This window comes from Cnephaeus nilssonii (assembly GCF_951640355.1).
Source record: "Cnephaeus nilssonii genome assembly, chromosome: 5".
Classification (NCBI taxonomy): domain Eukaryota; kingdom Metazoa; phylum Chordata; class Mammalia; order Chiroptera; family Vespertilionidae; genus Cnephaeus; species Cnephaeus nilssonii.
In genome coordinates, this window is record NC_137076.1 from 8,515,128 (window position 1) to 8,585,584 (window position 70,457).

Consider the following 70,457-nt stretch of genomic DNA (forward strand, 5'->3'; position numbering starts at 1 on the left):
TTCTAAACAGAAACTTTGCAGGCCAGAAGGAAGTGGCATGAAATATTCTAAGTGATGAATAGCAAGGACCTACAACAAACATTACTCTATCCAGCAAAGCTATTATTTAGAATTGAAGGCCAGATAAAGACCTTCCCAGACAAGAAAATGCTAAAGGAGTTCATTACCACCAAACCAGTATTACATGAAATGTTAAAGGATCTTCTTTAAGAAGAACAAGAAAGAAAAAAAAGATAAATATATGAATAATAAAATGCCAATAAATACATATTTATTAACGATTTAACCTAAAAAACAAATAAATAAACAAGCAGAACAGAAACAGACTCAGAGATACAGAGAACATTTTGACAGTTGCCAGACAGAAGGGGGTCAGGGGGATGGTTGAAAAAGGTGAGGGGATGGGAAAGTACAAATTCATTGTTATAGAATAGTCATGGGGATGTAAAGAACAGCATAGGGAATCTATAATAATAAAAGCATAATATGCTAATTAGATCGGACAGCCGGATGACCTTCCGGATGAAGCTGCGATGGCAGGGGCGAGGCAGAGGTGGCTAGGGGCAATCAGGCAGGCAGGCAGAGTGGTTAGGGGCAATCAGGCAGGCAGGCAGGTGAGTCGTTAGGAGCCAGAGGTGCCGGATTGCGAGAGGGTGCAGACTGGGCTGAGGGACACCCCCCCCCACCCCCCTGTGCATGAATTTTGTGCACTGAACCTCTAGTATAGTCAATAATATTCTAATAACTATTTATGGTTTCAGATGGGTATGAGATTTATAAGAATGACCACTCAGTAAGTTACATAATGTCTAATCACCAGGGTGTACACCTGAAACTAATATATCATATGTCAATGGTAATTTTAAAAATTTTTTAAAAACTGTTGAAAAAGAACTGCCATTTCTAATTGTTAATACATGGAAGATAAGAACTGAAAGGAATGAGAAATTATAATGAATATGTAAATATATTTAATACAAAATTCATTTTAAAAGAGTCATCAAGAAAGCATGTGGAGTCATCTTGATAAAAAGTGATGGGAATATTCCACTTCTAATATTATTATATTTCAGTTTCACAATGTCTTCCAAATGCAAATAGTTCATACTTTGTCTTTGTCCCTGTGGGAAATTTCCCATGCCAGCAGTGACTGAAGTGCTGTCCTAAAATGGGGACACTGATTCAGGCCTCGCATTTGTATATCCTCCACTCTGCTCCAGGAAACTGCTCCACTTGGAGTGTATCTCCAGACAGAATTTTAGGAATGGTCGTCTCTAACGTCAGAAGCAGGGTTAGGATGACTGCTGGATGCGCTACTTCCTGACTCTGCTTCTGTCATAGGTGGCAGGACAAGAGGAGTTGTGTCACAGATGAAGAAGTAAGGTCGGAGAACACCATTGAACAGTTGGCTGAACGTGTAGATGTAAGACCCGTTTGTGATGTCATAAAAGGAGATTTCACCGGCTTCATAGTCCAAGAAAATCCCAATGCGACGAGGCCGTTCTAGGTGGAGGAGAGGCACCGATGGGGAGGCCAGGACCATGTACTCGTTCTCCTTCAGCAGCCACATGGCCCACACTCCGTTCTCGGGAGATGGTGTAGTTTCCCCCTTTCTTGGCACTGTGTCTTGAGAGACTCCTAACCCCCACTCTGCTCTTTCTCCCACCATGACTTCCCAGTAATGCCTTCCTGATGAGAAGTTCTGCAAACCCAGGATACAGGGCCACGTGTCAAATCGCTCGGGGTTGTTGGGGACATCCCTCCACAGTTCTCCGTCCTGCACACTGCGCAGGTCAGCGGTCAAGAGGAGGCTAGGGTGTGCTGTGGCCGGGTCCAGCTTTACATCAACTGTGGAAAAAATGTTGTGGGACATGGAAAAGAATGGAAAAGGCTGGTGAACACATAGGAACCCATTCTATTGAAGAGAATAGTCACGCCATTCCTCATTCTCTAACAACTGCTAGAGAACGCACAGTAAGTATTTCATCTTGCAGGTCACTGAGAATTTTCTTCATTACATTTGAGTGTGTTCCACTGCTACTCTGAATCCAGGGCTCATGATTGCCCCATTGAAAACATAAACACTGATGCTATAACAAAACAAGTGCATAACCACTTAGCATCCTTTTCTCTACACCCAAAGCACTCAGGTGCTCTTTGGAATATCTTTTTGAATTTAAAATAAAATTTAAAAACTACTTGGAATACATAAAATTTCTTCTAAGAAACTATAAGAAAATGTCATTAATATAAAAACCACCACTTTCAAAGCTATGCTAGGTGGAATTCTGAGGTAAAACCCGTGACCTTCATACTCTGGTGATACTCAAGAGGGAGATGATCTGGGTGGCTCTAATATAATCACATCAACCTTTAAAAAAAAAATCAGAGAGGTTGCTCTGGATATTGGGCTCATGCCAGAAAAAGGCAGAGATATTTGATCTGTCATTGCTGGCTTTGAAGATGGAGGGGGCACCCCATGAGGAGAAAGGCAGTTGACCTCCAACCGACAGTCAGCAAGGAAATGGGGATCTGAGCCCTACAACTGCCTGGAAATGCATTATGCTAAGAACCTAAGTAAGGTTGGAAGTGATTCTTCCCCAGATCTTTCATAGAAGCCTAGCCTGGCCAACAACTTGATTGTGATCTTGTGAAACCCTAAGCAGAGAAGCCAGCCCACCCCATCTGGAAGTCTTGAGCTAATAAATGCATGTGATTTTAAGTAACTACTAGTAAGTCTGGGGCAGCAACAGAACACAAATACTGACACTGAGACGTCCCAATGAGATTGATGTGAAATTCTACTCGTAAACATAATAAGTAAATGTACATATGAAATCTGGGTGAAGAAGTAAGAATGTAAAATATTCAGTGCTTTCTCTTTATAAATAATAAAAAATAGTGAATTTCATTAATGTAGTTTTAGTTTTAATATCACAATAACAAACATTACTACTATGATTGCTATTCTTATTTGTCTCTAAGTCACTTATAGTGATGTTTTGTTAATACTCACACCTGATTAACCCAATCACGCTATTCATCCGCTTACAATTGTTCACTGATTCCTTAGTTGACTTAGAGGTAAAGCATCTAGATCAGAGGTCTAATTACTGTCCTCCCAACTCTGCCACCGAAGTACAGGCCTCCTCACAGGTCCTAAAAGACCTCTATCATACTTCCTTCTCTGGAAGGCTCGCCTCTAGATCAGATGTTGAAGCATCCATCTTATATAAAAACTGCTGTTTGAAATTTTAACCCTGCTATTTGGCTTCTGTAAATGCTTGCTTGCTTAAATAATAAGGAAAATAAGACTACTCCCACCTCAGAGAGGCCATTAAACCTTCCCCGGACGAAGTTATCAGTGCTGGCACCAGGCCAGGCCTTTGGTTGAGGTCTCAAGGCCCCAGCACATACGGGCTCTTTAAGAACTTGCAAAGGGGGCCGGAAACACCCCATATTTGGGAGACAAAGAAGGTAAAAACATATAAATAGGGAAAATTCCTCCATGTTGGGGCCCAGAATTTGAGAGACATTTTCCTCTGGACCCGCGCGTAATAAATGTAACTCCATCTCTCTTAGTATTGCTTGGTTCTTCTCCGGTCTTCTGTAACAATGTTAGCTGAGTTATTCCCTACTGGGTCAGGCCTTCCTCCAGCACAAAATTCAAAAGTAGATGCCCTACCCCCAGAACTTCTGGTCACCCTTACTTTCTCCTTTTTTTCAATATTCTGTATCATCTTCTAACATTTCCTGTATATTGAAAAATTTAAGTAATATTAGCAACATGAAGCTGGGATTTGTAGCATTTTTGTTGTTCACTGACATATATTTCAATGCTTAGAAAAGTGGCTGGCATATTTGTTGAACTGATTAATTGATCACTTTAGTCTGTAAATAGCATTGGGAATATGAGGACATGAATTCTGAGAGTATAATGATTGTAAGAATTTATGCAGTTGATATATATAAATCTGCCTATCAGAACATGGGTTAAGTCATTGAACATCACTGCTAAAGAAGGGATTGGGGTTGTTGGGGAGGGGAGGGTTTGGAGCATAACTTAGTTTTATTTTTTATTATAAAAATTTCAAATAATGTTAAAAATATAAAGAATAAAGTAAAAATCACAATAAATCCCATCTGTAATAGGTAAGCATTATTATCCTACCTAATAATAGACAAATATGCAAATTGACCACACCTTCGCTACACCCAAGCCACGCCCACCAGCCAAGCCACGCCCACTGACCAATCAGGACGAGTATGCAAATTACCCCAACCAAGATGGCGGTTAATTTGCATATCAAGACAGCGTAGAAAGAAGCCAAGAGCTGCAGAAGGGAGCAAAGCTGCGGAGAAGCAAGCAAGCGGGGCGGAGGAGAAGGGAGGAGCGGAGGCGGGGCTGGGGGAGAAGGAAGGAGAGCAGGCGGGGTGGGGGGGAGAGAAGGGAGAAAAGCAGGCAGGCTGCTAGTGTATATATAAATAGCGTTCCCGTTGCAGGAAGAATCCTGCAATAGGGTTTCCTGCTGCACTCTACCCCGCCCTGCCTGCTCTCCTCCCTTCTCCCCTGCCCCGCCTTCTCCGCCAGCCCGCCTGCTTTTCTCCCTTCTCCGCCAGCCTGCCTTCTCCGCCAGCCGGCTTGCTCTCCTTCCTTCTCCCCCGGCCCTGCCTCCGCTCTCCCCCCACCCCTTGCTTGCTTCTCTGAAGCAGCTCTTGGCTTCTTTCTACGATGTCTTGATATGCAAATTAACCACCATCTTGGTTGGGTAATTTGCATACTCGTCCTGATTGGTTGGTGGGCGTGGCTTGGGTGTAGCGAAGGTGCGGTCAATTTGCATATTTGTCTATTATTAGGTAGGAGATGTATTTTGCATAAATGGAATTAATTTTATATGATTTTATATTTTTATAGTCTTCTTCTTTCATTCAATAATATGTTCTATTTTCTATGATTCAGTAATATCTATGTCTTTTTTTCCCCTCTTTATGGAAGATATTGGGTGACACTGGTTAACAAAATAATACAGCTTCAGGTGCACAATTCTACAACACGTCATCTGTACACTATACTGTGTGTTCACCACCCCAAGTCAAATCTCAGTCCATCACCATTTATCTCCCCCATATCCTCCTCTAGCTCTTCCCACCCCTCTTCCTCCCCAGCAATCACTATGGGACAAGGCTGTTTCCCATTAAGTAGTGAAACCACTATATAGTCATAATACATTTTCATTATTGGTATAAGTTGTATTTTTTTTAATTAAAAAATGGAATCTGGCCCTGGCCAGTTTGCTCAGTGGTTAGGGTGTCAGCCCTCAGACCAACGTGTCTTGGGTTCAAGGGCACATACCTCAGTTACACGGTTGCTGGTTCAATCCCCAGCCCCAGTCAGGGTGTGAGCAGGAGGCAACCAATCAATGTGTCTCTTTCACGTCAATGTTTTTTTCCTTTCTCTCTCTCCCTCCCCGTTCCTTCCACTCTCTAAAAGTCAATGGAAAAAATATCCTCACTTGGGTGAGGATTTTAAAAAAAAAAAAATTGAATCTGTACTGTTGTAAAGAATAACATAATCAGGCCAAACCAACTAATTTATGACACCACAGTCATTCCTACCTAAAAATAATTGACTATTTTTTACTTTATTAATTTTCTAACTTAAGCGACTCATCAAGTTGACAGATAATAAAATAAGCCAAACTTATTATCTGACTAGAGACCCAGTGCACGAAATCCTTGCACTGGGGGGCGGGTGTCCCTCAGCCCAGCCTGCGCCCTCTTGCAGTCCGGGAGCCCTCGGGGGATGCCCGACTGACAGCTTCTGGCTGGGAGTGCACTAACCACCAGGGGGCAGCTCCTGTGTTGAACAGGATTGGGCCAAAACCAGCTCTCTGACAGGGGTCCTGGATTGCAAGAGGGCACAGGCCAGGCTGAGGGATCCCATCGGTGCATGATCAGGACCGGGAAGGGATGTGAGAGGTTGGCCAGTTGGGGAGTAACTGCAGGAGGGCTCCAGGGCATGTCCGGCCCATCTGGCTCAGTTCCGATTGGCCGGACCCCAGCAGCAAGCTAACCTACCGGTTGGAGCATCTGTCCCCTGGTGGTCAGTGCACATCATAGCGACTGGCCGACCAGTCGACTGTCTGGCCCATGGTGGCCAGTGCACATCATAGCGAGCCGTTGAGCAGCCTTAGCATATCATCAGCATGTTACGCTTTGATTGGTTGAACGGACGACCGGACACTTAGCATATTAGGCTTTTATTATATATGATGATACTCTGCAATGCTTTTATATTGATGTGTTTTTTTTTCTGTTTTCAAATATGTTTCATCTAGTCCTTCAAATTATACTGTTTTAGCATTTTCTAAACAAGAAAATGCAGATTTATTGGAACTAATGTTACTCCTGTCACAACTACTGAGCCCACTATTCTAACCAAATGCAGCATATATTGGCATCAAGACTGTTCACCCACATCCCCGTCCTCTTGCCTCTGGGCATGGTGCGGTCTCCCATCCCCTTACAGTCTGGCATTGCCACGGGACACATTTTCATTAATAGCATCATCGGGGAAGCCACGTGCACCACCTCAGCACGTGCACCGTCAGGAGCAGTGCCTGGTTCCCCACAACCTCGCCCTCCCCATGGCTACCAGCAACACGAAGGAGGTGGGCTCTGTCTGCAAGGGCCCAGAACGAGATGATGTGAAGCCAAACCCTCCACAGTCCAGTAATAAACCAATAACATGACCTCAAAATAAACCTGTGCTGACTTTGGTCACGAAACTTTGGGTTCTGCTTTGTTACTGTCCCTGACTGCTCCAGTAAGCAGCCAGACCCCAAACACCATTGTCCTCCAAGCTCTAAGGTGCAACCCACCTTGGAACTTCCTCAACATTTCTCTCATCCCAGGGATTCGACACATGGTCTTCAGCTCCAGGGGGATGGACTCCGGTTCCAGCTGTGTGACACTCTTACTTCTGCGAAGAGCACAGAACCCACAGTTTTCAACATCCACCAACCTCCTTGGCCCCTCCCAACCCGTGCTCTGCTTCAGAAAGTAAACATACCGGCTCAAGGTTCCTCTCACCCCCTGGAAATAAAAGAGAAATACAAGCAGGTGTGAGTTCGATATCAGAACTGCTTTTGACAAAATGGGGACAAACCATGAACATCTCTTTAGGAACTATTGGAAATCACTAACTATTACTAAGATAGAGTACAGAAGACATGACTCTCCCTTAATAAAAAACAAAAATAGGCAGTTGTTGAATTTTCTCATGAATTTCAAATAATATAATCAGTTTCCCTCTATGAGAATAGAATATACAAAGTTTAAGTTAATTCCTATGATATCTACCAATTTAACTATTTTCCAAATTGATAACTCTGACATTTGGATATTTTAATAAAGAGTTACGTTCTGCCACAAATGTATGTGGGGGAAAAGGGGGAAGGGGAACACCTGCAATAAAGTCAACATTAAAATAGTTAATAAGAAATAACTTAAATATCTGCAGAATGTGTTTGAGAAAGTGAAAGGTATAGACATAAAACATTACTCTCAATGTCTCTGAAAGAAAACCCCAAATTCCTCATTTCTATGGACTCTTATGTGAACAGGTTCCCTAAGTGGATAAAGACACCATTTTATCGCCAAGTAGATTATTAAATAAATCAACTGCATACATTTCTCCTCTCCCTCTAAGAACGTTCACCTATCAGATTAATTTTTATAAGTAGGAAATGACAGAGTTTATATTTATGGCAGACCTTGTTCTTGGCCATTGGATGTAGTTTACTGATACTGGGGGGAAAGGGAAAAGTGAGGATGAAAATAAAAAGAAATCATTTGAATACATCCTCCTAAGATTTGCATTATAAATCATTTTAACATTTATTTGGTGCTAATGAATGTTCATTTTAAATAAGTTGTATTTTGAGATATGACAAGACAATGAATGTTATTTAAAATGCTACAGTTCTGCCCTGACCGGTTTGCCTCAGTGGCTGGAGTATCTGCCTGCGGACTGAAGGGTCCCAGGTTCGATTCCGGTCAAGGGCATGTACCTTGGTTGCGGGCACATCCGCAGTGGGGGGTGTGCAGGAGGTAGCTGATCGATGTTTCTCTCTCATTGATGTTTCTAACTCTCTATCCCTCTCCCTTCCTCTCTGTAAAAAATCAATAAAATATATAGAAAAAATAAAAATAAAAAATAAAATGCTACAGTTCTGCCCTGGCTGGTGTGGCTCAGGTGGCTGAGTGTTGTCCTGTCCACCGAAAGGCGGCAGGTTCAATTCCCAGTCAGGGCACCTATCCGGGTTGTGGGTTTGATCCCTCCTGGGCTGTAGGGGAAGCAGCTCTCTCACATCGATGTCTCTCTCTCTCTCTCTCTCTCTCTCTCTCTCTCTCTCTCACACACACACACACACACATCAATAAAAAAATATCCTCAGGTGAGGATTTTTTAAAAATGCTGACGTTCTTGTGTTTACCTACTGTTTAAAATTTAAATTAAAAAATCCTTTCTGACCTTTAGTTTGCTCACAAGGAAATAGGTATAGCAACAATAACAATAAGCAATAATAATTTTTACATAGAGATATCTGAAAGACAAAATGGATAAAATTAAATATAAATGCTTTGTAGCCGAAACCGGTTTGGCTCAGTGGATAGAGCGTCGGTCTTCGGACTGGAAGGTCCCAGGTTCGATTCCGGTTGAGGGCATGTACATTGGTTGCGGGCACATCCCCAGTAGGGGGCGTGCAGGAGGCAGCTGGTCGATGTTTCTCTCTCATCGATGTTTCTAGCTCTCTATCCCTCTCCCTTCCTCTCTGTGAAGAATCAATAAAATATATTTAAAAAAATAAAAAATAAAAATAAATGCTTTGTAAATTCTTCATTTAATGACCTCACTGTGCTAAGTCACCATCCTTGCATGAGGATATGAATCACTTAGTTTAGAAACCTCTGAGAAAGTTGATGGGGCTAAGATAGAATAAAGTCTGCCTGGGAACCTCTATCACGTGGTTCAATCAGATGACATGCATGCATCCAGGACGGCATTTCCGATTACCCAGGATTAACGCTTTCATGGAAGAGAAAGTGAACATGTCCGTCTCCCTGCCATTTGTCTAGTCTATAATAGCACACAGAATCTGAGCAAGCTGCACCAAGCTCTGCACTTGCACTGTGCCTGGGACGGGCATGCGATGCGGCTGTTGGCCTTAAATTTTAATGCGAAAATCCCAATCTGGACAACTTAAAACGGAATGATATGCTTGGCTAATGCCCGAGACAGGTTACCAAAGACTTTCTGAGTTGGCCATCACTGAATACAGCAATATAGTCATTGACAGATTGTGAGGTTTTAATAAGTGTTTTAGGCCAACATAGCGTAGGCTGTCCTTCTGTTTAATGTTACACAAGTGATAAAATTAATTTAAAAAAAATATTTAGGTTTTTCGCTTCAATGTGAACTATTTTATATGATTCTGGAGGATCCCCTGGTTCTCATGCGCTTCTGGTGAGCTCGAGGGTGCCCTTTCCGCGGGGCTGGGCGCTGCAGCCCTCCGGGACCTCACCTCCAGCAGATCCAAGGCGGGGAGCCGGCAGCGGTCCTCCAGCTCCCGCGCCAGCTCCCGCAGGGCCCTGCCGTGCTGCGCCAGCTGCCGCTGGCCTTCGCGCAGTCTCTGCAGCGTGGCGCGCTCCTCCAGCTCCAGCCGCCGCAGCTGCAGCTGCTCCTCCTGGGCCAGGAAGCCGCGGTACTTCTCGAACTCCAGCCGGAAGCGCTGCCTCTGCGTTTCCACCTTCTCCTGCAGGGAGAGGTGACTTCCATCACCAGGGCGGGGCGCGGCGCCTGCTGCTGCCTTCCTGAGGCAGTGAGGCTGGGAAAGGCCGCGTCCTGTGTGCGCGCAGCTCCCCCACTCTGGGCACGTACTGGCTGATTTTAAAAACACGCATGACCCCTGACTTGACAGGCCTTTCAAGCTGAGAGTTTAAGGAAGGCATGGATTTGGTCTTGGGGACAATGCACTTTTATATTCCAGTTTCAGCAATGGATACACAATGTGGGGAAAGAGGAGTACGGGTATTAGAATTAAATGGCTATTAAATTATTGAGAAAACTCACTAACAGACCAGCTGAAGTTTAACATTAGAGGGATCACCAGAAGGAGCCATGCGCAGAAACAGCGGGATCATTAAGAGATCAGAGACCTGGGTCTATAGATGTGAACAAGGAAAGGCTTCGAGATCAGAGAACCTGGATTATCTTCTCCGTTCCCCATCTGGAACCCTGGGGCCAGCGCTCTCTGCAGAGTCCAGAAAGAGCTAAGCAGTCCTCAGGCCACTGACTGCAGACTTAACCTCAGGGATTTGGATTTCTACTCAAATCTCACCGCCATCATTTTTTAATAGACCTAAGAAACGTATTTGATACAGCAGCATTATATCTAAACTGAGTGCAACAGGCAAATAATTCTCCCACAGTCTCTCCACATTTTACATTCCCTGGCCCATATTTAAACATGATCACATCTTGGTTTGCTTAAAGAGAATAAAATATCACCTTTAAAAAAATTAATAATAGGGGAAAGTTAGGGAGAGGGGGGGAGATAAGAAATCAAACGAAGGACTTGTATGCATGCATATAAGCATAAACAATGGACGCAAAACTCTGGGGGGTGAGGGCAAGTGTGGGTGTGGGGTGGGGGGGGTAATGGAAAGATATGTACACATATAATACCTCAATAAAAAATTAAAAAAAATAAAATAAAATAAAAATTAATAATAGTTTTCCTCAACTCCCATAGAACTCAACCCCTCTCTCCAATTTCCCAACTCTATTTCCATCTACCTCTTTGTAAATGACTAGGTTCATATAATACTCACCTAGTTAAATGAACCAACTCTGAATTTGATAATCTGATCTGGAAGTACAACTCAGGCAATTCCTCCAGATGCTGGAGGCTATGGGGAGTGGAGCATGAGGGATCGTGTGGTGAGAAGGGGTTTGGCTGCAATGCATCGTCCCCTCATATTGTCATTTTCAGTACTACAATTATATCTACAGATATAGGAAGGAAAAGGGTTTTGTAGAATTTACAGTCCATCTTATCAAACCTGTGCTTGTTGCATTTGGCTCACATGGGTATATTCTCAATAATAAAGATCATGCAAATTTACTTGGCTTAGAACAGGAATCTTAGCATCATCTCTACTTTAGAATAACCAGTGTAGATTTTTTAAAAATGCAGGACCAAGATCTTGATATGGAGTTTCTAATTTTGTAAGTCTGCAGTCAGTTCAGGATTGAAAATAACAAATTATCAGATATCAAGTTATACTATAAAGCTACTCTACTCAAAACAGCCTGGTACTGGCACAAGAACAGGCATATAGATTAATGGAACAGAATAGAGATCCCAGAAATCAACCCAAGCCATTAAGCTCAATTAATATTTGACAAAGAAGGCAAGAGCATACAATGGAATCAAGACAGTCTCTTCAGTAAATGGTACTGGGAAAATTAGACAGGTACATGCAAAGAAATGAAACTTGACCACCATCTTAACATCATACACAAAAATAAACTCAAAATGGATAAAAGACTTAAATGTAAGTCATGAAACCATCCTAGAAGAAACCATAGGCAGCAAAATCTCAAACATCTCTCATAACAATGTTTACGAATACATCTCCTAGGGCAGTGGTCAGCAAACTCATTAGTCAACAAAGCCAAATATCAACAGTACAACGATTGAAATTTCTTTTGAGAGCCAAATTTTTTAAACTTAAACTTCTAATGCCACTTCTTCAAAATAGACTTGCCCAGGCTGTGGTATTTTGTGGAAGAGCCACACTCAAGGGGCCAAAGAGCCGCATGTGGCTCGCCAGCCGTGGTTTGCCAGCTCCGGTCCTAGGGCAAAGGAAACTAAGGAGAAAACAAACAAATGGGACTCCATCAAAATGAAAAGCTGCTGAACAGCAAAAGAAACCATCAACAAAATGAAAAGGGAGCCCACTGTATGGGAGAACATATTTGGCAATGATACATCTGATAAAGTGTTGATCTCCAAAAGATATGGGGAAGTCACACAACTTAACAAAACAAACAATCCAATTTAAAAATGGGCAAAGGACCTAAATAGTCTACTGGAGGCTAAAGCAAACAGTAGTTAGCATATTAATGCAAAAAGACCCTTTGGAAGGCCAATGGACTTTGATATTCAGCAGGGCTGAAAATCAGCATAATACTGCCCTGCTGTGAGCTCAATGGCTCAAGGCAATTTCCTAACCTAATAATCCATAGCTGTTTACCAAACTTTACCTTTGATCTGCCTGTATGTATTACTAAAGGGTAAATGTGTATTCAAGTAAATAAAAAGTGGACCAGCCAGAAGTTGGGGTACCTCTTCAAGAGAGAGGTCTCCACCTGACTCCCCATGCCTTCTAAATTCATATTTCTTGTATAGCATTTTCATTAGTGCGTCAGCCCCTCCTTCAGATCCTGAACCCCGCCTCAAAGGTTGCGGCAATAGACACTTCTCCAAAGCAGACATAAAGATGGCCAAGAGACATGTGAAAAATGCTCAAAGTTACTGATCATCTGAGAGATATAAATTAAAATGACAATGAGTTATCACTTCACCCCTGTCAGAATGTTTACCATCAACAAACCAACAAATGACAAGTGCTGGCAAGGATGTGAGGAAAAGGGAACCCTAGTACACTGCTGGTGGGAATGCAGATTGGTGCAGACACTGTGAAAAACAGTATGGAATTTCCTCAAAAAAATTAAATATGGAACTTTCATCTGACCCAGGGATCCCATTTCTAGGAATATATCCTAAGAAACCCAAAACACCAATCAGAAAGAATGTATGCACCCCTATGTTCATAGCAGCACAATTTACAATAGCTAAGATCTGGAAGCTGCCTAAGTGCCCATCAGTAGATGAATGGATTAAAAAAAGCCATGGAATACTATGCAGCAGTAAAATAAAATAAAAAAGGATCTCTTACCCTCTGAGACAGCATGGAGGGACCTGGAGAGTATTATGCTAAGTGAAATAAGCCAGTCAGAGAAAGACAAGTATCACATGATTTCATTCATATGTGGAATCTAATTAACAAAACAAACATATGACTTCATTCATATGTGGATCCAGAGACATGGGAGCATGGAACAGAGTGCGGAAGCTCAGAGGGAAGGCGGGGGCGGGAGGGTGGATAGGGAAAGATCAACCAAATAACTTGTATGCATATATGCATAACCCATGGACACAGACAATAGGGTGTGGAAGGCCTGTGGCAGGGGTACAGGAGGCTAGAAGGAGGAATAAAGGGGACAATCCCCCCAATAGGGGGAATAAAGGGAACATATGTAATTCTTTCAATAATAAAGATTTAAATTTTTTTAAAGACCCAAATGTGACAGTATGGCCCATATAACCAACACAAGGGACATTCCAAGAGCACCCAGATCATAAGATCAAGAAGACTACTACACTGTGTCCAACAAGAAGGCCATCCATTCAAGACAGGGAGGTACAGTAGTCTTATCCAATACAAAAAAGCACACTAAGTAGGGAAACAAAGTCACTGACCACAAATGAAAGAAGAGGAAGAATCTCCAGAAAAAGGGCCAAATTAAATGAAGGCAAGCAATTTATCAGATATAGAGTTAAAAGTAATGGTTATAAGGATGTTCAAACAACATAGTGAGAACTATAAGGAACTTAATGAGAACTACAAGGAACTCAGTGGGAACAACATCAGCATGAAAAATGACATAGAAACTATGAATAGGAAAGAGTCAGAAATGAAGAATGACATAGCTGAAATAATGAATAGCCTGGAAGGAATTAACAGTAGGTTAGAAGAACCTGAGGATCGAATTAGTGAATTAGAAATCAAGGTAGAAAAAAAATCACTCAATTAGAGCAGCAAAAAGAAAAAATACTTAAAAAGCAAGAGGACAGTTTAAGGGAACTGAGGAACAACACAAAATGCAGCAAAAATCCACATCATAGGGGTATCAGGGAAAGAAGAAAGTGAGCAAGGGCTAGAGAACCTGTTTGATAAAATACTGACAGAAAATTTCCCTAAACTGGAAGAGGAAAAAGTCCCATAAGTGCAGGAAGCACAATGAGACCAATAAAAATGAACACAAAGAGACCCACAGCAAGACACATCATAATTAAAATAGCAAACTTTAAAGACAATGAATTTTAAGGGCAACAAGAGAGAGAATCAGTTACCTATTAGAGAGCTCCCATAAGGCTATAGCTGATTTCTCAACTGAAACACTACAAGCTAGAAGGGAATGGCATGAAGTATTTAAAGTAATGAAGAGCAAGAATCTAAAACCAAGACTACCCTATCCAGCAAGGCTATCATTCACAATTGAAGGTGAAACAAAGAGCTGCCCAGACAATAAAAAAGTCTAAAGGAGTACATTACCACCAAACCAGCATTGCAAGAAATGCTAAAGGGACTATTGTAAGAAGAAGAAATAGAGAGAATGAGAAGAACGTGGGCATACAGAATAAAAATGGCAATAAATAAGTACCTATCACTAATAACCTTAAATGTAAATGGATTAAATGTCCCAACCAAAAGACACAGGATAGCTGAATGAATAAGAAAGCATGACCCAACTACATGCTATCTACAAGAAACTCACCTCAGAAAAAAAGACACACACCAATAATGAACAAAAACAAGCCCATCTACTATTGTAACAACCACAAAAAAATAGGGTATCTAGGAATAAATTTAACCAAGGAGATAAAAAGACCTGTACTCAGAAAACTATAGCACATTGAAGAAAGAAATTAAGCAAGATACAAATAAGTGTATACATATACCATGTTCATGGATTGGAAGAATTAACATAATTAAAATGTCCATACTACCCAAAGTAATATATAAGTTCAACTCAATCCCTGTTAAAATATCAATGGCATATTTTAAGATAAAAAAATATTCCAAAATGTATATGGAACCGAAAGACACTGAATAGCTGCAGTCATCTTGAGAAAGAAGAAGAAATTTGGAGGTATCACAATACCAAATTGCAAACTATGCTACAAGGCCATTGTAATCAAAACAGCCTGGTACTGGCATAAGAACAGGCATATAGATCAATGGAACAGGACAGAGACCCCAGAAATACACCCATGTTTTAATGGTCACATTTAGTATTTGACAAAGGAGGTAAGGACATACAATGGAGTAAAGACAGTCTCTTCAATAAATGGTGTTGGGAAAATTGGACAGGTACACAAGAAAGAAAAGAAAGGAGGGAAGGGAAGGGAAGGGAAGGGAAGGGAAGGGAAGGGAAGGGAAGGGAAGGGAAGAGAAGGGAAGGGAAAGAAAGAAACTAGACCACTAACTTACACCATACACCAGAATAAACTCAAAATGGATAAAAGATTTCAATGTAAGTCATGAACCATAAGATCCTAGTAGAAAACAGGCAGTAAAATCTCAGACATCTCTCGCAGCAATATTTTTGCTGATGTGTCTCTGAGAATAAGAAAAACTCAGGAAAAAAATAAACAAATGGGACTACAAAATACTAAAAAGCTTCCCCACAGTAAAAGAAACCATCAACAAAATGAAAAGAGAACCCACTGTATGGGAGAACATATTTGCCAATGATATATCTGATAAGGCGTTAGTCTCCAAAATATATAAAGAACTTACACAAATCAACACTGGAAGACAAACAATCCAATTTTATAGTAAAAATGAGCAAAGGATCTGAATAGAAACTTCTCTAAAGAGGACATACAGATGGCAAATAGACATATGAAAAAAATGCTCAATATCACTAATCATCAGAGAGATGCAAATAAAAACTTCAATGAGGTATCACCTCGTACCTTTTAGAATGTCAACAAACAACAAGTGCTGGTGAGGATGTGGAGAAAAGGGAACCCTAGGGCACTGTAGGTGGGAGTATGGACTGGTGAAGCCATTACAGAAAACAGTATGGAGTCTCCTCAGAAAACGTAAAATGGAACCGCCATTTGACCCAGTGATCTCACCTCTGGGAATATCCTAAGAACCCTGAAACACCCATCAGAAAGAATGTATGCACCTCTGCTCAGGGCAGCATTATTTACAATAGCCAGGATCTGGAAGCAGCCCAAGTTCCCATCAGCAGATGAAGGGATTTTTTAAAAAAAGCTGTAAAAAGGAAGCATGGCTCCACCTGGAAAGTATTATGCTAAATGAAATAAGCCAATCATAGAAAGTCAAATACCATATGACCTCACTTATATTAGTATGTGAAATCTAATGAACAAAATAAACTGACGAACAAAATAGAACTGGAAGCATGGATACATTAAACAGACTGACAAATGTCAGAGGGGAGGGGTTGGGGTGAACTGGATAAAGAAGGTGAAGGGATTAGCTAAAGAACATACCATATATGTAAAGCCCATGGACACAGACAACAGTGTGATGAAGGCCAGGGGAAGAGGACACGAGGGGGGGGGAGAAGGGGGGCTGAGGGGACAAGGGGGGGCGGGAGTGGGGACATCTGCAATAGTGTCAACAATAAAATATTCAAATGTAAAAAAGGAGGCTGAACGTCCAAATGATCCTGCTGTATGTATGATGGATCTCCTCTAGCTGTGTTTCATCAGTATCAATGCTATGAAATGTTTATTATTCATTCATCCAGCAAATGCAATCTTCAACCTTGTAGTGGCAGAACCAGACTCTGCTCGAGGCTCCAGGGATGCACCAGTGAGATACAGTGAGAGCCAGATCAGCAAAGCTGTCTATGATTCAGGTGGGGGTTACAGATAAGAAGGGCGCAGCTGTAACAAAAGTGCTGGGGCAGGGAAGAATACTTTAATGATCCAAATGTGCATCCTTCAAACATGCAAGCCTTCTGAAGTCACAATATTCTCGTACCTTCCAGATGACCGTTTTCTTCCCCACGTTGGCCTCCTGAGTCAAGGCCTCCTCCATCTCTTTCCTCACAAGGTCCAGGGCCATCTGGAGCTTCACCTGTTTGGGAAGATATGCTGAGACAATTAAGATGCCCTCGTTCAGTATCTATCCCGACAAGGTGTGTCAGGCGCTACAAAGATCACCTGAAACAGGCCTTGTGAGCATAGCAATATGTCCAATCTCGTTATAACGAAATGAAATATAAATACACTTTGTTAATGTGAGACATAATCAAAGGTGTATCTAAAAGTATGTTCATTATGGCATATTTGAAATAGTAAAACCAAAACTAACCAAAATATTAAAAGTAGGAGGTAAGAAAAATGTATTTTACATTAACAGGATAAAATTAAAATAAGGGGCTTAATAAGAAATACTCAAAATTATAAAGTTAATTAAAATAAGTATATTTTATGTAATGTGATACCAATTTTGTAAAATGTGCTTTAAAGAATATATAAAAACTAGGTAGTATCAGTAAAAACATTCAATAGGTTAAAAAACCTTACCTATTAGTGCCTGTTGAGCAAAAATGTTATTCCTTAACCTGTACATGTTAACTTCCAAAAATTATTTACTACTTTGGAATCAGAAAAGTGTTTATTATTATTAGGCAACAAGAAACCATATAAGTTGGTATTTATTCAATGAAAAAGAAATAGAGAATGTTGTAAATCTCATAAGGAGTGAAAAAAATTTAATGAAAACTAAATCTCCTTTCAACCCTAGCCCCTGCTAGAGGTAAACACATATTTAATTTGCAGAGAACACACACAAAGATACACCTACACACAAATTTTAAAAACTCTACCCAAAGTCATTCAATAAGCCTCATAACATAAAAACTCATGCCAAAGTCATTAATAAGTCCTACACACCAGTTATTTCTACAAAATAATAAGAATAAAGTAGCCGAAACCGGTTTGGCTCAGTGGATAGAGCGTCGGTCTGCGGACTGGAAGGTCCCAGGTTTGATTCCGGTCAAGGGCATGTACATTGGTTGCGGGCACAACCCCCGGTGGGGGGTGTGCAGAAGGCAGCTGGTCGATGTCTCTCTCTCATTGATGTTTCTAGCTCTCTATCCCTCTCCCTTCCTCTCTGTGAAAAATCAATAAAAAATATATTTTTTTAAAAAAAGAATAAAGTAATGCTGGTAAAACACATTAGGATTAATGAAGGATTTAACACGACCGAAATGGCATTCATTTTAGTGTTTGAAAGGAACAGAAACACGTAGATGGAGGAAAGCTCCCTCCCGGGGAAGAAGTTGTGAGTGAAAGCAAGGAGGTGCCGAAGGCCTGGTGTGCTTGGGACAACAGTGACGAGGCTAGTGTTGCTGCATCTTGGCTGGTGAAGAAGACACTGTAGAAAGAGAACACGGAGCCCTAACAAGTTGAGACTGAGAGGCTAAGATGCTCAGAAGATGTTTATTTGGCACTTAATAGAAAGACTACTAAAATATAGAAAACGTCTCTAGAAAGATTACACTAGCCATGCTCTGTACAGTGCCTTCTGGATGTGAAGAAGGCAGAAACATTCCGCAAAAGTCTGGTTGGGAAATAGCTGGCACCTGAGTTGTGTAGGTGACAACCAAAACCAAAAAGAAAACTCCGAGAGGTATTTCTAGGTAAGTCCAGAGGGAAGCTGAAGGGATAAACACCCCAAATCTTGGCTTAAAACTAAGTTTTAAAAATAAAAGAAAGTTTGTACTTCAATTCATTTCATCGTGATAGTATTTCAGATAAACATGTCAATATCTCCTTTTGCTAGTAGCTGTTCCAGATGTCAGGAATTTAAATGTGTTCAGGCCCTGACTGGTTTGGCTCAGTGGGTAGAGCGTCCGCCTGCAAACCCAAGGGTCCCAGGTTCGATTCTGTGAAGGGCATGTACCTTGGTTGCAGGCACATCCCCAGAAGGGAGTGTGCAGGAGGCAGCTGATCGATGTTTCTAACTCTCTATTCCTCTCTGTAAAAAATCAATAAAATATATTTTTGAAAAATAAATAAATGTATTCAGAATATGTCCAGGAACTTTTGAGGAGCACCAGGAAGGAGAATTCTGTCTAGAGTTTCACAGATGACCCTTTTGGGGGGCAAGTATTCCTATAGGAGGCACCTCTTCATTAAGATGCTCACATCCTCAGTCCCCGAATATGAGTTGAATAAAGACCTGCTTGTGCCCTTAGCTCCTGGATTCCTATTGCAGAGCCCTGTGCCCACTCGGGCGCTATTTAACTAATACCCGAACCCCAGGACTGCGCTGGTAACGGTGTTGATAAGGCGAGGTAAACACCATGTAAAAGAAGGCGTTATGCCAATGGTTTTAGGAAGGTTTTCCATAAAAATGCACACCTGTAACCAAGCAGCAAGTGGACACCAGGGCTCTAACTGTGGGGCCCGGACTCTCAGCAGCGGAAAGGAGGAAAGTACAGGACGTGGCGGGGTGGGGGGGGGGGGGGGCTATGTGGGAGAGGGACCCTGCACAGCGGCGTGCGTCTGTGCTCCTTAGCCAGGGTCGCAGAGGGGGTACCACGGAGCAAAGGCAGGGACCCCCTTCCCAACCTGAGTGCGTGCTGTGGGAGGGGACTCATCTCACAGGGGGGATGCCAAGGGCGTGCGGAGGCTGGGGAGAGGGGGTGGTGCGGCAACGGCGATGGGGGCGCGGGGCCGAGTGCCAGGGGCACGCAGGGGAGGCGAGGAGGGCGGGGAGGCGGCGCTGGGCAGACACGAAATCCTTGGGAGCAGGCGCTGGCGCCAGGCCCTGTCCCAGGGCAGGTCCCCGGACGCTTCCGCTGGGCCTGCCGGGGTCCGAGGGCCCTTCCCGGCGGCCCGGCCGTCCGGCAGGTGCGCCGCGAGCACCGCTCACCTGGTGGCGCCGGGCGGCCTCCTGCAGCGGCGCCGTGCGGTGGCCCCGGTGCTCGGGGCCCGAGTCGCACGCCCAGCACAGCGCCGCCTGGTCCTCCTCGCAGAAGAGGCTGAGCTCCTGGCCGTGCCGCGCGCACTGCGGCCCCGCGGGGCTCGAGCCGGGCCCCAGCTGCCGCAGGCCGTCCACCAGGCTGGCCAGCTGCCGGTTGGGGCGGAAGCCCTCGCGCCGGAAGGGCCCGCGGCACTGCGGGCAGGCGAAGAGGCCGCCCGGCTCGCCGTCCGCCCGGTCGCAGAACTCGGAGATGCAGCGCCGGCAGAAGCTGTGGCCGCAGTCCACGCTGACCGGGTCCTGCAGGAAGTCCAGGCACACGGGGCACCGCGCCTCCTCCCGCAGGCGCTGCCCCGCCGACCCCGCGGCCATGCCCGTCTGCCCCGCGCCGGCCGTGCCGCCTCCCTCCTGCCCGCGCTCGCTCGGAGCGCCCTGCCGCCCGCTATCTCTCCGTCCTGCCTGCACTCCCGGGAGGGGCGCTGCCTGAGGACCAGCGGGCGCAGCACGCGTTTTATCTGCAGGATCGCGGTCAGGAGGCCAGAGGAGCCCCTCCCTGTGAAAAGCGACCGCGCACGGGCCCTGGGCACCGGGGAAAGGCACGCTGCAGGCCTCCTGGCACCTGGACGCGTCGGACGGGAGCCCCTGACTGTGTGCCTTCCTCTGCTCCTGTTTCCTCCTCCCGTGAACCGGGGAAGGGCTGAGAGCCTTCCTTCTGCCACGCTCTGCGCCACCCAGCAGCCTCCTCAGCCTTGACATACCTAAGGATTTCTTAACATCTTTTTTCCAAACTCCAACCTGTCTACTTCCTGTTAATTAGCTCATGATTTATTTTTTTTAATGAGTACATGAATTGAAGGGGAGATAGATGCCCGGATAGACGTGTGTGATGATGATAGGTCTATAGACCGGCAACATTCAGAGCATTTGAATAGCTACCTGGTTGGGCTCAGAGAGGATCCTGCGGGCCTGCCAGGGAGTGAGCATTGCTGCGCAGCGGACCTCAGAGGTGACAACGCTGGAGGCCAAGAGGTTCCTGGAAGGACAATCAGGCAGGGGCTGTCAGAGCTGCTGCTCCTGTGGACATGGGGGGACTGAGAAAGACAGGGAAGGAGGAGGATGATGTGACAGACAGTATGTGGGCGATCCTGACCCAGGATGAGTATGGTGAGGTCATTAGGTCATTGGAAGGTAGACATCTGCCATTGAGCAAAATGTAATGTGCATTTCGTTGAGTTTGAAGTGATAGTAGGCATGTCTGCAGCAAACTACCCAATCTGGTAGCCGGGCTCCCAGAGGCAAGGTGAGCACAAGACATGTGGCCCAGCTCTCAAGAGCCCTAACAACTGGGACAAGGAAGCTGGCCGGCGCTGCAAGTCTGTAACAGAGGACTCGGAACCAGCCTCTGGGGCCCCGTGGAACCCGCGCCAGCACCTGAAGAGCGCGTGCAAACCACAGGTGGGAGGGGGCCGGGGCAATGAGAGGGCAGAGTCCAGAGGAGCTGCAGAGGAGGGCGCAGGATCTACCCGTTACTCCAGCCCCAGGCAGGCTGGTGTGGGGCCAGATGAGGGTGAGTGACGGCAGATAAGGCCCCAGGGAGAAGCCAGGCCAGATGACTCAGGTCCCGGTGGCACTGCTCCCGGGACACTTGGCCTGGAGCGTTGGCAGCAGGCAGCATCTAAAAGGTCCGAGGGCATCTGCTGGAAGAGCATGTGCATAGTGAAATGGATAGGTTCTTGGAGAGCAGACACAGGCAGGTATGAGCTAACCCTGACGTTAGACAAGAGAGCAGAGGTACAGAGGGCTCCACGACAGAAATGTACCCTGACCCTGGGCTGGAGACTTGCTAGCTGAGGGGCTTTAGGGGAGCTGTGTCAACTTTCCATGCCCACTTCCTCTAACATGTGAGGACAGTGCTTGTGCCACTCAGGATCCAACGAGCTAATAGATATCACACATTTGACACAAGTCCTGGATGTAATATGCATATTTGAGAGAGAGAACATGTAGGAAAAGGAGTGAAAGAATAGTGAGACAGAATGTAAGCTACATGAGGACAGGGGGATTTATTTTTTTCTATTTGGTCCAATGCTATAGCCCCAGTACCTTGAGGAGTGACTGGCACATATGTACACCCAATAAATAGTAGGTGAATAAATAAGTGAATAAATGAATGAACAGAATCAGTACAGTTTATCCTAGAAGCTAATGAAAGAGAATTTCAAAGGTGACCATATGATATCAAATGTGAGATCCATATTTTGCTGCATTTTACATATAGGGTCATGTTTTTATTACTGTGACTAGAGGCCTGGTGCACAAAATTTGTGCACGGGGGGGGGGGGGGGGCGTGTGACCCTCAGCCCAGCCTGCACCCTCTCCAATCTGGGACCCCTTGAGGGATGTCCACCTGGTAGGATTGGGCCTAAATGGCAGTTGGACATTCCTCTCACAATCCAGGACTGCTGGCTCCCAACTGCTCGCCTGCCTGCCTGCCTTCCTGATTGCCCCTAACCGTTTCTGCCTGCCAGCCTGATCACCTCCTAATCACTCCCCTGCCAGCCTGATTGCCCCTAACTGCCCTCCTGCAGGCCATATTGTGGTGGCCATCTTTGACCACATGGGGGCAGCCATCTTGTGTGTTGGAGTGATAGTCAATTTGCATATTACTCTTTTATTAGATAGTATTCTGGGAGATACTAGAACCTGTTACTCTTTTATTTGGAGACATAACAAAGCAACTTATTTGCTCAAATGTATGGAAGACCTGATAGCACAGATCACATGAATGCAGATGGCCTGGAGTCTAGGAAGTAAGAGGAGGTAACTGGCTCTGCTGAGGGGGTCACAGTGGCTTTCAGGAGGGGAGAGTGGAGGGGTGAGCCGAACCCAGATGGCATGTCTCCTGGGTTGGCTCCAGGATCACTAGGCTCTGTTCTGTCTTCAGCATTGGTAGATAAGGACGGAGGTCTGAGCCACTGTTCTTAGGAAACAAATTTCCCTTATCTCCCGTCTCGGCAGGCAAGCTGTGGACTCAATGTCATGTATTTACACACGCTATGTGAAGGGCCACTGGGGCAGTTTCTTGTTTCGTAGGGGTGGTCTAATTTAAACTTCTAATTTCATTTGCTCATTCTTCGGAGTGAATAAAACATCTCTGCATTTGTGCTGGTGCAGCCACATTTGGTGCACCCCCTCCCTGATCCTCACCCTGACTCCATCCTCTGTCTCACTTGCAGCTTGCATAGCCACCCCACCCCCGCTGTGTCATCCCCTTCTCCACCGGTGTCTCACCTTCTGTGCTGATATGGGCTCCTCCGTCCTCTGACCTGGCTTCCTGCTCTCCCTTGTTAATGTCTTTGTCACCATGACTTGGGGCTCCTAAAACCATTTCCACGGGGCATCCCTGCCTTCTTCCCTAGCTTGAGTCCTTTTTACCATGGCCTTAGGTTTAGGGATTCACACTCTTCTAGCCCAAGCGCAGCTCACTCCACAATGGAGAAAAAAAAACACAGAGCAGCCAGCACAGACCTTGAAATATCCTCAAAAGCAGCAGCCAACAACGCAGGCTTTCCTTCCTGCATGTGATCTTTAAAAGGATCTGTGCTGCTTTTCATTAAAGCAGGTGCACCCTGGATTTGGGCTGTTTCTTTTCCCCAGAGGCTATGTTGATTCCTTGAGCTGAGGTGGACTGACATCTGCTCTCACAGCTTCAGCTTTCCTTGGCTGGGCGAGGGGTGCCTGCATCCAGGCACCTCTGCATGTCCCTGGGAGGAGTCCAGAGGGGAACCAGGGTCTCTGAGACACTGCTGGGCGTGGTGGGAGACATGCCCGGCCTGCTTCCCGTGCACAGGAGCTTTAATCAGCACTGTGCATGTTAACCTTTTGCACTCGGATGTCAAGTGTGACGGTTATTGAATGTATCAATAATTTGAAATATAAAAAAAAATCCAAATAAATAAGTTTGTATGAAAAGAAACTCCAGTTTTTTATTCTACTGCCACGCTTTGTAAAATCTGGGGTATTTAAAAAATTAAATCCCAAGTAGAATAAAGGAATCGAGAAAAAAGCAAGCTAGTGCAAAGGGTTAAGACGGATAGGTTTATGTAGTAATGCTATAGGTGAAGAGTGATTTGCATTTACATTTTCTTTTAAGTAACTTAATAAATTCAAAGACAAGAATATATCCTGTTCATACTTGTATTCCAAACTTGCTTCACTCTGGGCCTGCACAGAGTGAGGGGCCAGTATACGTTCTGGAATATATTAACAAATGCAATGTCCCTTGTGACGGATGATAGTGTATTTTTTAAGAATTCCTTTATGTCCAAGGGCAAACTTGGACAAGATGGTTTCTTATCATTTAAAACCATCCTACAATCAAGTAACTGAAGAAAGCTAGTGAGGTAACGAGACAACTAGCCACAGATGATAAATCACCGATCTAGAAATCAATAATGACTCTTTTCAAGACAGCTGCATTCTTTAAATTAGCAGATAATTTGTTTATCTTCATAAACCTCCTGGCACATAATTAGGAAGAAATCCATGGAACTCACAGAGGAGGTATGGAAACTTCAGAATGATTAGCCTTTCACACAATGGCAGAGAACATGTCCCCAAAGGTTTCCCTTTCTTTCTCTTGGGTGCATTATGTGATTGGAGAACAAGGGATTTGGGCAAGAATCTGTTGAATACACAGGAACAAACTCAAAATGGATAAAAGATTTCAATGTAAGTCACAAAACCATAAAAATCCTTGTAGAAAACATAAGCAGTAAAATCTCAGACATCTCTCACAGCAATATTTTTTCCTATATGTCTCCACAGGCAAGGGAAACGCAGGAAAAGATAAACATAAGGGGCTACATCAAACTAAAAAGCTTCTGCACAGCAAAGGAAACCATCAACAAGATGAAAAGAGAATGCACTGTATGGGAGAACACATTTGCCAATGATACATCTGATAAGGGGTTAATTTCCAAAATATATAAAGAACTTACACAACTCAACATCAGGAAGACAAATAATCTAGTTTAAAAATGTGCAGCCGGCTGGTGTGGCCTAGTGGCTGAGCACCCACCCATACACCAAGAAGTCATAGGTTTAATTCCCGGACAGGGCACATGCCCTGGTTGTGGCCTCGATCTCCAGTAGGGGGCGTGCAGGAGTCTGGGCTTCTGTGGTCACAGGGCTAGGGGGGCCCAGACTGCAGTGGGCAGGAAGGGAAACTGGTCTCTGCCTCAAAGCCACATGGCTCTGTCTCTGATTCTCCTTGAGTTCATCCTCAAGAACCTTTCAAGAAAGTCTATGCCATAGGCAGCAGCTTCCTCCACAGGGTGTGAGCTGGGGCCTCATGACATAGCACTGGAAGAATGGGACTTGTGCAGGTCCCTAATACAGATTGGAGGGAGTGTTCACCCCAGGAAAGATGGTGTCTGTGAGCAGAGTGGAAAGGGACCCAGCACAGGACCACAGTGACTGCCCCCCTGCCCCCGCCCCCAGGTCCTCCCCAACCCAAACACACAGCCCAGTCTGTTCTTCAAGTCTTGCGCCTTCTATCATCTGCACTCCCTCCCCCGGAACCCAGGGTGAACAGCTGCAAAGGGGATCCTGTGTGCCAGGCCCTTCAGGAGGGCACCTGGGTCTCTAGCAGTCTCCCCTCTCTCCCCAGTGGACAGAACCCCCTCTGATCTCCACCGCCAGTGTTATGTGAGTACCTCCTCTCCGCTCTGTTGCTCTGGGCTGGAGAGCCCAGCAAGGAGTTGATACCTCACTTTCTTCAGAGGGGACCTTTGTAGCTAAGGTATGCCTCTAGATACTCAGCAGGGGCAAGTGGACGTGAGACCAGCCCTCTTCACCTCTCTCCACCCTTCCTACCAGCCTCAGTGTGGCTTCTGTAAATCCCTGGCTGTAAGATTTATGTTCAGCTTGTCTTCTGGTCAGTTGTTCTACAGTTTTTGTAATTCCACCTACTCTGTCACCATCTTAAATTCTCTCTCTCTCTCTTTTTCCTTAATTTCCTCCTAACTTTTCCTTTTTCAATTTTCCTTTTCACTTTTCTTATTTTTCTTTTTCCTTTTTTGTTTTTTATTTTCCTTTTTTATTTTTTCTTCATTTCTCTTTATATTTTTTTATTGAGATGAAATCACATAACAAAATTAACTGTATTAAAGTGAACGGTTCAGTGACATTTAGTACATTCACAATGTTGTACAAACACCACCATTATCTAATTCTAAAATATTTTCATCACCCTAAAATGAACCTCACAAAACCACTACCTGTTTACAACCCATTCCCACCACCTTTCCAGTTTCTGGCAACCAGCAATCTCTGTCAGTCTCTCTGGATTGAATGTTGGAGACATTTCATGTAAAGAGAATCCCACATGTGCCTCTCCTGTTGGGTCCCCCACAAACTGCTCCCTTTGCACTTTCTTTTAATTATTTTCCTTTTGTCTTATTTTTCTCCTTCTAAAAAAACCTTTATTGTTGAAAGTGTTCCATAAGTCCTACTTTCCCTCCCATTGACCTAGCCCGCCTACGCCCCACACCCCAGGCCTTCACCACCCTATTGTCTGTGTCCATGGGTTATGCACATATGCATACAAGTTCTTTGGTTGATCTCTTCCCACCCACGCAACCTCCCCCACCTTCCCTCTGAGATTCAACAGTCTGTTCCAATCTTCTATGTCTCTGAATCTATGTTGTTTATCAGTTTATTTTGTTCATTAGATTCCACATATGAGCAAGATCATATGATGCTTATCTTTCTCAGACTGGCTTATTTTGCTTAGCATAATACTCTCCAGGTCCCTCCATGCTGTTGAAAATGGTAAGAGTTACTTCTTTTTTACTTCTGCGTAGTATTCCATTGTGTAAATGTACCACAGTTTTTATTATCCACTCATCTGCTGATGGGCACTTGAGCTGTTTCCAAATCTTAGCTTTTGTAAATAACACTGCTATGAACATAGGGGTACATATATTCTTTCTGATTGGTGTTCCTGATTTCTTAGGATATATTCCTAGAAGTGGGATAACGGGGTCAAATGGCAGTTCCATTTTTAATTTTTTGAGGAAACTCCATACTGTTCTGCACAGTGTCTGCTCTAGTCTGCATTCCCACCAGCAGTGCACGAGGGTTCTCTTTTCTCCACATCCTCACCAACACTTGTTTGTTGATTAGTTTTTGTTTTGTTTTGTTTTGTTTTTAAACTTCACTCAAGGATATTTTTTCCATTGATTTTTAGAGAGAGTGGAAGGGAGAGGGAGAGACAGAGAGAAACACCGATGTGAGAGAGACACATCGATTGGTTGCCTCCCGCATTCTCCCGGCCCTGGTTGGGAGCCTGCAACCGAGGTACATGCCCTTGACTGAAATCAAACCTGGGATCCTTCAGTCCATAGGTCAACGCTCTATCCATTGATCCAAACCGGCTAGGGTGGTTGATTTTTGATGATAGCCATTCTGATAGGTGTAAGGTGATACCTCATTGTTGTTTTAATTGGCATCTCTCAGTTAATTAGTGACTTTGAGCATTTTTTTTTTTTCATGTCTCTTCGCCTTCTGTATGTCCACTTTGAGGAAGTATCTATTTAGGTCCTTTGCCCATTTTTAATTGGATTGTTTATCTTCCTTTTGTTAAGTTGTATGAGTTCCCTATTTATTTCAGAAATTAACCACTTATCAGATGTATCATTGGAAAATATGTTCTCCTAGTGGGCTCTCTTTTCATTTTGTTGATGGTTTCTTTTGCTGTTCAGCAGCTTGTTATTTTTATGCAATCCCATTTGTTTATTTTCTCCTTAGTTTCCTTTGCCCTAGGAGATATATCAGTAAAGATATTGCTATGAGAGATGTCTGAGGTTTTGGTGTTTATGGTTTCTTCCAAGGTTTTTATGGTTTCCCGACTTATATATAAGTCTTTTATCCATTTTGAGTTTATTTTTGTGTATGGTGTAAGTTGGTGGTCTAATTTCATTTTTTTGCATGTACCTGTCTAAATTTCCCAAAACCATTTATTGAAGAGACTGTCTTGACTCCACTGTATGCTCTTACCTCCTTTGTCAAATATCAATTGAGCATAGTGGCTTGGGTCAATTTCTGGGGTCTCTCTTCTGTTCCATTGACCTATATTCCTGTTCTTGTGCCAGTACCAGGCTGTTTTGAGTACAGTGGCTTTATAGTATAACTTGATATCTGCTTCCTCAAACTTTATTCTTCTTCCTCAAATTGCTGTGGCTATTTGGGGTCTTTCTTGGTTCTAAATAAAAATTTGGAATATTTTTTCTAGGTCTGTGAAATATGCTGTTGGTATTTTAATGGGGATTGCATTGAATTGATAGATTGCTTTGGGTAGTATGAAACATTTTTAAAATATATTTTTATTGATTTCAGAGCAGTAGGGAGAGATAGAAACATTGATGATGAGAAAGAATCATTGATCGACTGCCCTACACTGGAGACTGAACCAGCAACCCAGGCATGTGCCCTGTCCGGGAATCCAACCACGACATCCTGGGTCATAGATCAATGCTCAACCACTGAGCCACGCCGACAGGGCTGGTAGTATGGAACTTTTAATGACGTTGGTTCTACCAATTCATGAACACGTATATTCTTGCACTTGTTTATATCTTCTTCTATCTCTTTTTTCAATGTCCTGTAGGTTTTTGAGTACAGGTCTTTTACCTCCTTGGTTAAGTTTATTCCTAAGTATCTTAATTTTTTGTTGCTATGGTAAATGGGATCATTTTTTTAGTTTCTTTTTCTGAGAGTTCCATATTGATGTATAAAATTGCCATATATTTCTGGGTGTTAATTTTGTATCCTGCTACATTTCCAAATGCATTTATTAAGTCTAGTCATTTTTAGATGGAGTCTTTAGAGTTTTCTATGTACAATATCATGTCATCTGTGAATAATAAGAGTTTTACTTCCTCCTTTTCAATCTGGATGCCTTTTATTTTTCTCTTCTTGTTTGATTGCTATGGCTAGGACTTCAGTACTATGTTGAACAAGAGTAGTGAAAGTGGGCATCCCTGTCTTGTTCCCATTCTTAGGGGAAATGGTTTTAGTTTTTGCCCATTGAGTATGATATTGGCTATAGGTTTGTTATATATGACTTTTATTATGTTGAAGTATGATCCCTCTATTCCCATTTTGCTGAGAGGTTTTTGTTTTCAAAAAAGGGTATTGGATTTTGTCAAATGCTTTTTCTGCATCAATTGATATGATCATATGATTTTGTCTTGCCATCTGTTTATGTGCTATATCACATTTATTGATTTGCAAATATTGTACCAGCCTTGCATTCCTGGAATAAATCCCACTTGCTCATGGTGTATGATCTTTTTAATATATTGCTGGATCCGATTTGCTGATACTTTGTTGAGGATTTTGGCGCCTATGTTCATCTAGGATATTGGCCCGTAGTTTTCTCTCTTTGTCATGTTTTTTATCTGATTTTGAAATTAGGATAATGCTAGCCTCATAGAACAAGTTTGGAAGTGTTCCTTCCTCTTGAATTTTTTGGAATAGTTTGAGGAGGATAGGTTTTATTTCTTTTTTGAATGTTTGGTAAAATTCCCCTGTGAAGCCATTCAGACCAGGGTTTTTGTTTGCTGGGAGTTTTTTAATGACTGCTTCAATTTCATCAGTTGTTATTGCCCTATTCAGGTTTTTTTATTCTTCCTGATGGAGTTTTAGAAGATTGTATTTTTCTAGGAATATGTCCATTTCATTCATGTTGTCCAATTTGTTGGAAAATAGTTGTTCTTAGTATTTTTTTTTTATGATCCTTTGTATTTCTGAGGAGCCAGTTGTTACTTTGCCTCTTTCATTTCTGATTTTGTTTATTTGGGTCCTCTCTCTTTGTATCTTGATGAGTCTGGCTAGAGGTTCCTCAATCTTATTTACTTTTCAAAGAACCAGTTCTTGGTTTTGTTGATCTTTTGTTTTTGGTGTTTTTGTTGTTGTTGTTGTTGTTTTGTCTCTATGTCATTTATTTCTTCTCTGATCTTTATTATTTCCTTCCTTCAACTTACTCTGGGCTTTCCTTGTTCTCCTTCTAATTCGTTAAGTTGTAGAGTTAGATAACATTAAGTTTTTCTTGTTTTCTTTGAGGTTGACCTGTAGTGCTATGAACTTCCCTCTCAGAAGTGCTTTCACTGTGTTCCATAGATTTTGGATTGTTGTGTGTTCATTTTCATTTGTTCCCAGGATGTTTTTTATTTCTTCTTTGATCCCTTTGGTAACCCATTCATTGTTAAATATGCTATTTATCCTCCATGTGTTTGAGTGTTTCTGAGTGTTTTCATTGTAGCTGATTTCTAATTTCATGCCATCATGATCTGAGAAGATCCTTAATATGATTTCAATCTTCGTGTACATGTGGAGACAAAGAGAAAACAAAACAAAGTAATGAAACAAACAAAGAAACAAAAACAAGAAAAAGAGGGGGGCAGAATATGTAGATGCAGAGCTGAAATAAAGGAAATAAGAATAAAGAATTAGAGGAATACAGGAAGGAAAACGATACAAAATAAAGGAGGGAGAAAAGAAATGAAAAGACAAGAAAATAAATTAAAAAGGAAAATAGAGGAGAAAGTGGATAGACCTAAAATAAAAATAAAAATGATGAGAAAGCAGGAGAAAAAGAAAAGAGAGAAAAAATTGAGTACTGAAAAAGAAAATAATTGAGTAGAAAAAGGGAAGAGGAAAATTAGATATATGAATGAAACAGCAGAGAGTAGAATAATAACAAATCATTAAAGCAGATAGATAAGGAAAATAAACTTAAAAATGGAAACACAGAAAGGAAAGAGAAAAATAAAAGGGAGGGGAAAAGAGAGAAAAGAAAAAAGGGAGAGAAAAAGTTTTTTAAAACGAGAAGTGGCGTTGTTTCAGCTGAGTTAGTGTCCCGTAAAGCTTGCTTTGGATCCCACTCTTCTGTTCTGTCTGCCAATTCTGGACTTCCTGTGGGGTACTTAGGTGCTAACCACTGTCAGGCGCTGTCCTTTGGCTTTCAGCAACCTGCTTGAAGCTCCAAGCGATCCACTAATCCACCGTTTGTGTCTGTCTCCACAGGACTTGGCGGCACGCAGGAGGGGCCAATCTGCCCTCTAACGCAGGTTTGTTAGCAGCATGGGGCCCAGGGCTGGGTCCGCAAACTTCCCCTGGTTCTCCAGGCTCCACCTCTGCCTGCCTTTGCCTGCTAGCCAGCTGTCAATCTTAATCACTCAAACGTCTGTTTCTGAAAGAGCTTTAGGTAGCGAAGGTGCTATTGGGGTTTCAGGGGATGTGGTTGGTGTGTTCCCCTGTCCCAGGGCTACTCCTCTGCAAGTGGCCCAGAATATTACTCTGCCCTCGGCTGGACAGAGATCCTTGTATGGAGACAAATGGGGTTGGCTGGGAACCTGGAGTTTCTATCAGCTCTCCCGTGTGGGGAAAATATCAGTCTGGTTCCCAGGATAGTGGGGTGGATGGCCCCTCCCCCAATCCAGTCACTGAGGGCTCCTTGAGTTGGGCCTCTGCCTTTGTTTCCTCTGTAAAGCTCAAAATGCAGGGTGTGGCATGCAGGGCTCATGCGGGTGGGGTGGGCTGTATCACCTAGGGCAGGTTTTTTTTTTCTTTATCTGTCCTGTGGCTGCCAGGAGCAGCTAGTTTAAGGTGACCAGATTTTAACATTGGTAAAGCAGGACACCATTGGGGGGGTGGGGAGGTTCTTGATTAAAAATTTGGTCTCTATGGACCAACAAAAATTTTCATAGAACGCAAAAATAGTATTGTAATATATTTTTTTAAATTTCAACATAAGTACAATTTACAAATATAATAAATAAAAAATTATGTATAGTATTATTTTATTCTTTGGCATATTTCTCATTTGAGTGAATTTTTTTTTTAGTAGATTGCTGTCGTTGTTTAAAAGGTCATGAATTTGCCGTAACATAAGTCATAAGTGTCACTTTCAAGGCCGGCGCTAGACTTTTTGCCGCCACTATAAAATATAAATAATACGAGTACTGTCTGCTAAATTCAAGAAAATTTATGTATTTATGAAATAAATAAATAAATTACTTACCTAAATTATCTGAATAGCTGATTTGTAATGACATCACTTGTTTAACTAGCTTACTAGCACACAGTACGATGTGTACCGTCTGAGAGACAGTTACAAAATGTTTTCGTCGTTGCCAATCCCCAAAAATGCCATTGTTCATTAGGTCCAAACAATGGTGGTCGAATTCTAACAACTGATCAACAATGCGAACTTTGATAAGCAGTTCTCGATAATCAGTTCTCAACAATTATTTGTTATTATTAAAGTTTAACATTATAAAATTAACAAAAATAATATAAAACTCATATCCTGGCTAAATAGCCACATGGCCGCCGAAAACCGTATATTCCCTTCCCGTTCTCCCGCCGTTCCCTAGCTTGTTGTGCATTCTTTCCAAAAATCGGGACTTTTTTAAAACGGCGGGGCGCGGGACAAATTGTTAAAAATCGGGACTGTCCCGCCAAAAGCGGGATGTCTGGTCACCTTAAGCTAGTTCCTCTCAGGAAAAATGGCTGTTTTGGTTTGGGGGCCTACTATCAAATGCTCCTGGCTTCTGTTTTTCCAAGTCTTCCCACAATGTTTCCCACCCCAGCCTCTCCTTAGGCACCTCAAGTCCACGTTTCCCTCCCTGCACCAAAGCTTCGGGGGTGTAGTTGCAAATGAAAACTCCTGTGCTCTGGGCAAAACAAGCAAACACAAAAAATACCCCACTGTGGCTTTCTCTCCATCGGTCTCCCGGCTCCAGACTTGGCCGGCCAGCCCTGCGACCTTTCACCGCTGGATGTTACATGGGCCGGGGGGCGGGGGTCTCGGCTCTGGTGCTCGGAGCTGTGGAGCCCAGCCTGGGTTTGGGCCTCTATGTTCCGAGGGAACAGACCCTCTGTAGCCCAGCGCTACCTCCTCTATTGGTCTGCTGGCCTGCCAACCTTGGAACCTGGGTCAGCTCCTTTCATGACCTCGCCGTTCCTACCGGTTTCCAAGTGTTTTCTGTCCTCCCTTGATATAATTCTCCCCCTCGGCTGGACCTCAGTTGATAATTCCAGGTGAATGTTCTCCAATTCAGTTGTATTTCCACTCTGGCCCTGGGACGAGGTGCATAACAGGTCTGCGTATTTGGCCGCCATTTATTTCTCCATTTGCATTTTCTTTTTTTAATATATTTAATTGACATTTTACAGAGAGGAAGGGAGAGGGATAGAGAGTTAGAATCATCAATGAGAGAGAAACATCGATCAGCTGCCTCCTGCACACCCCCTACTGGGGATGTACCCGCAACCAATGTACATGCTCTTGACCGGAATCTAACCTGGGACCTTTCAGTCCGAAGGCCGAAACTCTATCCACTGAGCCAAATCAGTTAGGGCTCTCCATTCGCATTTTCAAGGGAGCTCATCCCCCATCTCGGTTTCAACACTGCCCCAGCAGACATTGGGGCAAGTGTCTCTGGTGGCTCTCACTGCCCAGGAAAGAGGCTCTGGGCCACAAATGAGCTCTTGCCCAGTAAGGACCACTCATCCAGGGGAATGCCTTTTGAGGGGAGCCCCACACCTCCTTCAGGATTCACTTGGCCTTTGCTGCTCCTAGGTCAGTGGTCGGCAAACTCATTAGTCAACAGAGCCAAATATCAACAGTACAACGATTGAAATTTCTTTTGAGAGCCAAATTTTTTTAAACTTAAACTTCTTCTAACGCCACTTCTTCAAAATAGACTCACCCAGGCTGTGGTATTTTGTGGAAGAGCCACACTCAAGGGGCCAAAGAGCCGCATGTGGCTCGCGAGCCGCAGTTTGCCGACCACGGGCCTAGGCAAGCATCACATTCTCTTCCATCACAGGTGAAAATGCTTCACCAGTTGTTAAAGTCTCAGTCCTCCTTCCTGGCTCGTAAGTGCACCCAAACCGAGTTTTAGGTGGTGTCGTTATCTGGTTAAAGCAATACACAGGAAGAGGAAAATGAGGAGCAGGGATAATCCTGCTTATAATTCATGTTCATATCTAAGAGGGGGGGATGGCTGGCTTACCAAAACTTCACTCCCCCAAGGAGAAATGCAGAAGAGAATTTGGGGTTGATTTTGGCAGCACCAGCCCTCATGTGAGCACTGAATCTGGGATGAGGACACAAACCTCGAGTCTGTAACCCTCTGCTGAATGAAACACCCAACTCCAAGAAGGCAAAGCAGCTCTTCCCTGTAGCTTTTTCCCCATCAAAGCTCTTCTGAAAAATTCCAGATTTTTGTGTCAACAAGAAAGAAAAATACACGGGAACAAGGTTCAACCAAGCATTTTACTCAGGAAAACTGAGATGTTCTGAGCTCAGCACACGTCAGGCTCTCAGTCCGGACAGATTGCCCAGGCCCTGGGGACAGAGAAAGCGGTTACCTGAATTTCAACACAGGAGTCTGCAGGGAAAACGCCAGAATTTCATCAATTTCAACCTGACCATGAAACACTTTCCTGAAGGATGCAGGCCCAGTTGGGGCAGGACTGGAGGTCTTCTGATAATGGAAAAACTTTATCTGAAGCCCCAGCTTGTGCCCTTGGCCTGGATCCTGGTTCTTGAGGTCCACGTCTCCTCCTTGGGGCTTGGGGCACATTCCTTAGCAGCCAGCCTTCCACGGGCTACCTCACTTGGTCTCTGTCTCCCCTTATCTTGTGCTACCAGGGTCTTGCTCTTCAATGTGCTCAGTTCTGTTGATCGGAAGGTTAGAAAACCCTCTTTTTTTTTTTTTTTTTTCTGTTGCAACTGAAAAAAAAAGGCACAGTTGCTTATTTTTGCCAAGAAAAAAAGTAATAAGAGGATTTCACAGAAACTGGGGAACCCCGCTGTTTACATTGGATTTCTAGGCTGGCTTCACATGTCATCCTCTGCAGACAGTTTGCTTGTTTCCCGCCTCACCTGAAACTTGCAGGGAACTTAGTTGACCCCCTCAATGCCACCAGAATTTCCCTTGGAAACCTGCAGCTGGACTCCGGTGGGTATTTTTTATTTTCGGGCATTCTCTACATCTTTGCTTTCTCCACTCTCTCCCCAGCTGAGTGTTCTGTTCAGTTCTTGCCTCAGAAGTGCTGAGTGCAGGCACTCGTCCCCCAAGGCACTGGGACAGGAGAAGGGAGCCAAGGCTTGTCGGGGGAGGGGACTGGCGACCGGTCCCTGTCCATGGCCTGGCCAGGGGGTGTGTAGACACACAGTTTTGGGTGCTGATTACTGAGTTGGAGCAGAGATGGGGTGTACAGGGAGCCCCCAGGAGGACTTTGCCTTCCAGTAGAAAGTTTTATCTCGATATTAACTTTTCAGTGTTTTTTAATAGGCTTTAATTTTTAGAGCAGTTTCAGGTTTGCAGTAAAATTAACGTGAAGGTACAGAGATTTCCCATCTACACATAGTAGGGGAGATTCCCACGGTCAGCATCTCCCACCAGAGAGGTGCATTTGTTAAATCTGATGAGCCCACATGGACCAGAGTCCATGTTCCCATTAGTAGGTTCAGCCTTGGTGGTGTGCATTCTGTGGGTTTGGACAAATGGGTAAGGGCATGTATCCAGCACTGCAGTATCACAGAGCAATCGCCTGTGCTCCACCAGTTCATCCCTCCCCTCCACCAACCCCTGGCAACCACTGATCTTCTTACTGCCTCCTCGTTTTTGCCTTTCCCAGAATGTCAGAGGGTTGGGTTGTGCAGTATGCGGCCTCCTCTGATTGGCTCCTTTCACTGAGCAATACACATCTGAGTTTCCTCCGTGTCTTTTCATGGCTTGATCACTGATTTCTTTGTAGTGCTGAATAACATTCCCTCACGTGTATACGGACCCATTCCCCTACTGAAGGGAATCCTGGTTGCTCCCAACTTTAACTGTGTATAAAATTTTCATTTCTAGGAGCGGCGTCTGCTCTCACAGTCTGAAGTCCGTCCCATCTTCGTCTCCAACTCAGCTCCACCCAAGATGCTATGTGAACACCTGGGCCGGTTTTGTCGGAAGCTGGTACGCAGGCGACCCCTGGAGTGGAGGGAGGGGTCTGGCAGCGGCCTGGCCCGGTGCCTGAGCACCCTGGACCTGGTGGCCCTCGGGGTGGGCAGCACCCTGGGGGCGGGCGTGTACATCCTGGCCGGGGAGGTGGCCAAGGACAAGGCGGGACCGGCCATCGTCCTCTGCTTCTTCGTGGCCGCGGTGACGTCCATGCTGTCGGGGCTGTGCTACGCGGAGTTCGGGGCGCGGGTGCCCTGCTCCGGGTCTGCCTACCTCTACAGCTACGTCGCCGTGGGACAGCTGTGCGCCTTCGTCACCGGGTGGAACCTCATCCTCTCCTATGTCATTGGGAGCGCCAGTGTGGCCAGGGCCTGGAGCGCCGCCGTCGACAGCCTGACCGGGTACCACATGTCTCGGGCGCTGCAGGAGAGCGTGCCTCTGCGTGTGCCCTTCCTGACCAGCCACCTGGACTTCTTCGCGCTGGGCCTGGTGCTGCTGCTCACGGGGGTGCTGGTCCTGGGAGCCCGTGAGTCGGCCCTGGTTACCAAGCTATTCACGGGCGTGAACCTCTTGGTTCTCGGCTTCATCCTCCTCTCTGGCTTCATGAAGGGACGTCTGCGCCACTGGCAGCTCACGGAGCAGGACTACGAGTTGACCAAATCTCAGTCCAACGGCACCCTGAGCCTGGGCCCTCTGGGCTCCGGGGGGTTTGTGCCTTTCGGCTTTGAGGGGGTTCTCCGCGGAGCAGCCACGTGCTTCTATGCGTTTGTTGGTTTTGACTGCATCGCCACCGCCGGGGAGGAAGCCCGCAACCCCCAGCGGGCCATCCCCCTGGGCTCCGTGATCTCCATCTTCATCTGCTTCTTGGCATATTTTGGGGTCTCGGCGGCGCTCACCCTCATGGTGCCCTACTACCAGCTCAGCTCCCTCAGCCCCCTGCCCGAGGCCTTCCTGCACGTGGGCTGGCCCTCGGCCAGATACGTCGTGGCCGTGGGGACCCTCTGTGCCCTTTCCTCCAGCCTCCTGGGCGCCATGTTCCCCATGCCACGGGTGATCTTGGCCATGGCAGAGGACGGACTCCTGTTCCGGGCACTTGCCCGGATCCACCCCCGAACACGCACCCCCGTCATGGCCACCATCGTTTCTGGAACTCTTGCAGCGCTCATGGCCTTCCTCTTCGAGCTCAGGGACCTGGTGGACCTCATGTCCATCGGCACCCTGCTGGCCTACTCCCTGGTGGCCTTTTCCGTGCTGGTTCTCAGGTACCAGCCGGACCCGCATTTCAGCAAGAACGAGAAGGCGGCGGTGGAGGTAACGGAGGTAAAGCTTGGGCCTGACGCCGGTTCCCAGGAGCCTGTACCTGCAGCGGGAATGGCGGGCGCCCTAAGAAGCCTGTGGAGCCCCGAGAGCACCGGCCCCTCCCCGCGATCTGGCCACGTCCTCTATGCATGTGCCTTGCCGCTGGCTCTCCTGCTGACCGTCCTGAGCCTGGTCCTGGCCCAGTGGCCCGGCCGTCTGGTCTCCGGGGACCCAGTGCCCACAGCAGTGACGGGGCTGCTGCTGCTGCTCATCGTGGGGCTCACGTTCATCCTCTGGAGACAGCCCCAGAGCCCAGCTCCTCTTCGCTTCAAGGTGCCCGCCCTGCCTGTCCTGCCCCTGGTCAGCATCTTTGTGAACTTGTACCTGATGATGCAGATGACCTCCATGACCTGGGCCCAATTTGGCATCTGGATGGCGATTGGCTTTGCCACATACTTTGGATACGGGATCCGGCACAGCTTGGAGACCAGTGAGCCACAGCCCGCCGCCCCCAGCTCTCAAACACGCCTCTAGTGGGATTCGTGTGCCCACGGGAGACGGATGCTGCGTGGCATCTCCTCGCGCTGGAGCATCTTCTGGTTCCACGGAGACTCGGAGCCTCTGTGGAGAGTGAAGGTGGGACGCACCCGGAGCCCTGGCTCCGTGTCCACTTGTAACGGCAGACGCACACGCGGAAAGTGCACACTGTGTAAAGGCAGAAAGATGCGCTCTCCCAACGCAGGTCGGACAGTGCGCAACCGGCAACCGGAAGAAGAAATGAAATATTCCCCGCACAGAGAGGACCCCTCTTGTGCCCATTTCCGGAGAGAACAGATTGCCCCGTGGGAAGAAATGGCCTGTTTCAACTCTATTGTGTCAACAGTGCACTTTTTTTTGGGTAATTTTTAATTTAAAAAAATTTTTTTTTCTCAAAAAAGAAATTTTTCATTTCTAAATTATTTCAAATATACAGAAAACTTGCAAGAGTGACACCCAGAATTCTGTGCACCCTACATCCAGATGCGCCCCTGTGCAGCGTCTGCCGTCTGTTTACCACCTGCCTCCTGTTTACCGGCTTCCCCACAGCGCACTCTCCCTCCGGTGCATGCGTCCAGACCTGTCTACACAAACGCACACACATGCTTTTCTGAACCATCTCGAAGCAGTTTGTGAACCGGACCCATGAATCCTGTAGCTGCTCCGTGTTAGATACACTGACACACTCTCCTCCCGTATTCCCTGGCAATCTCTGTTAGCTCCCGTCTGTTTGGCAGGGGGTAAAGGGAAAAGGGTAGGAAGCAGCAGGCAGAAGACCGAGTGCCTGGAGGGGGTGGGCCGTGGGGGGGGGGGGGGGGCGGGGATGGTTAGGATCCAACGCCAGCAGGGAGGGCGATCTGCTACTCCAGGAGCCTAGCCCCGCAGCCTCCCCCGCAGGCTCCCCTCCTCCCTTAGGGACCCCCCTCCCCCACACCCTCCCCCACACTGGGAAGGGCTTAAAATGGAGACGTCAAATAAATCTTTGGGTGAGCAAGTATAGAGACCCAAGTAGAATTTGGGGCTGGAGATAGAAATTTGCGGCCAACAGCATATATCTCGCATCTAAAATAATGAAAGTGGCTAATATTTGGGATGTTTCTATACTAGCTGCTCAAATTATCTGTAAACCTAAAATCATTCTTTAAAGAATACCCACTAATTTCTTTTCTAAAGGAATATGGTTTAGGGGGCGGGACAGAGAAAGGTACAGCATAAAGAAAACCCAAGATCTAGAGTTGGAGAACCCCGATACTTACAGGTCTGGAGAAGCAGGATGACTCCTAGAGTCAGCGGGGAAACAACAACAAACAAACAAAACAAAAAAACAGGCAGAGCTGTGGGAGGGACCAGGAGACACTGCACCACGGACTCCGGACATAAAGTGTTGAGGGAGCTGCTGAGATGGGATGAGGGCCTAAAAAGTGACCCTGAAAAAACGGACAAGCGTGGTCAATGAAGGGACGTGCCCCTGTGGAGAGAAGTAGGCAGAAAAATTCCAAATTAATGTCTGTTGGGCAGAGCTGCAAATTGGAGAGTGCACAATCAAGGTTTAGAATAGAAGGAGCCAGGCCAGGCGTTTGACCGAATGGAGATGGAACGTGGGTGAGCTCCAACCCCAGGCCCAGACTCTACAGAAAAGGGGTTTGGGTGTGGGAGAGAGGAGATAATATGGGAAGCAACACGGAGAATTTGGGGAGAAAGCAGTCTTTGCTAGAAGGCCAGAAAGAACAAGATTTCACCCTAGGAAGTAAGGAGATGTTTGGGAGAAAGCTGGTTTTGTGTGTGTGCATGTGTGTGTTTTATTTTTTTAATATATGTTTTTATTTTTATTTTTTTTAATTTCTTTATTGATTAAGGTGTCACATATCTGTCCTCATATGTTTTTATTTTTCAATCGTAGTTTACATTCAATATGATTCTGTATTCGTCAGATGTACAGCACACTGGTTAGAAAATCGTGTACTTTACAGAGTGGTTCCCCTGATATTTCAATACTAGAGGCCCGGTGCACAAATTCATGCACCAGTGGGGTCCCTCAGCCTGGCCTGTGGGATGGGGCCGAAACTGTCTGTCCAACATCCCCCAAGGGGTCTCAGATTGCGAGAGGGCACAGGCCAGGCCGAGGGACCCACCAGTGCATGATTGGTGTGTCCGGCCGGTCTCACCCAGTCCCGATTGGCCAGACCCCAGCAGCAAGCTAACCTACTGGTTGGAGAGTCTGCCCCCGGGTGGTCAGTGCTCATCATAGAGAGCAGTTGAGTGGCCTTAGCATATCATTAGCATATTATGCTTTGATTGGTTGAATGGACAACCAGATGACCGGACACTTAGCATATTAAGCTTTTATTATATAGGATTATTGACTATATTCTGTATGCTATAACTTGTATCTCTGTGACTATTCTGTAACTAACAATTTGTACTTCTTAATCCTTTCACTTTTTTTACCCAGCCCCCCAATACTCTCCCCTCTGACAACTGTCAGTATGTTCTCTGTATCTATGAGTCTGTTTCTATTTTTTTATTTTATCCTTTAGATTCCACATATAAGTGAAATCATATGGTATTTGTCTATCTCTGACTGGCTTATCTCAGTACAATACTCTGCAGGTCCACCTATGCTGTCACAAAAGGTAAGATTTTCCTTCTTTTTAAAAAATTTATCTTTATTATTGAAAGTATTACAAGATTTTCTTCTTTTTTATGGCCAACTAGTATACCATTGTGTAAATGTACTACAACTTTTTTATCCACTCATTTGCTGATGGGCATTTGGGTGGCTTCCACAGTTTGACTATCTATAATAATAAAAGCATAATATACTAATTAGACCGGATAGCCAAACGACCTTCCAGACGTCCTTCCCAATGACCTTCTGGACAAGCCAGGGCTGTGAGGGCTGAGGCCAGCCAGGGCTGCGAGTGGGACCCTCCAGCCTCAGTGAGCCCATGTCCCCACCCCCATGCCAGTCACCGACCCTGCACGCTGTTCCTGGGTCCCACAGCGCAGCCCCTGCCTCTGCCCACCCTGCCTGCCTGGCGCCACCCTATACCCCGCCCGGCCCAGAGTCATTCCTGTGCACCCGCACCCTAGTGAGGCCATGTCCTGTAGTTTTCTGAGTGCAGGTCTTTTACCTCCTTGGTTAACTTTATTCCTAATATCTTAATTTTTCTGTTGTAATGGTAAGTGGGATTATTTTCTTGGTTTCTCTTTCTGATAGTTTGTTATTGGTGTATTAAAATGCCACTGATTTCTAGATATTTTGTATCCTGCTACTTTGCCAAATTTATTTATTAGATCCAGTAGTTTTTGGTGGAGACTTTAGGATTTTCTATGAATAATATTATGTCACCTGTGAATAATGACAGTCTTATTTTCTCCTTTCCAGTTTGGATTCCTTTTATTTCTTCTTGTCTCATCAGTATAGCTAGGACTTCCAGTTGAATAAGAGTGGTGAAAGCTGACATCCCCATCTTGTTCCTGATCATAAAGTAAATGCATTCAGTTTTGGGCCAGTGAGCATGATAATGGCTGTAGGTTTTTCATATATGTTATTATGTTGAGGTACGACCCTTTTATTCCCACCTTGCTGAGTACTTTTATCATAAATCAGTGCTGGATTTTATCATATGCATTTTCTGCATCTATTGATGTGATCATGTGATTTTTACCTTTCATTTTATGTGATATATCACATTTATTGATTTGCAGATATTGTACTAGCTTTGTAATCATGGAATAAATCCCACTTGGTCATGGAGTATGATCTTTTTAATGTATTGATTGATCTGGTTTGCTAATATATTGTTGAAGATTTTAGCATCTGTGTTCATCAGGAATATTGGCCTGTAATTCTCTTTCTTTGTAGTGTCTTTATCTGATTTGGAATTAGGATAATGCTGACCTTGTAAAAAGAGTTTGGAAGCCTCCCTCCTCTTGAATTTTTTTGGAATAATTTGAGGAGGATAGGTGTTAGTTCTTCTTTGAATGTTTGGTAAAATGCACCTGTGAAGCTATCTGGTACAGACTTTTCTTTGCTGGAAGGTGTGTGTGTGTGTGTGTGTGTGTGTGTGTGTGTGTGTGTTTTAATATATTTTTATTTATTTCAGAGAGGAAGGAAGAGGGAGAGAGAAATAAAAACATCAATGACAAGAGAGAATCATTGATTGGCTGCCTCCTGCACGCCCCACACTGAGGATTGAGCCCGCAACCCGGGTATGTGCCCTTGGCCAGAATCGAACCTGGCGGGACGCTTTAGTTCTCAGGCTGACGCTCTATCCACTGAGCCAAACTGGCTAGGGCTGAAAGTTTTTTTATTACTGCTTCAATTTCATTAGTTGTGACTGGTCTATTCATGTTTTCTGATTCTTCCTGATTCAGTTTTGGAAGATTGTATGTTTTTAGGTATTTGTCCAGTTCACTCAGGTTGCCCAATTTGTTGGCACATAGATGTTCATCGTATTTCCTTACAATTCTTTGTATTTCTGTGATGTCAGTTGTTACTTTGCCTCTTTCATTTCTGATTTTATTTATTTTGGTTCTCTCTCTTTATTTCTTGGTGAGTCTGGCTAAAGGCTCATAAATGTTTATCTTTTCAAAGAACCAACTCTTTTTTAAATTTAAATTCTTTATTGTTTAAAGTATTACATGAGTCTCCTTTCCCCCCATTTGCATCTCCTCAGCCACCCCCACCCCAAGCACAAGCCCTCACCCCCCTACTGTCTGTGTCCATTGGTTTGCTCATATGCATGCACACAAGTCCTTTGGTTGATCTCTTACCCCCTGTCTCCCCACCTTCCCTCATAGGTTGTACAGTCTGTTGGATATACTAAGCGAAATAAGCCAGTCAGAGGAAGATAAATGTCACATGATCTCACACATTTGTGGAATATAATGAACAACATAAACTGATGAACAAAAAATAGAACCAGAAACATAGAAGCATCAAAGAACCAACTCTTGCTGTCATTGCTCTTTTGTATTTTTTTAGACTCTGTGTCATTTCTTTCTGCTCTAATCTTTATTATTTTCTTTTTAAAAAAAATATATATCTTTATTGATTTCAGAGAGGAAGGGAGAGGGAGAAAGAGAAACATCAACGATGAGAGAGAATCATTGATCGGCTGCCTCCTGCATGCCCCACACTGGGATGGAGCTGGGATGTGCCCTGACCGGGAATCAAACAGGTGACCTCTTGGTTCCTGGGTCAATGCTCAACCACTGAGCCACACCTGGCCAGGCACAATCTTTATTATTTTCATCCTTCTGCTTACACTGTGCTTTTCTTGTTGTTCTCTTTCTAGTTAATTTAGATATAAGGTTAGATTATTTATTTGAGTTTTTCTTGCTTCTTGAGATGGCATGTAATGCTATGAACTTTCCTCTCAGGACTGTGTCCCATACATTTGAGGTTGTTGTGAGTTCATTTTCATATATTTGCAGGTAATTTTTCATTTATTGATCTCATTGGTAACCCATTCATTGTTTAATAACATGCTGTTGAGTCTCCAGGTGTTTTTGAGGGTTTTTTTTATTTTTATTGTAGTTCCTTTTAGTTTCATATCATTATGATTCAAGAAGAATCTTAATATGACTTTAATCTTCTTGAATTTGTTAAGACATTTTGTGTCCTAACATGTGGTCTATCTTTGAGAATGTTCCATGTGCACTTGAGAAGAATGTGTATTTTGCTACTTTGAAATAATACGTTCTATAAATATCAATTAAATCTATGTGATCCAGACTGTCCTTTAAAGTTGCTGTTTCCTTGTTTATTTTTTGTCTGGAAGGTCTATCCAGTGATGACAGTAGGGTGTTAAAGTCCCCTACTATGACTATACTATTGTCTATCTCTCCCTTAAAGTACAGTTTCCCCCTCCCCCCCATATATTTAGATGCTCCTATTTGGGTGTATATATGTTTACAATGATTATGTCCTCTTGTTGGATCAATCCCTTTAGTATTATGTAGTGACCTCTTTTATGGCCTTTATTTTGAAGTCTAATTTATAAGATATGCATATTGCTACCCCAGCTTTTTTTTTGTTCCCATTTGCATGGAAAATATTTTTCCATCTCTATACTTTCAGTATATATGAATCTTTAGTTCTGAGGTAGGCCTCTTGTAGACAACATATACTTGGGTCATGTTTTCTGATCCATTCAGCTATCCTATGTCTTTTTACTGGAGTATCTGATCCATTTACAAATCAGGTTATTACTGATAGGTACTTTTTGACATTTTTTCTTTATACCTACATTCCTTTCACTATATATTTCTTCATCTTCATAACACAGTCCCTTTAACATTTCTTGTAATGCTGGTTTGGTGGTAATGAATTCCTTTAGCCATTTTTGTCTGGGAAGCTCTTTATTTTACCTTAAATTTTAATTATAGCCTTGCTGGATAGAATAGTCTTGCTTTCAGGTCTTGCTTTGTATTACTTTGAATACTTCATGCCAACCTCTTCTGGCCTGATTTCTGTTAAAAAATCACTGACAGCCTTATGGGAATATGCCTTTGTGGGCTACTGTTTCTCTCTTTCTACCCTTAAGATTCTCTTTTTAAAACCTTTGCCATTTTAATTATGATGTATCTTGGTGTTGTTCATCTTGATTGGGACTCTATGCTTCCTAAATTTGTGTGATTTTCTTTCTTCACCAGGTTAGCAAAGTTTTCTGTCATTATCTATTCAAACAGGTTTTCTATTCCTTGCTCACTTTCTTCTCATTCTGCTACCCCTCTGGTGCAGATATTATTACACTTCACATTGTCCCAAAGTTCCCTTAAACTACCCTCATTTTTTATTTTTGTTGCTCTGATTTGGGTACTTTATTCTGTCTTATCTTTCATATCTTTGATTTGATCCTCTGCTTCATTGAACCTACTTCTAATTCCTTCAAGTGTGTTCTTGTTGTCAGATATGGTATTCTCCATTTACAACCGGTTCTCATTCATGGTTTCTATGTCCTTTGTCATGCTGTAGAATCAAGTTCTCTGTAGTTTCCATTAAGTTCCTTGTAGTTCTCACTAAGTTCCTAGAGCATCCTTTTGACCATTACTCTGAACTCTACATCTGACAAATTGCTTGCATCCATTTCATTTAGGTCTTTTTCTGGAGATTCCTCCTTTTCTTTCATTTATGGGGTTGTCTCCCCACTTTAGCTGTATCTTTGTGTTTGCTTCTAAGTATGAGATACAACTGCCAGGATTCCCAGTCTTGGTTGGGTGGCCTAATGGAGTAAGTGTTCTGTGGCACCCAGTGCAGTCTCCTTGATCTCCTGAGCTGGACATTCTAGAAATGTCCCCTGTGCAGTTTATTTGGGCTCTCCTGTTGCAATTGGGTCTTGATTATTGTTGACCTATATTGGGTGGGATATCCCCTCAGGCTGGCTGACTGCGAGGCTCAACCCTAACCATGTCATGTGAGCTGTTGTACAGGTGCTGAAACAATATAAAACAAAAACTTTCAAAAAAAACAACAACAACACAACACAACAACAACAACAACAACACACACACACACCATAAACAGCAATAAAACAACCACAAAAGAGAATCAGGAAAGAGAAAAAAGAACAAGAATAATGAAAGGGGAAAAAAGAATACGAGAAGAAAAATGAGGGAAGAAAGAAAATGAGGAGAAAAAATAAGAATAAAGAATAGGAAAAGGAAAAGTGTTTAAAAAGGTTATCTCAGCAGAGTTTAGTGTCTGTTGGGATCTCCCTGTGGATCTTGGTCTTATTTTAACTGAGACTGACTTGTGTATGCCGGTTCCGGGCCTCACAGAAGATAGCCAATGTCAGAAGCTATTCACATTTGGTTCTCAGTGTCCTGTTCAAAGCTTCAAGCCATCCACAGTTAGTGGCTGCATCTGCTGGGCTGGGCTGGGCCGTGCACGGGAGGAGCCACGCTGCACTCCAAGGCCCTCTTTTTAGCAGCCCAGGGGCGGGGCAGGTCAGCACATGTGCCAAGGCACTTTGGGATTGCCTCCACCTGCTTCTGCCTGTCCAACAGCGGTCAGACTTAGTCATTAAAAAAGCCATTTCTGAAAGGGCTTTTGGAAGAACTGGGAGGATAGGACCTGTGGGTCTCCCGAGAGGGGTAGATGTCATTTAGACTTCAGGGAAGATCATCAGTGTGTTCCCCCCATTCCAGAGCCAACTGTCTGAATCCATCCCAGAATATTTCCTTGACAGTGACAGGGCAGAGCCCCTCATCGGCAGTCAGGTGGGGGCTGCCAGAAGCTGGAAGTTGCTATAAGCTCTCCCGTGAGGAGAAAGCACTAGTCAGGTTCTTAGGAAAGTTCCTAGGAATGGCCCCCTCCAAAGCCAGTCCCCCTGAGACTGCCCAGACGCTTAGGCTTTGCCTCTGCTGCTGCCTCCTCAGCAGTGGTAGAGATATAGGGTGGGGCAAACAGGATTCCTGAGGGTGAGGTGAGCTGTATCCCAGAAGGCCAGGTTCCTTAGGCTGCGGCTGCTGCTGGGAGGGGCTTGTGCCTCTTAGGAAAAATAGCTGCTGCAGTATCAGGGTGGGTAATAACCAAGTGCAGGTATCCCAGTAGTTGCTCTCCCACGTTTCTCCCCAATGCCTCCCACCCCAGACTCTCCTCAGGTGACTCTAGCCCACACCACCCTTCCTCTGCCAAAGCTCAGGTGAGTGGCTGCAAAACAAAATTCCTGTGTCCTGGCCCTTTGAAAAAATGTGGTTTTGTCTCCAGCAGGCTCCATCTCTCCCTGGCAGGTAGATGCCCCGCTGTTTTTCAGGGCTGGATGCTACATGGGCAGCTCTTCCTGGCTCTGGTGCTCTCGACTGGGGAGCCCAGCCTGGGGTCCAGCCTCACTTCTCTCAGGGGAAACCACCCCCCTTCCCTGCAGCCCAGATATATTTCCACAGCCCTCAGCCTGCTGCCCTTGGGAGCAGGGCCAGCCCTCTCCTGGCCTCTCCCTTCCTGCCAGTCTCCAGGTGATTTCTGCTCCACCTTGTGTAAAAGTCCCCGCTTCAGCTAGTCTTAGTTGAATTAGTTGGTAATTGAGGGTGAATGTTCCCCAATTTAGTTTTATTTCCAGTTTGGTTCTAGAGGGGGTGCGAGAAAGATCCACCTACTCTGCTGCTATCTTGAAAACTCGCAATAGTAATGAATTAAGTCTTCCTTGCCAATTTAATTGGGCCAGCACAATTTCTCTTTTACATTTTCACAACACATCTGAAATTCTCTTCTGGGTCCCTGTCTGGGGCACAAATACTAGTATCCCAACAAGTTGTGACTTTTCTTTACCAGTAAATGCATGCATGTTTCCTATTGCTTGATGCATTTACATAGGTGTGTCCCTTCTGCACAGAAGACCATCTAGAAGTTCACACATTTCCCAGCCTAACCTTTCCCTATCCCCAACCCAATGAGGCCTGCTGACTCCACTGGGGTCTCACCTCTGGAGTCACTGATGCCCAACCTCCTTAGCCACAGCCAGGTCTACCTCCTTAGGTCTCTCAGCGGCATGTTTTATCACACAACGTGGGGAAGGTGCCTGAGTGCAGAGGAAGAAAGGTGTTCCTCGACCCTCCTAGGCTCCTTGGCAGGGTCTGAAAGTTAAACTGACAGATTAACAGGAGAAAAGCCTACAAGGTTATTTAAGTTTTATAGGACTTGGGAGCCTTCATAAGGAGATGCAGGCTCAAAAAAAAAAAAAAAAAAAGTTTGGCCTGCGTGTTTGAATAGTGAACAGTTGTGGGTGACTGTGACCGGTCAAGGAGCATGAGGTATAGTAGTGAGTGGGAAAACCTTAGCAAGGCCTGTTAGGATTCTTCTTGGCATCCCTTTTGTGTTCACAGATCAGGGTGCTCCTTCCCATTGGATATGGGGAGGCCATCTCTCACTTGAGGGTTTTGGGTGTATTTCAGGGGAGGACAAGGAGGCGGGCGGGGGAGATCAGTGATGTTCCTGTCTGGTATTTCCTCAAACCTTTCAGCTTGAAGTATTCAATATGCCCAGCTGCTGGATTTGGGGCAGCATGTCCTGAACCCTACCAGGAGCTAACAGAGAGCTTTATATTCTAGACTAGAGGCCCAGTGCACGAAATTTGTGCATGGGGGGGTGTCCCTCAGCCCAGCCTGCACCCTCTCCAATCCGGTAGGATCAGGCCTAAACGGGCAGTCGGACATCCCTCTCACAATCCAGAACTGCTGGCTCCCAACTGCTTGCCTGCTTGCCTTCCTGATTGCCCCTAACCACTTCTGCCTGCCAGCCTGATCACCCCCTAACCATTCCCCTGCCATCCTGATTTATGCCTAACTGCTCCCCTGCCAGCCTGATTGCCCCTAACTGCCCTCCCCTGCAGGCCCGGTCACCCCCAACTTCCCTCCTCTGCCGGCCTGGTCACCCCTAACTGCCCTCCCCTGCAGGCTTGCTCGCCCCCAACTGCCCTCCCTTGCAGACCTGGTGCCTCCCAACTGCCCTCCCCTGCTGGCCATCTTGTGGAGGCCATCTTATGTCCACATGGGGGCAGCCATCTTGTGTGTTGGATGGTCAATTTGCATATTACTCTTATTAGATAGGACTAGAGGCCTGGTGCACAGAATTCATGCTCTGGTTGGGGGCATGGTCTGCGGGGATCAGTCCACTGTGGGAGCGCCACTCATCCTGGTCAGCCGAGCAGCGCTCCCACTGTGGGAGCGCGCTGACCACCAGGAGGCAGCTCATGCGTTGAGTGTCTGTCCCCTGGTAGTCAGTGTGCGTCATAGAGACTGGTCGTCTGGTCGTTCTGCCATTTGGTCACTGGGCTTTTATTATATAGGATGAGGGCATTAAAAGAAGCATTGGTGGGAAAGGCCTATGTGAACCAGTAGGAGGGTAGCACCCAGCAGAATCCTGAGCCAAGTTTCTGCCCAGGAACGATTTCTGCCTGTGGTTTGTTCCCAGAGGGACCCAGACCATGGAGGACACCCTTTGGGCAAGAACATAAGCACCCTCGGGAAGCCCATTCCATATCTCTGCAGTGACATGTCCATCCATGTTCCCTACCCCACACGCACAACTGGCCGCCCTGGTCCTGGCCCAGGATCTTCTGTGTGCCAACCATGATGTGTACACTGTTCCTACTTAAGAGCCAGGTCCATTGCCAGCTCGTGGACCAACCTTGTCTCACTACTGACCTCAGCTGCACAAGACAAGGAAGGACAGGGAACTGGGGAGAGGAGAGACCGGAGGACACATCAGCAGCTCTTTGCTGGCTACGTGGATGACTCTGAAGTCCTCAGTGTCACAGCAGCACAGCCTGGATGTTAGGCAGGACACCGATCTACACAAGGATCACGTGGCCCAGTTTGTTGAGCTCCTCAAGTTGCAGATGGCCTGCCTGCTAGCAGCAGCCTGAACCCATGGTGGGAGAGGCGGCATAAGTGCTGCGCCCGCCAATGGGATGAAGGCGCCCTGCGTCACGTGAGCCCCATTGGCTGCTCTGTGGCTAGAGCCCTGTGGCTTCTCCAATCAGACAAGACTTGCAAAGTCGCTTCATTTGTGTAGGGCCCAGGCGCCAGAACACGCAGCACAGCACTATCTGCACGCTGGGGTCCCAGGAGGCCAAACCACACAATCGCCTCTGCTGCCCCAAGGCCCAGGCCTTTCGGCTCGGCCGCTCCTCAGATCCCCGGTTTCCTCCGATGCTGGTGGCCCAGAGTGTGGAAGCAGTACACATGCTCCGACCCCACCCCCTGCAGCTGGGTAGGGGCCCCAACAAGGAGCCCAAGACAGGCTTGGCCTCGCCCACAAGTGTCGCCAGCTCTCCACAGGCCGCCTGGGTCTCGGTAGACAAAGGGGTGGTGTTCTAGAGCCCAACCGCGAGCATCATCTTTAGAAATGAGGAGTCCTTGTGCAAAGGCCACCAACCAGGACAGCTGCGGTGCAGGAGACGCCATTCTCTGGTCACAGAAGGAATTCGGTGGCTTATCCAGTGTGTGGGACGGGAACTTTCAGAAGAGGGGGGTCTTGTTCTGACCAACAGGAGACACGAGGAGTCTATATCTATGACCAACATGTTCCCTTTTCTGTTGATTTTATTTAAATCTGCCCACTCTTATTTGTGCAAAACTGCCTTGTTAAAAACACACACACACAAAAAAAACTAGAGGTTGATACTGTGTCCTGTTAAATTCTGACTGGTTGTTATTTGACTGTTGTACTGATGATGTTTTGACTGAGACATCTTCATTACTTAGTGGTTTTATATATACTTGCAAGATCTGTCAAGTGGCTCACTACCACATCCCTCTTAAGGAATGGAGGTCTAATAAACCTCAGGACCCAAAAAATTATAAAGAAAAAGGACCATGGTGTCTCTGTATCATTTAAACCATGTCTCTAAACTAAGTTAGATTCCTGCTAGGAAATGAGGCGCTCAGCCTTGAGCCACCTGACTTGGGGCGGGTGGGGCTCTGGGACCCACAAAACTGCTTCACCACTTCCCTCCACCCCGGGAACCTCCCTGTCTGAGCCATGTCCTCAATTACCTAGTTTGTCTGGCTCCTGACCCCTTCCCAGGCCCAACAAGAAATGGTGGCGCTCAGGTAGGTCTTTAGACCACCAGTAAAAACAGCTGAGCGAGCACAGGGACATCCAGGGTGAATGGGGCTCCAGCACGGCCAAAGGAAATACTGGGGGGATGGGGGTGGGGGTCTGGCTCAGCCTTAGCCTCTTGAGGAGTCTCAAAATGGGAGAAAATTCACCCTCAATTCATCCTCCTCCCCCGCCCCACAGACAACTATCCTAACGGCTCCCATTTAGCAATTTTAAGTGTTCTTGCAACCAGTAGCTATTACGTGCATGCATTTTAAGTTTAAATAAAGTGTTTTGTTTGGCTTTCATTTGCATCAGCATGGTGCCCTCAGCCCCATTGAGTGGCCCAGTCCAGCTCCTGTGTCCCCAGAGTTGGGCCTTCTCCATGGCCTCCACCCCCATTTGACCTCCCACTTTCCCCAGTAAGGAACGCCTGCTTCCCCGTCCCTCCCTCTGCAGCCATGTACAGGTACACCCTGAATCAGATGACATCTGGCAGCTGTGCCGCAGAATGCAGCAGCAATGCAGAGCCTGGGGCAGGCATGTCTTCTCTCTGGTTTAACATGTTTGACCCTCTCCCCCTGTGCTTCTAGCTACTCTTCTCACCTGCTTGTCCACACCCTGTCCTGTTTTCACCCAGCTCTTTTTGGCTCTAACAGATTTGCAGGAGTTGCCTGCGTAGTCTCAGTGTGAACCACTGCAAATATCTTCTGCGGCTCCATCTGTCTGCTACTCTGGCCGTGATCCTTAAAGAGGCATTTTTATAAGCCCAACTGCCTCACCTGTGGAAACCATTCCAAGCACCAGCCTGTCCACTGGTGGCAGTAAAGTTATGGCAGCGTTCCCGTCAAACGGCTATGGGTAGTTCCCGTGTTCTGTGACCCCCCACTTCCCCAGGGCAGGGCAGAGCTGGGAAGGCATCAGTCCACGGGTCTGCAGAGCAGCCTGCCCCACCTCCCCTGCAGGTAGCACCCTGCCTCTAGGATAGGTTGGCAGCCCATTAACCTGTCCCTTCTCTCCATAATAAACCATCACCATGAGCAATCCACCTTCAGTGGCTCTGGGAGCATCTATAGTGGATTCTCGAGCTCCAAGCGGGTGTGGGAAACTGGCATTTGCACATGGGTGGGAAGCAAGGCTGGTCTTGGGGACTGGTTCCCCCTAACCTCCTATTGGCCTGACTCCCACATGTGTTAGTTTGACCCTCAAAGGTACTATCCAAAATGGTAGCACCAGTCCACACCCCACATGGGATCCCGACTCAGACCTCACAGTCATCGGGTTTCTGATTTCTGCCGGGAGCAGCTCACCAGTGTCTCCACATGCAAGTCTGGATCACACGAAGTGTCAGTATCTCCTCCTAACATGATGTATTGACACTCCCACTGAGTGTGGAACAATCCTCAGCATTTGTCTCTGCTCCCCTTGGACTACGGATGTGAAATTGAAAATGGGCCGCAGTTCCCAAATACTGGCGACTTTCCCGCTGAACTCTGATAAGATGACAAGTAGAGGGCCTCATCTCAGTACCGAATATATGAACCCATAAACAAACAGGCTGTCAGAGCTCTCGCTGCCCACACTCAGAGAGCTGTGAAGGGGCAGCCGGGCCTCACTGGAGCCCAAGTCAGGCGACTTCCTCCTGGGTCCCCCAGAGTCGGAAAGAGGCCAGAGGGCATCCTAGTACTGACCCCTGATCTGAGGGGTCAGGATTCTTTATTAAGGTTATTTAGCCAAAGTCATTCAGTTTGACAAGATGATGACTGTCTCTAATAAACCACCTCTCTGCCAGTCATCCTTACATAGACAGCATGCGAGAACCCCAAAGATGCTCGCCACTGTCAGAACGCAAGCAAGTCTGTGCTGGTGGATCTCGTGTCTCTCCACAGCCCCCGCCCCCCTGGCACCATCTTACTGAGCTGCAGCGGAGTCTCCAACCGAGAGGCCTCCCAGCGGGCATCTGGGCTCAGTGCACAGGAGCCTGGGCCAGCTCCCCTGGGTCCCCCACTTGACGAAGGTGGGAAGTGGGAGCACATCAAAGAGAAGACCCACCTGCAGAAGCTCCACCCAATCATGGGGCACTAGAGGGCACAGAGGGAGGAGGGATGCGAGCAAACCCTGATCCTGGCTCCAGGAGTGCCAGCCTCAAACTTGAGCCAGTGGCACCCACGTCTAAAAAGCTTTGTCCAGAAATGGCCCATTGATCACAAAGCTGCAATCTGGAGTGACTCAGAAGCCATCCTAAATGTCTATGCCAATGCACTGGGACCCCTTGTCCTGTCACCGTATGGCATTTTTGTCCCAGTGACACTGCCACTAAGTCATGGGTTTTGCTAAATTCATCTATGAGAGGAACTACACAGCAAGGGAAGCCAGGGGTACAGCAAGAATGACAGCACGCCAACCTGCTCCTAAGGGACAATGATGGAGAAGTGAGCAGGGCAAGCGGACACACTGGGAGATACCGGGAACAGAGCTGCAGGTGAGGTGCGTAGGGGGCTGACTTCCCAGACCCAGGAGAACCCAGGGGCCATTACTGCACAGAGAAATTGAGCTGTGGGTGATCTGTGGGGGACACAAGCTGTCAGGGCCTCAAGCAGGAGTGACAGGTTGATCTACCTGCCCATCCTCCCCACCTGGGCAACCTAGGACTCCTTTTCCTTTGATGATCACCCCAACTTTAACCTTAACTCTTCTGCCCGATGCTCACACAGGGGTCTTTAAACCTGAGTAGAATAAGGCCCATCATGGGCAGCATTTAAAGGGGGCAGGCGCCAGGTCTGGACAACCCAGCCACCCAGCGGCTGTGACAACAGCTGTCACGGAGATCCCAGGCAGACGTGAAGAGACTCAGCAGCAGCAATAACAGCTTTATGAAGAGAAAGAACAGGATACACTTGAGTTACTGATGCCTCCCCGCCGCTTCAGGTCTCCACAGTGAGGCTGGCTTTTACAGCCCAGAAACACGAACACCCGGGAAAGAAAACACCGACACTACTGAGGGGACAACCCAAGGTGGCACCTACGGTACGAAGCCCAGTCACACCTAGGTGGAGACCCTCCGGGGTCCGGAAGGAGGCGGATGGAGCTGCTGGGGGCTGGGCCACGGTCGAGCCAGCTTCCTCTGCCTGGCATCACTGCAGAGAGAGAGAGAGACAGGGAGAGAGAGGAGGAGGTAGAGGAAGGAGCTGCTGTCCTAAAATCCGGGTGGCCATGCCCCAGTTCCACCAGCCACAGGCAGCTCCCCAAGGCTGAAGCCAAGCCTCCCATGATGATCACCCCACACCACCACCTACCCGCAGCTGATAACAAGCATTCCCTGAGTGAAATGGCACTTCCCAGCCGAGAAGGGGAGGGTGGGGGCTGCTGGCTCAGATCAGAGAGGGTACAAAGAACCCAGAGCCTCCAGGGCAAGGCCTCAGACATAGGGTGTGAGGACATACGGGGAAAGGGTCAGGTGGCCATCACCTTCCTGCAGAGTGCTAGGGTAGGACAAGGGCCTGGCGCTTCAATATTGGGGAGCAGCCCTCCCTCATGAAAGATCACCAGCAACATGGAGGCCGGGGAGTCGGCTGGATTACTCATTCCTGAAATTCAGCCCCAAACGAAGGCCAGGCCTCGCCTTAAGCCCTCTCTTGGCAGCTGAAGGCTTTCAAGACGGGGCCAGGGCCCACCTGGAGCAGCATGCTGAGGCCCAGGTCGCGGTGCCTCTGCTCCAGCTCTGACAGGGCCTGCAGGAGGGACCTGAACCTCTCTGCAGGGTCAGCATCCTCCTCTTCGGGGGACCCCTCCTCTTTTTCTGCCTCCTGCAGGAAGCGCTCCTCCTCCTCCACAAAGAAAGCCCGAAGCTTCCTGTAGTCGGTCAGGGCCTTCTTCCTGCGGTCCATCACGTGTCCCTGCAGGGCAGGTGGCAGGGAAGGACACGTGTCCTCAGGCCGCACCCAGGGCCCCAGCCCCAGGCTGACCACCTCAAGGAGAAAAGGTTTGCTACAGAGGGCTCAGTTCCTCCCCCAGGCCCTGCCCGATAGAGTCAAGACTCCATACCCATGTCCCCTCATTCCCGCGGACCCAGGTCCACTCCTACTTGCCTTCCACACAGCAGCAGCAGACTCGGCCTGGCCATGCAGGTCCCGAGCATCATTCAGATCTTTCCTCATGATCTCCACAGACCCCTTATTCTCCTGGGAAGAGACGCTGGTTACCAGGTGGGTGACCACCCCTGAAGGTCTAGGACACCCCTCCCTTAGCCCAATCCAGGGGACATTACTAAACATCTATCGAGAAGGCCCCACTGCATGGTCCTGGCCTGCCAGACTCATGCAAACAGGCTGCAGGTACCAGAGGGGTCTTAGTGACACCCCCACCCCCCCTTAGGTTGCTTCCGGAAGAAGCATCTTAGAAAATCCTGTGCTAAGAATCTAACCAAAAAACTGGACATGAGTGTCCCCTCAGTTTCCAGTGTTACTGTCACTAGCACAGGGATGGATATTTGCCAAAAATAGTCACCATATCCTTTTCAGAAGGAACAGCCCTGGCACGGCCACTCTAGGAATCCCACAAGACCCTGCATGCCCCCTTTGGGGTGAGCACGGCCACACCCAGGGCCCATTAGGCACCGTCACTGGCTGTGCACTGACCAGGTAGGTGGGAAGAGCCCCCAGCAGGAGGAGAATCCAGCTAGTCTGGCTGGCTATTTATTCTCTCATAAACTACTCTGAGCGCCCACAACCTAAAAGGGTGGGTCCCTGGATTGCCAGGTGGTGGGTTTCCACCCAGGGTCAGACACCCCGTGCAGTGCAGATAAGGTACCAGAACAAAGTAAACGGAGAGGCTCCGGGAGGGCTAAGAGGGGATGAGAAATGTGTGGGAGGGGCGGAGCCTGGGATAGGGCGGGGCTTATCTGCTAGACAGCCTCAGAGGGTTCACCCGTGGGGTGCGGGGGGAGGCTGCCACCGGGTTCCGTCACGCATGGAGGAGGGGCAGTAAGGCCTAGAGAACTAGGCACAGGGGCGGACCCCACAGCAGGACACCATCTGGGGTGGGAGAGGAAGGACAGCCCAAAGGGGAAAGGATGGGCAGAAGATGGGGAGGCCCACAGACACCTTCCGGGGACGGGGGAGCGGACAGAGCACCTTCTGGGGTGGGGGGGGGGGGTTGATAACAGGGCATTGTCCGGAGGACGGGGACGGTGGTCAGGGCGCCGTCCGGGGGCAGGGACCGGGGTCGGGAAGGGGACAGCGGCGCACAGGCACCGCTCTTGCGCACCTTGCCGCGCAGCACCTTCCTCCAGCGGGGCTCCCACTCGGGTGGCTCGGGCCCCGCCGCCATTCGGCAGGCGGCGCACAGCGGACCCCCGTCGACGCGACACAGCAGTTGCAGCGCCGCCTCCGAGGCCGGGCCGTCGCGCGTGGGGGCTGCGGCCGCCTCCTCGAGTGCCAGCAGGCGGCGGCTGAGCGGCGGGCGGCCGGGCTCCACGGCGCGCTGCCAGCAGTCATCGGCGCACTCGGGGCAAGGGAAGGGCCCGTCCTCCTCCGCCCAGAAGCGCACCACGCAAGCCCGGCAGAAGCGGTGGCCGCAGTCGGCGCGCACCGGCTCGCGGGGCGCGCGCTGGCACAGGGCGCAGGCGGCCTCGGCGGGGCCCGCGGGGAGCGCCAGGGCTGCGGCGGGTACCCTTGGAGAGGGCGCAGGCGGAGAGGCCCGAGAGCGCGGACCGGGATGGGGGCGCAGACGGAAAGCGCAGACGCTGCGCCGGACCGAGACGAGGATGCCGACCAGCATGCACAGGGCGGGAACGGACCGGACGCTGCACGCACGGTCCTGGCAGTGGTGTACGCTACCCGCGGGGCTTGTCAACGGAGCGCTTCACTCTGGCCGGTGGGTCACCCACGTTGTCGCACCCCGAAATCATACAGGGATTTTCGCTTCCCCCATAAATGGCTCGTGGGCGAGAGAGAAGCCAAGTTTTATTATTTGGAGAGCATTAAAAAGTCTTTTGTCAGCTGCTAGGACCTGAGCGGCAAGCACCCCACCACCCCACCCCTGCCATGCACGAAAGCAACCCCTCCCCCACCACACGCACGCACGCGCGCTGCGCAATGTCGCGGGGCTGGGGGAAGTGCTGAAAAATGGTCTGCGTGTGGGTCCCCAGAACCGCGGTTCTGCACGGCCCCTCACCCCCAGCGCGCCGCGCGCGACCTCCTCCGGGTGAACTGTTCGCGCTGCCCCCGGTGAGGACAGTTCATTGATTCAGAATGAAGGCAGCTAGGACATCCCACGGATACCGGCCCCTGGATATTCGTTAGCTTTTATTAAAGTTTTGGGGAGGAACAATCTGTTTACTTTGAACACAACCAAGCACCCAGTCTAAAAAAAAAAAAAAATCACGGGCTGGGCTGGTGGCTCAGTGATTGAGCGTGGACCCATGAACCAAGAGGTCACCAGTTCTATTCCCAATCAGGGCACATGAGCATCCCCAATAGGGGGCAGTCAGTCCATGATTTTTCTCTCATGTTTACTATCTCTCTCTATCCTTCTCCCTCTCTCTAAAATAAGTAAGAAAAACATTTTTAAAAAAGAATACATAATGAGATTAAAATAATCTGCATGGCACTTACCACTATGTGATTTTTAAATTTTTAAAAAATGAATTTACTCTTCCCATACAAGCGCAAAACCTTTCGAAGTACTGCTTTTCAGTTTTAAAAATCAGATATAGACTTAAAAATGCACCAAATGGGAGTCATAAGTGAGACTGAGACTGGCAAACCTGTGGTGGACAATTAGACATGAGCAGAGCAAAGACTATATGGGCGGGGTACAGAAGGACACAGGGCAGAACGCCCTGGGTGCCTAACACTTGGGAAAACTGGGAAAATAAGGGCCTGGCTTCAGGGTAATCTTTCCTTCCCTAACATATAGCTGGTCGTGTGGTTCAGACCCTCCCTGACCTTTCCTCCCCTGGCCTGTCACTACTCATGTGGTAGGTCCCCCCCGTCGGAGGAGGAACTGGGGAGCCGGAGAGTAGCCCTTCTTAAGCATTGAGCCCCCAGGACACTGAGGTTCTAACCCATATCACATACCTCTAGGCCTCAGTTGCTTCTCAGCTCCAGGCCCAGAAAAGCAGCAAAACCATACAAGCCATGCCAGGGCTGCCTCAGGACCACCTGCATTGACTAATGACCACTGCCCTGGTACCAGCCAATCAGTGGAGACCTGGAAAGCTGATGAGTATTCTGTTACTATCCCACCCCCTCGTGCTACCATTACCTTTCTCCAGAACTCAGGTACTGAGGTTGCTGAACCAAGAGTCAGCCTGACTCCACCGGCCTAACACCTGATTCCGTTTTCACTGCCCACACAACCAATCAGTTCCCAGTAGAGCCTCAACCCCCTAAAGGCCTAACCCATGGTGTCTTGTGATTTTGCCCTATGTAATCTGTAACCTACACATCATCAGGGAGTGGAGTCTTTCATAGCACTAGCTCCCCGTCTTTGGATTGGCCAATTTAATATTAAATGTCTTTCATTCTACACTGCAAACTCCTGCTTGTGCATTTATTTTGGCCTATGTGCACAGGCAGATGGACTCATATATTAGTCGGTATCACTACTGAGAGGTCAATTTGAAATCATTGTAGTTGTGACATTGTGATTTATAATAAAAAATATATTTTTTTTTAATTTCACCTCAAATATAGCTCTTAAAACCCTTAGAATTTCCTGTGATAAGCGTCATAAAGGTGTCTTTGTTATGTGAATGAGGTTATTCTGTAAAGCCCTGAAGGATGGAGCTGGCCATCAGGGGAACTAACCAGTGATTAGAGGGTTGAAAATTTCAGTCCCACCTCTCATCTTGGGGGAGGGGAGGGACTGGAGGTTGAATCTATTACCAATGGCTAGTAATTTAATAAAGCTGCCACAAACTCCCAAAAGGACAAGTTTTGGAGAGCTGGTTTGGTGGATGTTTGGGTCACAGAAGGAGGAATGCATGAGGCCAAAAGGGGTAAAGAATTATGAGCTTATTAGGTCATCTGGAAAACCAGATGGGCTGAGCCCCAAAATGGCGCCAGCACCCAAAGACAGGGAGTCAGAGGTTTTAAAGGACTCTAGGCGGGCTTTTTCTGGGCGGAGAACTCTCTGGGCGGGTCCTGGGGGGAAAGATAATGGTCTTAGCAAGTGGAATGTGGTCTTAACAAGTAAAATTTTGTTCTAAGCAAAAGGGAATGTCCATTGTGAAGTGGTCTAAAGGTGAGTTCCCAGGGGAGGGGGTGTTGGTTCAATTATTTGATCAGACCTAACGGTAGACATGTGGAACTGCAGGGAGATGTTGGGCTCAGGAGCATGGAAGCCCCTCCCCCTTCCCCAACCTTGCCCTGTACATCTCTTCCATCTGCCTGTACCTGAGTTATACCCTTTTATAATAAACTGATGATCTAATGACGTTTCTGTGTTCTGTGAGCCACTTGGGCGAATTAATCAAACCTGATTTTCAGCCAGTTGGACAGAAACAACTTACCATTGGTGTCTGAAGTAGAAACAGTCTTGTGGGACTGTACCCTTTACTAACTCTAGGTAGATAGCGTTAGAATTGAATTAACTGCTTGATAGTGAGGGGATAAAAACATACATCAGAGTGGTATTCCTCCTAATTTTTCATGTGTACATGAAGATAAAAATGGGGTCACAGAGTGTTCAAGCTGAGATGTGTTTCAGGATGGTTCAGTTCAGCCTATGTCTTACACAAGAGAAAACTGAAAGTGTCAATGTAAGAAACATTTAAACCTATAGAAAAATTTTTGTGAGTTTATCTGACCCAAACTGTCAACAATTGTTGGGAAGCAAAATCTCAATGGATTGAGATAATATTCCAGAGAATGGCAGTTTTGTATCTTATTTTACACCTTACTAGAGGCCCAGTGCACGAAATTTGTGCATGAATGCGGTCCCTAGGCCTGGCCAGCAATAGAAGCACGAGCATCTGGCGTGGAAGGGCAGGTTCCAGCTGACCTCTGGGCCCTGGGCAGCACCTGGGCCCCCAAGCCCCCACATGCTTCCTGCCACCTGAGTCACAGTGCCCAAGTCCCCACGTGGAGATGTGATGAGCACGGCTGGACACTGTGGGCCGGGTGCAGCGTGGGCCTCTGGGCCACCCAGCAGTGCTGCACAGAAGCTGAGAGGGCAGTGCGCTCTCTCCTGGCCGGCCTCGGAGACTGGCTCCTGTGCGAACCCACGGGAAGCCTGCCTGACCCCTGTGGTCCCAGCGGCTGCGGCCTGGCTCACTCATGGTCCTGCTCTCATTGGGGCCCATCAGGGCTGGCAGCACCTCCACTGCCATCTGCTGCCAGCGCCATGTCACCAATGCCTGCCATGTTCCACGCCGCCCCCTGGTGGTCAGCGCATAGTGAGCGGTTGAACTCCCAGTTGAACTCCCGATTGAGGGGACAATTTGCATATTAGGATTTTATTATATAGGATAATTAAATGACAGGAAGCAAGTGGGTTATATGAAATCCATTAATGATAGATTAGGGAGGTGAGAGAAAGTAAAGCAGGGAAACCTCTGGGATTGGATAAAAAGTAAAATGATAGACACATACTTCTTTTATATAAGTAGGTATAGGATAGTTAGCAGTCAACAATTAACTAAATAATAATGAGGGTATTTGTGGTATCCACAGAGTGGTACCTGTGCTTTGAGTGCTCCTGAAAAAGGAAAATTATTTTGACATTCCAAAGATATGTTATTATAGGTGTAAAAAGATAATAGACAAGCTCCGTTAAGGTATAGACTTTTGTCAGGGAAAATGCTGGCCTAAGACATGACTATCCAGCCACAGCCTCAGCATCCCCCATGGTTTAATACCTAAGTTGAATCAAGCATTTTTGCAGAAGGAATCAAACTTGTTTGTATGGCACGAGAAGCAGTGGCTGCTTCCCACCTACGCCTCCTTGTAAGAAAGTATATACTACATGTACTGTGTATGGCATGGGAGGCATTGTACAGCCTCTCGTCTGGGCGAGCCTGGTCAGCTCTGATGGCAAGAGCCCTCCAGTGGTACTTGGCCTGGTCTTCGATCCCTTAGCCCAGTGGTCAGCAAACACATTAGTCAACAGAGTGGCAAACCGCGGCCTTAGCCTAATCCCCTCTCAGATGACACTGCTCTGCTTCAGTGTTCTTTATTTTATGCAGGGCATTTTGTGGTGTCTGTGGCTGGACAGACAAGGAGCATGGTGTAAAGCTCTTGTCTGTAGGTTTTGTACTCCTGTAAATCCTATCTAATAAAGAGGTAATATGCTAATTGACCATCACGCCCTCACAAAGATGGCGGTGCCCACAGCCACAAGATGACGGCGCCCAGTCTCCTCAGCCCCGCCGGGGAGCCTGCCTCCAGAGTCCCCCAGTCTCCCCAGCCCCCCAGCTGCCCAGGGCTGGCCCGAGGCACAGGCAAGCCTTGGATGGCGGCTGCCCAGCCCGAGGCTCAGGTAACCAGGGCCAGCTGAGGCTTGCGCTGCCAGCAGTGGCAGCAGCAGAGGTGTGATGGGGGTGTCGCCTTCCCCTGATTGCTGGGTCGCCTCCCACTCCTGAGGGCTCCCAGACTGTGAGAGGGGGCAGGCTGGGTTGAGGGACCCCCCCGCCTCCAGTGCATGAATTTTCATGCACCAGGCCTCTAGTATTGTATATAAGAGAGTCTTTGTTGGTTGTTGCTTTGTGTCTCTTTGTTGTTTGGTTTAATTTGTTTAAGGATGGGGCACTTCCCACTTTGCTGGGGGCCCAGCTGCTTGAGGCAGGCTGAATTCATGGCAGGGATTGCAGGAACTTGAAAGTATCATCTGGCAGAAGCCCTTAGCTAAGTGAGAGTTCTTGTCTGTCTGTCTGTCTGTAATGTAATTTTGGTTACTGATGTACTTTGCTTGCTTTCTATCTTTTGGGGACTTAGTTTGCTGTTCACTGGTTCATGGACATAAGGAATCCTCTGTCTCTGCTGTATGGGCTTTGTGCCACTCAGAACCAAAGGTCATTTTGCTGTGCTGGGTTAGTGTGAGATAAGATTCTAAAGCTAATGTCCCAGTCCATCCTTTTGAGAGTTCTCACTTATTTACTGTAGGGGTTTTTGTTTGCTTGTGTTTTTCTGTGGTTTTTGTTGTTGTTGTTTATTTGTTTCTTAAGATCTCTTCTTATATAGAAGATACAAGATTTCATGTTGTTACAGTCTTCTCAGAAAGAAAAATGTGGGAAATAAAACCTCTTAAACCCCCCAAGTTTTTTCCCTAGAAGGAGCAGATCTGCAGAAGTGCCCACCAGAAAGCTGCAAAATAGCAATGGAGGGCCACTCCCATTTTGTAAAGAAGAGTAAGCCCATGAGTTACCCCTGTTACAAAATTTGCCAAACAATGCCTTGGATAATAATAATTGCCTTTGAAATCTCAAAGTTGTTAAGACATAATAAAAAGATGTAACTAAAATGAAGGGTTTATGACAAAGCTTTTTCAGTGATAATTTTATGCCTAAACATAGTTTTCCAAGTCTTTGGTAATTTAAAACTTTGGAATTTGCTGAGTTAAATAGTAAAAATTATTAAGTATCTAGGTATTTTGAAATAACAGGATACTGAAATATTAGTAGTTTGCCTAGTATGGAGCATCTAGATCAGGGGTCCTCAATCTTTTTAAACAGGGGGCCAGTTCACTGTCCCTCAGACCGTTGGAGGGCCGAAGTATAGTTAAAAAAAAAACTATGAACAAATTCCTATGCACACTGCACATATCTTATTTTGAAGTAAAAAAACAAAACAGCAAAAACACCCGCATGTGGCCCGTGGGCCATAGTTTGAGGACGCCTGATCTAGATTCTAGAAGATGAATTTGAATCTATTAATAAATAAGTCTTGTATTTTATTTGAAATATCTCTTTAAAATGTCAATGTATTGCTAATCTGAGGAATGTTAATTACTTACATTGCCTAAAAATTAAGGTTCTAAGAGTTAAGAATTCCAATTGGAAAGAAATTATGGTTTTGGTGTAATAGAAGGCATGAGGCATGGAGATCCACTTTGAAGAAAAAAAGAAAATGGGTTCTAAAGCTGGTTATTTCTGAAAGTTGTAAGTTTTCTGAAGAAAGATTTGTGAAAGTTGTAGAAAGGTTTGTGAATGTTGTAGAATGTTTGTAAAGAGAAATATTGAAAGGAAGTTATATAAATGATGCAGGCCAATAAGCCAGGACAAGTAGAATAGGGAAACTAAGATGGTTAAATAGCAATTTGGAGCCATCTAGTAAATCCCATCTTCCCTAAACCAAGGACACTTAAGAGTAAATGATTTGCATTTTGCCTCCCTAACCAGAGGGACACTTAAGAGTAAATGATTTGCATTTTGCCTCCCCAACCTACTCAAGGAGACAAATAGCAGAAATCCAATCAGTGTCATTTGCTGACCATATCCAAGGACAAATGAAGTTAGAGAATAAACCACATTTTTGTTAGTCCTTTTCTTTCTGTTAAAAGGGAAAAGGACTTTCCTGTTTTTGCCCAGGAAGTAAAAGTTTCATAAGTTATTAAAATGGTTATATGTTATACTAATCAGGCACTGATTATTTTTTTAAAAAGCCTTCTTCTTAATCATGGGAATTGAAGGTTGCTAGCCTATGTTTGTGTTTAATACCTTTTTGTCACTTTGAATGCATAATAATAATAATGTTATATGATCTTTTGGTAAAATAAGTTTGACAACCTTCCCAGGGTTTGAATTTTAAGAAACATTTTCTTGACCTAGAATTGGCTTTAGGTCTTTCCAATAGGCCCTGGAATGTCTAAGGATTTGTTTTCTCTCATGAAGGAAAATTTTCTGCTTAAGCTTTGTCAAATAAATAACTATATTATGCTTTCATTTATAACTCTAATTGTTGTTCTGAAATATTGTGTTTTGCAGAAAGGACAAGATTCCATGTCATTGGAATTATAATCAAATCCAGAACCGTGTCATTTTAGAGACAGTCATTGTTTTGTTATAAAGCATTTGGGAAAATGTTACATCTTCTGAGGGATCCATGAAAAGGACTCTGACATTTTCAGATCATCCTCTTCAAACTAGATGAAAATTATTAGAACTCTATAGACTATCTGGATTTATAAAAGTGCTAGCAGGAAAAATCAGGAGAAATAAAAAATTATGGGGCTGAATGAACCAAAAATACATAGTTTTTGTAACTTTTGTTGAAAGTATTGCTGATTCTTAAACTTTTTGTTTTTCATATATAAGGAAGCATTTTTAAAGCAATTTGGTAAATTATATATTTTTCTCTCTACCTGATCCCTCCAGAATTTGACAACTCTTAATAAGTGAGTCATGGCTATAAGTTTCTTTGCATGAATTCAATAAGACCTATTTCCAATTGTGGTTTTATTTTATTTATTTATTTTTTAAAATATATTTTATTGATTTGTTACAGAGAGGAAGGGAGAGGGATAGAGAGTTAGAAACATCGATCAGCTGCCTCCTGCACACCTCCTACTGGGGATGTGCCCACAACCAAGGTACATGCCCTTGACCAGAATTGAACCCAGGACCTTCAGTCCACAGGCCAATGCTCTATCCACTGAGCCAAACCAGTTAGGGCCAATTGTGGTTTTATTGACCAAGACTTTGGAATATCATGTGTAACATGCCTGGACTCTAGATGTCACCAGAAAGTTTTAAGAAATGAGGCCAATAAGAGCACCTTGGAGAAAACCTTGTACCTTGCTTGGTCACGTGGCTCATGGCAGTCTCTCCAGGTAAGGAGTGAAGGTTGCTTTCCTGAGAGATGGCAAAGAAGGAACCTCAAGACATCATTGGGGACCTCAACTTGAGGAATTCACCCAACTCTACAAGTATTGCAGGCAAACCTGATGGCAGCTAGGTGGCTCAGCTTCTTTGCTCTGCAAGATTAACTTAAGCTTGTTCATGAGATCCCAGCAAAGCATATTTTTTACAAATAGCCTGTGTGATCAACTTATTCTTATTGTGTTCATGCAAACAAGCAGGCCAAATTGTAATTAGACTTAATACAGTAAATAGCCCTAGCTGGTTTGGCTCAGTGACTAGAGCACCAGCCTATGGACGGAAGGGTCCTGGGTTTGATTCTGGTCAAGGGTACATGTCTGGGTTACTAGCTCTGGGGGGCATGCAGGAAGCAGCTGAATCAATTATTCTCTCTCATCATTGATGTTTCTATCTCTCTCTCTCCCTCTCCCTCTCCCTTCCTCTCTGAAATCAATAAAAATATATTTTTTAGAATATAGTAAATAAATTGGTCTTAATTTGGTTCTTTAATAAAAATGAAGGTGAGGCTGGGTCCCGGGTCCGGGCGAGGCCGTGGGCCCCTGGATCCAGGTGAGGCCACGTGACCCTGGGTCTGGGAGAGGCCACGTGCCCCTGGGCCTGGGTGAGGCCACGCGCCCCTGGGTCCGGGGGAAGCTAGATCCCGGGTCTGGGTGAGGCCGTGTGCCCCTGGATCCGGGTGAGGCTGGGTCCCGGGCCCGGGTGAGGCCACGCGCCCCTGGGACCGGGTAAGGCCACGCGCCCCTGGGTCCGGGTGAAGCTGGATCCCGGGTCGGGGTGAGGCCGTGTGCCCCTGGATCCGGGTGAGGCTGAGCCCCGGGTCCGGGTGAAGCCATGCGTACCTGGGTCCAGGTGAGGCCACGCACCCCCTGGGTCCGGGTGAGGCCACGTGCCCCTGGGTCCGGGTGAAGCTGGATCCCGGGTCGGGGTGAGGCCATGTGCCCCTGGATCCGGGTGAGGCTGAGTCCCGGGTCCGGGTGAAGCCACGCGTACCTGGGTCCAGGTGAGGCCACGCACCCCCTGGGTCCGGGTGAGGCCACGTGCCCCTGGGTCCGGCCGAGACCAAACCAGAGGGAGTCGGACCTGCATTACCACCATTTGTCCACCATCCAGAGCTGAGGGGTCAGTGCCGACATGTACACATGAGGAACTGGTGGACATTGATATTGGGTCTCAAAAGAACTGTTGGTCCAGAAAGAAACTCACTACAGACTGATTCATTTGCCTGTCAGCATAACTATTATTGCTCGTCTCACATTCAGTTCTTATAAGTATATCTCTAGTGACACATGATTTCGCTCATCTAGGGGAAATGATGAACAACATAGACTGATGAACAGCAACAGAACCAGAAACAAGGAGGCATCGATCGGACTATCGGTCTCAGAGGGAGGATAGGGGAGGGTTGGGGGAGGGGGGGAAGATCAACCAAAGGTCTTGTGTGCATGCATATGAGCCTAACCAATGGTTAAGTTCAACAGGGGGTTGGGGCATCCGTGTGGAGGGGTTGTGGGATGGGAATGGGGGGATGAGGACAAATATTTGACACCTTAATCAAAGAAAATAAATAAATAAATAAATAAATAAATAAATAAATAAATAAGAAATGTAAAACTAACTAAAAAAAAAAATGAAGGTGATTATTTTTTGGGGGGTGAATTTTGTTTCAATAAGGAATTATTAGAACTGAGTTTTTTTTCCTCCCACCAGACTATTTGTCATAATTGTGCTGTTCTAACTCTTGCCCGATAATACTAAATTTTATAACTCCACCTTGTCTCCACCGGGTTACAAACCCTACTCACACTTAGGGAATACCACTTCTAGACACCATTGCCACCTCTTCCCATGCCCAGGCCTCATTGTATCTCTGACAGAGAGCAAGGATCTCTTGGCTCTGAAAGAAAACGTTGTCTCTCCTCAGCTTGATGCAGCTACAGAAGAGAGCCTACAACCCCTTTTCCATGAAATAATTCAGAGCAAGATCCTTGAGGGGATGTGGTAGGCAGTTAGACAGACATAAGCAGAGCAAGGACGATGGGCCAACAGGAGGAGAAATGGATGGGACCCTGAGACATGATTCTCACCACTCCAACTGCTCTGAAGCTGGCAATGGAGGAACCTGTTTAGAACTGACCTTTACATTTTGCCTACTAAGAGTTGGGACACCTATTGCTAATATATGGAATTATTCCATTCATTTTTGGGAAGAAAGTCACATGCAGGGTTATATGTTGGGACCCACTGTCTGGGAAAAGGATGCAGGGATGTATTCTCTAAAGGTTACTCCACTAGTTCCCAGTGGCAAATGTCTGACTGTTACTGAGTGTTCTAGTTATTGTCTTTAAGTATCTAATAACTACAATATGAATTGTTCTGATAATTTCACCTTCCCTTATAGTAATGGACATACTAAGCTGCTAACTGGTTGGTTTCTGATATGTGGGGTAACAATTTATCCCTGCTAACAGCATGGGGGGTGGGGGCTGTTCCTTAGGACTACTGGCTGTCTTTATGCCTCAGAAGCATCACAGGGTCTGAACCAAAGGGACTGTCTCAAGCTCGTGGCACCAGAATGCAATGATGATCTCCACCTGGGTAGCCCTGCTAAATATATTGCTTTAACCATTTTTGTTATGCTGGTAATGGTAGGCTCCCTTAATGTAGAAGTGACTTGGAAGGCTTGTAGCATGGTAAAAGCCCTGAATGCTACTTTCAGGCCTATACACAGGATAAATCAAGAGCTAAACCAAGAGAGGGAGGCAGTTCTAGAAAAGTAGGTAGCAAGACAGACACTGGGACTCCAGACTCGCCGGCTACAGGCTCCTGAGACCCTGGAGTACACTCCCCTCCTGACAACCCACAACTTCAGCCACAGGCCTCGCACAACTTGGTGACTGGATCCTTCAGTGAGTCTTGGAGTGTGCCCCACCTGCCAAGCCCACCATTTCAGCCACAGGCCCCACGCAACTGGGTGCCTGAACCCTTTGGTGAGAGCAAAAATGCGGAGAAAAAGAAACAACCGCCAAAGGAAGGAAAAGGAGGAATTGCCTCCCCTCCTCCCGAAAGAGAGAAAGAAAGAAGGAAAGAAAGAAGAAACTAAATGAACAGAGGCATGCAATATGTCAGAAAAAGAATTCAGAGTAAGGATCATACAGTTCCTAAACCGGCTAGACGAGAAAACCAACAACTTAAGTAAGAATCAAGAGGAAATCAAGCATGATATAGCTACAATAAAAAACACAATGGAAGGTTTCAACAGTAGATTAGAAGAAGAGGAGGACCAAATTAATGAGTTAGAATACAGAGCAGAAAACACACCCAATCTGAACAGTAATTGGAGAAAAAATTAGAAAGTAGAAAGAGAGCCTAACAGAGCTTTGGGACAATATGAAATGAAGTAACATACATATAATAGGGGTATGAGAAGGACAAGAGGAGCAAGGATTAAAAAACCTATTTGAAGAAATACTGACAGAAAACTTCCCTGATTTAGGCAAGAAAAAAGTCACATAAGCACAGAGAGTCCCAAACAAGATGAACCCAAAAATACCCACACCAAGACATGTCATAATTACAATGGCAAACATTAATGACAAAGAGAGAATCTTAAAGGCTGTAAGAGAGAGAGAGACAGAGAGTTACCTACAATGGATCTCCTATTAGATTATCAACTGATTTTTCAACAGAAACACATTAGGCCAGAAGGGAATGGAATGAAGTATACAAAGTGATGCAAAGCAAGGGAGTGAATCCAAGAATACTCTACCCAGCAAGGTTATCATTCAAAATTGAAGGTGAAATCAGGAGCTTAGCAGACAAAAAAAAAAAAAAAGGCTAAAGGGACTATTGTAAAAAGAAGAAATATAAAGGGAAGAAGGAACATAGGCATAAAGAATAAAAATGGCTACAAACAAGTACCTATCAATAATAACCTTAACCCTTTGCACTCGCTTGCTTTCTTCTCGATTCCTTTATTCTACTCGGGATTTAATTTTTTAAATACCCCAGATTTTACAAAGTGCAGCAGTAGAATAAAAAACTGGAGTTTCTTTTCATACAAACTTATTTATTTGGATTTTTTATATTTCAAATTATTGATACATTCAAAGAGTAATTTTAATCTCGACATCTGAGTGCAAAAGGTTAAAAATAAATGGATTAAATGCTCCAATCAAAAGACATCAAGTGGCTGAATGGATAAGAACACATGACCCATATATGTGCTGCCTACAAGAGACTCACCTCAGAACAAGGACTCACACAGACTGAAAGTGAAAGGATGGAAAAATATTTTTCAGGCAAATGGAAATGAAAAAAAAAAAAAAAAGCTGGGGTAGCAATACTTATATCTGACAAAATAGACCTCAAAGTGAAGCCATAACAAGAGATAAGGAAAGCCACTTCATAAATCTAAAGGGATAGATACAATAAGAGACTATAACTCTGGTGAACATATATGCACCCAATACAGGAGCACCCAAATACATTAAAAAACTTCTAGAAGATATCAAGGGAGAGACTGACAGAAATACAACAATAGTAGGGGACTTTACTACCCCGTTGACATCACTGGATAAATGCTCTCGACAAAAATCAACAAAGAAACAGCAATCCCAAGCAACTCACTAGATTAGATGGACTTAATTGACATCTTCAGAACATTTCACCCCAAAGTAATTGAATATACATTCTTCTCAAGTGCACATGGGACATTTTCAAAGATAGACCACATATTGGGTCACAGGCAAAGTCTCTTCAAATTCAAGAAGACTGAAATCATATCAAGCATTTTCTAAGATCACAATGGCATAACATTAGAAATCAACTATAATAAAAACAAAAGAGTTCAATACTTGGAGGTTAAATATCATGTAATTAAACAATGATTGGGTTACCAAAGAGATCAAAGAAGAAATAAAAAACATCCCACAAAAAATGACAATGAAAACACAACAATCCAAAATCTATGGGACACAGTGAAAGCAATCCTGAGAGGGACGTTTATAGCATTACAGGCCTACCTCAAAAAATAAAAAAGAAAAAAAAAGAAAAACTGGTAATAAATTATCTAACTCTACAACTTAAAGAATTAGAAATAAGGCAACAAGAAAATCCCAGAGTGAGCAGAAGGAAGGAAATAATAAAGAGCAGTGCAGAAATAAATGACATGGAGACAAAAAACAAACAAACAAAACAATAAAAAAGGTCAATAAAACCAAGAGCTTGTTCTTGAAAGGATAAACAAGATTGATGAACCTCTAGCCAGGCTCACCAAGAATAAAGAGAGAGGACCCAAATAAAAAAAAATTTAAAAAACCAGAAGTGAAATAACAACAGACCCCACAGAAATATAAAGGATTGTAAAAATATACTATGAACAACTCTATTCCAACAAACTGGTCAACCTAGAAGAAATGGACATAATCCTTGGAATATATGACTTTCCAAAACTCAATCAGGAAGAATAAAAAAATCTGAATAGGCCGATAACTATGGAGGAAATTGAAGCAATAACCCAAACACTTCCAGCAAACAAAAGCCCGGGCCAGACGGCTTCACATGGGAGTTTTACCAAACATTCAAAAAACTAAAACATATCCTCTCAGACTATTCCAAAAAATTCAAGAGGAAGGAATACTTCCAAGCTCTTTCCATGAAGCCAGCATTATCCTAATCCCAAAATCAGATAAAGACACTACATAGAAAGAGAATTACAGGCCAATATCTAACATAGATGAACACAGATGCTCAAATCCTCACCAAAATTCTATCAAATCGGATCCAGCATTACATTAGAAAGATCATACACCATGACCAAGTGTGATTTATTCAAAGGATGCAAGGATGGTACAATATCCGCAAATCAATAAACAGGATACATCACATAAACAAATTGAGAGATAAAAATCGCATAATCATATCAATTGATGCAGAAAAAAACATTTGACAAAATCCAACATCCTTTCTTTTTTAAATATATTTTTATTAATTTCAGAGAGGAAGGGAGAGGGAGAGAGAGATAGAAACATCAATGAGGAGAGAGAATCATTGATTGGCTGCCTTTTGCACATTTTTTACTGGGGATTGAGCCAGCAACCCAGGCAAATATGTTTTCATCCTTTCACTTTCAGCCAGCAACCCAGGCATGTGCCCTTGCCTGGAATCAAACCTGGGACCCTTCAGTTTGCAGGCCAACATTCTATTCACTGAGCCAAACTAGCTAGGGCCCAATACCCTTTCTGGATAAAAACTCTCAGCAAAGTGGGAATAGAGGAATAATACCTCTACATAATAAAAATCTTATATGACAAATCTTCAGTCAACATCA

The 70,457-nt window shown here is 45.7% G+C and overlaps 3 protein-coding genes across 4 annotated transcripts; 1 reads left to right on the forward strand and 2 right to left on the reverse strand.

The window, feature by feature from the left end:
* Window positions 1-1,258: 1,258 nt before the first annotated feature.
* Window positions 1,259-20,265, reverse strand: TRIM58 (tripartite motif containing 58; the record flags this gene model as incomplete). Its single annotated transcript, XM_079770377.1, has 6 exons — window positions 1,259-1,848; window positions 6,882-6,982; window positions 7,073-7,095; window positions 9,588-9,818; window positions 16,942-17,037; window positions 19,846-20,265. 6 exons carry the CDS (start codon window positions 20,263-20,265, stop codon window positions 1,259-1,261), a joined length of 1,461 nt encoding a protein of 486 aa, XP_079626503.1.
* A 15,635-nt stretch (window positions 20,266-35,900) lies between these two features.
* LOC307100317 (cationic amino acid transporter 3-like) lies at window positions 35,901-37,757 on the forward strand (the record flags this gene model as incomplete). Its single annotated transcript, XM_079772702.1, has 1 exon — window positions 35,901-37,757. The coding sequence occupies one exon, from the start codon at window positions 35,901-35,903 to the stop codon at window positions 37,755-37,757; it is 1,857 nt and encodes a 618-aa protein (XP_079628828.1).
* Window positions 37,758-53,160: 15,403 nt separating this feature from the next.
* On the reverse strand, window positions 53,161-56,101 carry RNF187 (ring finger protein 187). Of its 2 annotated transcripts, XM_079772625.1 has the most exons (4): window positions 55,576-56,101; window positions 54,399-54,491; window positions 53,985-54,206; window positions 53,161-53,447 (listed from the first exon to the last, which is right to left on the reverse strand). In XM_079772625.1, exons 1-4 carry the CDS (start codon window positions 56,086-56,088, stop codon window positions 53,445-53,447), a joined length of 831 nt encoding a protein of 276 aa, XP_079628751.1. In that variant the 5' UTR covers window positions 56,089-56,101; the 3' UTR covers window positions 53,161-53,444. The 2 variants fall into 2 exon arrangements, with proteins under 2 accessions (XP_079628751.1, XP_079628750.1); XM_079772624.1 differs by having other exon boundaries at window positions 53,161-54,206.
* Window positions 56,102-70,457: the final 14,356 nt, after the last annotated feature.

Bases quoted from the DNA above. Each gene is read 5' to 3' on its own strand.
- RNF187 (XM_079772624.1), bottom strand. From the start codon at position 56,088: ATGCTGGTCGGCATCCTCGTCTCGGTCCGGCGCAGCGTCTGCGCTTTC. The intron at 54,492-55,575 runs GTGCGCAAGAGC...GTCTCTTCCCAG, and splicing joins GGAAGGTGCTGCGCGGCAAG to GAGAATAAGGGGTCTGTGGA. The intron at 54,207-54,398 runs GCAAGTAGGAGT...CCTGCCCTGCAG, and splicing joins CTGCTGCTGCTGTGTGGAAG to GGACACGTGATGGACCGCAG.